This window comes from Mustelus asterias, chromosome 16 (assembly GCF_964213995.1).
Source record: "Mustelus asterias chromosome 16, sMusAst1.hap1.1, whole genome shotgun sequence".
In the NCBI taxonomy this organism is placed as follows: Eukaryota; Metazoa; Chordata; class Chondrichthyes; order Carcharhiniformes; family Triakidae; genus Mustelus; species Mustelus asterias.
The window spans coordinates 78,431,227-78,503,315 of record NC_135816.1 but is presented as its reverse complement, the minus strand read 5'-3'; positions in this window follow the sequence as shown (position 1 = coordinate 78,503,315).

Genomic DNA, 72,089 nt, shown 5'->3' with positions numbered 1-72,089 from the left:
ACTCAATTCTCTTTGAAATACAGGCCAACGTTCCATTTGCCTTCCCTATTACCTGCTGAACCTGCATGCTCGCCTTCTGTGATTTATGTACAAGGACCCCCAAATACTTCTGTGCTGTAACTTGCTGCAGTCTTTCTTCATTATTCAGCTCCTTTATTCTTCCTACCAAAGGACATAATCACCATTCCTTCACTGTCATTGGGTCAAATCCTGGAACTCCTTCCCTAACAGCACTGTTGGTGTTCCTACATGACATGGATGTAATGGTTCAAGAAGGCAGCTCAGCACTGAGCTGAGCCATTAGGGATGGGCAATAAATGCTGTCCTAGCCATCAATCCCCGCATCCTATCAATGAATAAGAAAAACTACAAATTTGTCTGTATAGCGCGCAAGAAACAATACTTTTCACTGTATACTAATACATGTGACAATAATAAGTCAAATCAAAATCAAATATTGAATGCCCCAGAGCTCGACTTCCAATCCTAAATTCCATTTTTATCTTATCAATAACAAATTGCTCACATTTCGCAAACCTCTCCATAGAAAGTCATCAGTGTGCATAATAAATATGCCTGAGAATTTACCTTTGTGATATAAGTAGAGCTTTGCTGGATCTGCTTTCAGTTCAGTGCCGTCTACTTCCAGCAAGACAATTAACTGGCAAATGCCACATTCTCGTTATCATTCACTCCATAAATCCATTTGTTTGATTTCCACAGCTTCCATTGTACATCACTTGCTTCTTTAGGTGATTACACAACAAAGAAAAGGCCTTTTGGCCCTCCAAGCCTGTGCCAATCATGATGACCTAACTAAGCTAAAAAAAACCTTCTGCCCTTATTCGGTCCGTATCCCTCTATTCTCTCCCTATTCATGTACCCATCCAGATGCCTCTTAAATGGTGCTAATGTGCCTGCTTCCACCACCTCCTCTGGCAGCATGTTCCATGCACTCACCATTTTCTGCATGAAAAACTTCCCCCACACATCTCCCTTAAACTTTCTCTCTCTCACCTTGAACCTGTGTCCTCTTGCAATTGACACTTCCACCCTTGGAAAAAACCTCTGGCTATCCACCCTGTCTATGCTTCTCATAATTTTGTAGGCCCCTATCAGGTCTCCCTTCAGCCTCCGTTTTCCAGTGAAAACAATTCCAGTTTATTCAGCCTCTCCTCATAGCCAACACACTCGAGACCAGACAACATTCTGGCGAACCTTCTTTGCACTCTCTCCAAAGTTTCCACATCCTTCTGGTAGTGTGGTGACCAGAACTGCACCTAATATTCCAAATGCAGCCGAACCAAAGTTTTATATAGTTGCAACATGATTTCCCAACTCTTGTATTCAATGCCCTGGCTGATGAAGGCAAGCATGCCATTTGACTTCTCTGTCACCTTGGCCACTTGTGTTTTTAGGAAACTGTGGACCCAGATCCCTCTGCATGTTAACATTCCCAAGGGTTTTACCATTTACAGTATAAATCACACCTAAATTTGATCCTCCAAAATGCATCACCTCGCATTTGCCTGGATTAATCTCCATCTGCCATTTCTGTGCCCAATTCTCCCATCTATCTTTGTCCTGCTGTATCCTTTGACCGGACAGTATCAGACAGGAGTGAATCATTCTCTTTATATATACATAGGAGCTGCCACTGAGACACACTCAGACCTTCAGAAACCAGCAGGAACCTTGTGATCTTTAAAGAGGGGTTAATACCATTGTGACTGCAGACAATCAAACTCCAAAGAAATGCGCCAACACTCTTTACATTTCTAAGGCAGAGCTCCAGCCAGTGGTGACGGTATGTCTGCAAAGATGAACGGGACCTTGACTCTGCTATTAAACACCTCAAGGTTCCAGACCTGGGAAAACACATCCTTTGTCCAACATCCAGGAGAAGAAGCGCGAGTATGTCACATATTACAATAATATTGCAATAGTCATGGGGGACTTCAATATACAGGCGGACTGGGAAAATTAGGTTGGTAGTGAATCCCAAGAAAAGGAATTTGTGGAATGTCTAAGAGATGGTTTTTTGGAGCAGCTTGTGACAGAACCTGCTAGGGAACAAGCTAGGAAGCAGGATTTGGTGATGTGTAATGAGGCAGACTTGATTAGGGAACTAAAGGTGAAAGAACCCTTCGGGAGCAGTGACCACAATATGATAGAATTTACCCTGCAGTTTGAGAAGGAGAAGCTGGAGTCAGATGCAATGGAATTACAATTAAATAAAGGTAACTACAAAGACATGAGGGAGGAGCTGGCCAGAGTTGATTGGAAAGGGAGCCGTGATGGGAAGACAGTGGAAGAGCGATGGCAGGAATTTTTGGGGGTTATTCGGGAAGCACAACAGAAATTCATCCCAAGGAGGAGGAAACATACTAAGGGGAGGATGAGGCATCTGTGGCTGACGAGGGAAGTCAAGGACAGCATAAAAGAAAAAGAAAAAGCATACAAAGTGGCGAGGATTAGTGGGAAGCCAGACGATTGGGAAGCCTTTAAAAGCGAGCAGGGGACAACTAAAAAAGCAATAAGGGGGGAGAAGATGAAATATGAGTGTAAGCTAGCTAGTAATATAACAGAAGGTAGGTAGAGTTTTTTTCAATATATAAAAGCTACAAGAGAGGCAAAAATAGCCATTGGACCATTGGAAAATGAGGCTGGAGAAGTAAGAATAGGAAACAAAGAAATGGCAGAGCAACTGAAGAGTTACTTTGCATCAGTCGTCATGGTGGAAGACACCAGTGGGATGCCAGAGCTCTAGGAGAGTCAGGGGCACAGGTGAGTGTAGTGGCCATCACTAAGGAGAAGGTTCTGGAAAAACTGAAAGGTCTGAAGGTGGATAAATCACCTGGGCTAGATGGACTACACCCTAGGGTTCTAAAAGAGATAGCTGAGGAAATTGTGGAGGCATTGGTGGTGATCTTTCAGGAATCACTGGAGGCAGGGAGGGTACCAGAGAACTGGAAAGCAGTGAATGTAACACTGGGAGGCAGCAGATGGGAAATTATAGGCCGGTTAGCCTGACTTCGGTCATTGGCAAGACTTTAGAGTCCATTATTAAAGATGAGATCGCAGAGTACTGGGAAGTGCATGATAAAGTAGGACTGAGTCAGCACGGCTTTGTCAAGAGGAGGTCATGTCTGACACATTTGTTAGAGTTCTTTGAGGAGGTAACAAGGAAGTTAGATGATGGAGAGCCAGTGGACGTGATTTATTTAGATTTCCAGAAGGCCTTTGACAAGGTGCCACATAGGAGACTGTTAAATAAGTTAAGTGCCCATGGTGTTAAGGGTAAGATCCTGGCATGGATAGAGGATTGGTTGACTGGCAGAAGGCAGAGAGTGGGGGTAAAGGGGATGGCAGCCGATGACTAATAGTGTGCCTCAGAGGTCAGTGCTGGGACCACAACTTTTCACAATATACATTAACAATTTGGAGGAAGGAACTGAAGGCACTGTTGCTAAGTTTGCAGATGATATAAAGATATGTTGAGTGACAGGTAGTATTGAGGAAGCAGGGGGGCTGCAGAAGGATATGGACAGGTTAGGAGAGTGGGTAAAGAAGTGGCTGATGGAATACAATGTGGAAAAGTGTGAGGTTATGCACTTTGGAAGGAGGAATGGAGGCCTCCTTCATTTTCTAAATGGGAAAATGCTTAGGAAATCAGAAACACAAAGGGACTTGGGAGTCATTGTTCAAGATTCTCTTAAGGTTAACGTGCAGGTTCAGTCGGCAGTTAGGAAGGCAATGTTAGCATTCATGTCGAGAGGGCTAGAATACAAGAGCAGGGACGTACTTCTGAGGCTGAATAAGGCTCTGGACAGACCCCATTTGGAGTATTGTGAGCAGTTTTGGGCCCCATACCTAAGGAAGGATGTGCTGGCCTTGGAAAGGGTCCAGAGGAGGTTCACAAGAATGATCCCTGGAATGAAGAGCTTGTCGTATGAGGAACGGTTGAGGACTCTGCGTCTGTACTCGTTGGAGTTTAGAAGGATGAGGGAGGATCTTATTGAAACTTGCAGGATACTGCGAGGCCTGGATAGAGTGGACGTGGAGAGGATGTTTCCACTGGTAGGAAAAACTAGAACCAGAGGGCACAACCTCAGGCTAAAGGGACAATCCTTTAAAAGAGAGATGAGGAGGAATTTCTTCAGCCACAGAGTGGTGAATCTGTGGAACCCTTTGCCGCTGAAGGCTGTGGCGGTCAGGTCATTGAGTGTCTTTAAGACAGAGATAGATAGGTTCTTGATTAGTAAGAGGATCAGGGGTTATGGGAAAAAGGCAGGAGAATGGGGATGAGAAAAAAAATCAGCCATGATTGAATGGTGGAGCAGACTCGATGGTCCGAGTGGCCTAATTCTGCTCCTGTGTCTTATGGTCTGACATGACCTCCCCCAAGCTGCTAGAACCTGTAATATTGCCATGTGGAACTGAACTCAGTCTACTGTCTTACCACCTAACAGGTAGCAGCAGAAGGAGCTCTGTCCAGTAGATGTCCTCATCTTCATTGACATTGTGCACTATTGGAGCATTGGAATGTCTGGACCTGTGCCTTCAAGATTAATTCAACTCTACATGCCTGCTCCCATAATGGAAATCCTCGCTTCTGGAAAGATGCATCACCTCGAAACAGTCTCAGTCTGCTGCCCTCTGAAGGAATACACCATCAGACTGCTGAATCTGGACTCTCCTGAAACCATAACTCTTATTTCTATCATGGTCTTTGCCCTATACCCCTCCTTTTCCCTTATCTTATGCCAGACAGGGATGTACAGTTGTTGAAGTGCACTTAAAGAACACATGGATGAACTTAAACAACTGTATATCCTTGTCTGGAGTAAGAGTAAAATGGGGAAGGTGGCTCAACCATGGCTAACAAGGGAGATCAGGGATAGTGTTAAAGCCAAAGAGGAGGCATATATATGGGTCAGAAAAAGCAGCAAACCTGAGGACTGGGAGAAATTTAAAATCCAGCAGAGGAGGAAACAGTGGCCCAGTGGTTAGCACTGCTGCCTTACAGCGTCAGGGACCTGGGTTCAATCCCAGCCTTGGGTGACTGTCGGGTGAGTTTGCACATTCTCCCCGTGTCTGTGTGGGCTTCCTCTGGGTGCTCTGGTTTCCTCCTGCAGTCCAAATATGTGCAGGTTAGGTTGATTGGCCATGATAAATTGCCTCTTAATGATAGGGGGATTAGAAGGGTAAATATGTGGGGTTACGGGGTTAGGACAGGAGCTGGGTAGGATTGTTGTCAGTGCAGATTCGATGGGCCAAATGGCTTCCTTCTATGACAAAGGGTTTAATTTGGAATGGGAAAACAGAACACGAGAATAAGCTTGCAGAAAACACGAAAACTGACTGCAAGAGCTTCTACAGATATGTGAAGAGAAAAAGTCTGTGAAGACAAACAGAATCAGGTGAATATATAATGGCAACAAAGAGATGGCAGACCAGCTGAACAAATACTGTCTGTCTTCACTAAGGAGGACACAAATAACCTTCCATGAATACTAGGGGACAGAGGGTCTCGCATGAAGTAGGAACTGAAGGAAACCCTCATCAGTTAGGAAATTATATTGGGGAAATTGCTGGGATTAAAAACTCTCAAATTCCCAGGGCCTGATGCTCTGCATCCAGGTGGCCCTAGAAATAGTGGACGCAATTAGTGATCATTTTGCAGCATTCTGTAGACTCTGGAAGAGTTCCAGTGGATTGGAGGGTAGTTAATATAACCCCACTTTTTAAAAAAGGAGGGAGAGAAAACAGAGAATTATTGAACGGGCAGCCTGACATTAGTGGTGAGGAAAATGCTGGAGTCAATTATTAAGGATGTAATAACAGCATTTGGAAAGTGGTGACAGGCTCGTGTGGTAAACCACTGTTAGCTTATTACCTGTATATAAGAACATAAGAAATAGGAGCAGGAGTAGGCCATCTAACCCCTCAAGCCTGCCCCGCCATTCATAAGATCGTGGCTGATCTGAAGTGGATCAGTTCCACTTACCCGACTGATCCCTATAACCCTTAATTCCCTTACCGATCAGGAATCCATCTATCCATGATTTAAACATATTCAACGAGGTAGCCTCCACCACTTCAGTGGGCAGAGAATTCCAGAGATTCACCACCCTCTGAGAGAAGAAGTTCCTCCTCAACTCTGTCCTAAACTGACCCCCCTTTATTTTGAGGCTGTGCCCTCTAGTTCTAGCTTCCTTTCTGAGTGGAAAGAATCTCTCCACCTCTATCCTATCCAGCCCCTTCATTATCGTTTAGGTCTCTATAAGATCCCCCCTCAGCCTTCTAAATTTCAACGAGTACAAACCCAATCTGCTCAGTCTCTCCTCATAATCAACACCCCTCATCTCTGGTATCAACCTGGTGAACCTTCTCTGCACTCCCTCCAAGGCCAATATATCCTTCCGCAAATAAAGGGACCAATACTGCTCACAGTATTCCAGCTGCGGCCTCACCAATGCCCTGTACAGATGCAGCAAGACATCTCTGCTTTTATATTCTATCCCCCTTGCGATATAGGCCAACATCCCATTTGCCTTCTTGATCACCTGTTGCACCTGCAGACTGGGTTTTTGCGTCTCATGCACAAGGACCCCCAGGTCCCTTTGCACAGCAGCATGTTGTAATTTTTTTCCATTTAGATAATAATCCAATTTGCTATTATTTCCTCCAAAGTGAATAACCTCGCATTTGTCAACGTTATACTCCATCTGCCAGATCCTCGCCCACTCACTCAGCCTGTCCAAATCTCTCTGCAGACCTTCTATGCCTCCACACGATTCACTTTTCCACTTATCTTTGTGTTGTCTGCAAACTTTGTTACCCTACACTCAGTCCCCTCCTCCAGATCGTCTATATAAATGGTAAATAGTTGAGGCCCCAGTACCGATCCCTGCAGCAAGCCACGAGTTAGCATCTGCCAACCAGAAAAGCACCCATTTATTCCGACTCTCTGCTTCCTGTCGGATAGCCAATCCCCAATCCACGCTAACACCCTACCCCCAACTCTGTGTGACCCAATCTTCTTCAACAACCTTTTGTGAGGCACCTTGTCAAACACCTTTTGGAAATCCAAAAACACCGCATCCACCGGTTCCCCTCCATCAACCGCACTAGTCACATCTTCATAAAAATCCAACAAGTTTGTCAAGCACGACTTTCCCCTCATGAATCCATGCTGCATCTGCTTAATCGAACCATTCTTATCCAGATGGCCTGCTATTTCTTCTTTAATGATGGATTCCAGCATTTTCCCAACTACAGATGTTAAGCTAACCGGCCTGTAGTTACCCGCCTTTTGTCTATTTCCTTTTTTAAACAGTGGCGTAACATTAGCCGTTTTCCAATCCGCCGGCACTACCCCAGAATCCAATTAATTTTGATAAATAACCACTAACGCATCCGCTATTACCTCTGACATTGCTTTCAGTACCCTGGGATGCAATCCATCCGGGCCACGGGACTTGTCCACCTTCAGTCCCGTTAGTCTACCAAGCACTGCCCCCCTGGTAACATTAATTGTATTGAGTACCTCTCCTCCTACCAACCCTCTATCGTTAATATTCGGTAAACTATTTGTGTCTTAAGAACATAAGAAATAGGAGCAGGAGTAGGCCATCTAGCCCCTCGAGCCTGCCCCGCCATTCAATAAGATCATGGCTGATCTGACGTGGATCAGTACCACTTACCCGCCTGATCCCCATAACCCTTAATTCCCTTACCGCTCAGGAATCCATCCATCCGCGCTTTAAACATATTCAGCGAGGTAGCCTCCACCACCTCAGTGGGCAGAGAATTCCAGAGATTCACCACCCTCTGGGAGAAGAAGTTCCTCCTCAACTCTGTCTTAAACCGACCCCCCTTTATTTTGAGGCTGTGTCCTCTAGTTTTAACTTCCTTACTAAGTGGAAAGAATCTCTCCGCCTCCACCCTATCCAGCCCCCGCATTATCTTATAAGTCTCCATAAGATCCCCCCTCATCCTTCTAAACTCCAACGAGTACAAACCCAATCTCCTCAGCCTCTCCTCATAATCCAAACCCCTCATCTCCGGTATCAACCTGGTGAACCTTCTCTGCACTCCCTCCAATGCCAATATATCCTTCCTCATATAAGGGGACCAATACTGCACACAGTATTCCAGCTGCAGCCTCACCAATGCCCTGTACAGGTGCATCAAGACATCCCTGCTTTTATATTCTATCCCCCTCGCAATATAGGCCAACATCCCATTTGCCTTCTTGATCACCTGTTGTACCTGCAGACTGGGCTTTTGCGTCTCATGCACAAGGACCCCCAGGTCCCTTTGCACGGTAGCATGTTTTAATTTGTTTCCATTGAGATAGTAATCCCATTTGTTATTATTTCCTCCAAAGTGTATAACCTCGCATTTCTCAACGTTATACTCCATTTGTCATATCCTCGCCCACTCACTCAGCCTGTCCAAATCTCTCTGCAGATCTTCTCCGTCCTCCACACGATTCACTTTTCCACTTATCTTTGTGTCGTCTGCAAACTTCGTTACCCTACACTCCGCCCCTCCTCCAGATCATCTATATAAATGGTAAACAGTTGCGGCCCGAGTACCGATCCCTGCGGCACGCCACTAGTTACCTTCCTCCAACCGGAAAAACACCCATTTATTCCGACTCTTTGCTTCCTGTCGGATAGCCAGTCCCCAATCCACTTTAACACACTACCCCCAACTCCGTGTGCCCTAATCTTCTTCAGCAGCCTTTTATGGGGCACCTTATCAAACGCCTTTTGGAAATCCAAAAACACCGCATCCACCGGTTCTCCTCCATCAACCGCCCTAGTCACATCTTCATAAAAATCCAACATGTTCGTCAAGCACGACTTTCCCCTCATGAATCCATGCTGCGTCTGATTGATCGAACCATTTCTATCCAGATGCCCTGTTATCTCCTCCTTAATAATGGATTCCAGCATTTTCCCTACTACAGACGTTAAGCTGACCGGCCTATAGTTACCCGCCTTTTGTCTCCTTCCTTTTTTAAACAGCGGCGTAACATTAGCCGTTTTCCAATCAACCGGCACTACCCCAGAATGCAACGAGTTTTGATAAAATAATCACTAACGCATCCACTATTACCTCTGACATTTCTTTCAATACCCTGGGATGCATTCCATCCGGACCCGGGGACTTGTCCACCTTCAGTCCCATTAGTCTACCCAGCACTGCTTCTCTGGTAACATTAATCGTATTAAGTATTTCTCCTGCTGCCAACCCTCTATCGTTAATATTTGGCAAACTATTTGTGTCCTCCACCGTGAAGACCGACACAAAAAACTTATTTAAAGACTCAGCCATATCCTCATTTCCCACTATTAACTCCCCCCTCTCGTCCTCCAAGGGTCCAACATTCACTCTAGCCACTCTATTCCTTTTTATATATTTATAAAAACTTTTACTATCATTTTTTATATTAATTGCTAGCCTAGCTTCATAGTCTATCCTTCCTTTCTTTATCGCTTTCTTAGTCTCTCTTTGTTGTTTCTTAAATTTTTCCCAATCACTTGTTTCTCCACTATTTTTGGCCACTCTGTACGCAGCTGTTTTTATTTTAATACTCTCCTTTATTTCCTTCGTTATCCACGGCTGGTTCTCCCTTTTCTTACAATCCTTGTTTTTTGCTGGAATATATTTTTGCTGAGAACTGAAAAGGATCTCCTTAAAAATCCTCCACTGTTCCTCAGCTATCCTACCTGCCAGCCTGCTCTCCCAGTCTACCTTAGCCAATTCATCCCTCATCCTATCATATTTCCCTCTGTTCAAACAGAGGACACTGGTTTGGGACCAAACTTTCTCCTCTTCCATCTGAATCAGAAATTCGACCATATTGTGGTCACTCGACCCAAGAGGGTCCTTCACAATAAGATCCTTAATTCTACCTACCTCGTTACACAATACCAGATCCAAAATAGCTCGTTCCCTCGTCGGTTCCGTAACATGCTGTTCAAGACCGTGAAGACAGACACGAAAAACTTATTTAAAGGTTCAGCCATTTCCTCATTTCCCACTATTAAATCCCCCCTCTCGTCCTCCAAGGGTCCAACATTCACTCTTGCCACTCTATTCCTTTTTATATATTTGTAAAAGCTTTTACTATCATTTTATATATTTAGAGCTAGCCTAGCTTCATAACATATCTTTCCTTTCTTTATCGCTTTCTTAGTCGTTCTTTGTTGTTCCTTAAAGTTTTTTTCCCACAGTAGTGGGAACTTGTGTATGGAGTCAGTAGAGATAGGCGAGGTACCATAGAACCATAGAACCCCTACAGTGCAGAAAGAGGCCATTTGGCCCATCGAGTCTGCACCGACAACAATCCCACCCGGGCTCTATCCCCATATCCCTACATATTTTACCCGCTAACCCCTCTAACCTACGCATCCCGGGACACTAAGGGGCAATTTAGCATGGCCAATCAACCTAACCCGCACATCTTTGGACTGTGGGAAGAAACCGGAGCACCCGGAGGAAACCCACGCAGACACGGGGAGAATGTGCAAACTCCGCACATACAGTGACCCAAGCCGGGAATCGAACCCAGGTCCCTGGAGCTGTGAAACAGCAGTGCTAACCACTGTGCTACCGTGCCGCCCCGTGGTGATGAATTAATACTTTTCTTCAGTGTTCACCAAGGAGAGGGGCCATGTTTTTGAGGAAGAGAAGGTGTTACAGCCTAATAGGCTGGAGGAAATAGATGTTCGGAGGGAGGATGTCCTGGCAGTTTTGAATAAACTGAAGGTCGATAAGTCCCCTGGGCCTGATGAAATGTATCCTAGGATTCTTTGGGAGGCAAGGGATGAGATTGCAGAGCCTTTGGCTTTGATCTTTGGTTCCTCGCTGTCCACGGGGATGGTGCCAGAGGACTGGAGAGTGGCGAATGTTGTTCCTCTGTTTAAGAAAGGGAATAGAAATGACCCTGGTAATTATAGACCAGTTAGTCTTACTTCGGTGGTTGGTAAATTGATGGAAAAGGTCCTTAGAGATGGGATTTACGACCATTTAGAAAGATGCGGATTAATCCGGGATAGTCAGCACGGATTCGTGAAGGGCAAGTCGTGCCTCACAAATTTGATAGAATTTTTTGAGGAGGTAACTAAGTGTGTTGATGAAGGTAGGGCAGTTGATGTCATATAAATGGATTTTAGTAAGGCGTTTGATAAGGTCCCCCATGGTCGGCTTATGATGAAAGTGAGGAGGTGTGGGATAGAGGGAAAGTTGGCCGATTGGATAGGTAACTGGCTATCTGATCAAAGACAGAGGGTGGTGGTGGATGGAAAATATTCGGATTGGAGGCAGGTTGCTAGCGGAGTGCCGCAGGGATCAGTGCTTGGTCCTCTGCTCTTTGTGATTTTTATTAATGACTTAGAGGAGGGGGCTGAAGGGTTGATCAGTAAATTTGCTGATAACACCAAGATTGGTGGAGTAGTGGATGAGGTGGAGGGCTGTTGTAGGCTGCAAAGAGACATAGATAGGATGCAAAGCTGGGCTGAAAAATGGCAAATGGAGTTTAACCCTGATAAATGTGAGGTGATTCATTTTGGTAGGACTAATTTAAATGTGGATTACAGGGTCAAAGGTAGGGTTCTGAAGACTGTGGAGGAACAGAGAGATCTTGGGGTTCATATCCACAGATCTCTAAAGGTTGCCACTCAAGTGGATGGAGCTGTGAAGAAGGCCTATAGTGTGTTAGCTTTTATTAACAGGGGGTTGGAGTTTAAGAGCCGTGGGGTTATGCTGCAACTGTACAGGACCTTGGTGAGACCACATTTGGAATATTGTGTGCAGTTCTGGTCACCTCACTATAAGAAGGATGTGGAAGCGCTGGAAAGAGTGCAGAGGAGATTTACCAGGATGCTGCCTGGTTTGGAGGGTAGGTCTTATGAGGAAAGGTTGAGGGAGCTAGGGCTGTTCTCTCTGGAGCAGAGGAGGCTGAGGGGAGACTTAATAGAGGTTTATAAAATGATGAAGGGGATAGAGTGAACGTTCAAAGACTATTTCCTCGGGTGGATGGAGCTATTACAAGGGGGCATAACTATAGGGTTCATGGTGGGAGATACAGGAAGGATATCAGAGGTAGGTTCATTACGCAGAGAGTGGTTGGGGTGTGGAATGGACTGCCTGCAGTGATAGTGGAGTCAGACACTTTAGAAACATTTAAGCAGTTATTGGATAGGCACATGGAGCACACCAGGATGATAGGGAGTGGGATAGCTTGATCTTGGTTTCAGATAAAGATTGGCACAACATCGTGGGCCGAAGGGCCTGTTCTGTGCTGTACTGTTCTATGTTCTATTATGGTGAGAAAGCAGGATTATGCTATTGATTTGGACAATCAGCCATGATCGTAATGAATGGTGGAATAGGCTCGAAGGGCAATCGATGGGAGAGGTTAGTCATAGAATAGAAACCCTACAGTGCAGAAGGAGGCCATTCGGCCCATCGAGTCTGCACCGACCACAATCCCACCCAGGCCCCACCCCCACATACCTTACCCGCTAATCCCTCTAACCTACACATCCCAGGACTCTAAGGGGCAATTTTTTTTTTAACCTGGCCAATCAACCTAACCCGCACATCTTTGGACTGTGGGAGGAAACCGGAGCACCCGGAGGAAACCCACGCAAACACGAGGAGAATGTGCAAACTCCACACAGACAGTGACCCGAGCCGGGAATCGAACCCGGGACCCTGGAGCTGTGAAGCAGCAGTGCTAACCACTGTGCTACCGTGCTGCCCTCGTATTGGGCATTCCAATGCCTTACTACAAGAGAAGGCCTTGAGCATTCCAATACCACTCTGAAGTTACAGTGCATTGGACAGATCAATTATATATTTCTCAAGCTTTATGTTTCCTGCCTTCTGTTAGTTATGAGCAGTCATCATTAGTACAAATCAATCACTGTTAACAATTGTCATATACCTTAGCCAATTACATTCTACCCTCTGACATCATGGGATTTCATTGGTCTGTAGAATTCAGATGCTTCTTCCCCTGTAGCTTAGCAACCCCAGATACTTAGCTGCAAAGGTCAAAGTTACTGTTCCCACCAATCGTCATTCATGTCAATGGCTGAACCAGACAGCTGACATTCTCACGTCTGAGAAGAACTGTCTTATCAGGACAACTTGAATAGCACTGTTCATAAAGTGGCTTTGGGGAGCATACGATCATAACTTTTGCTGACAAAACTATGCACATTCTGTGGTTTCATTGCTCCAAAGTATGTGGTTTACCTGCTAAGCCTTCATCCCATCATGCCTCAAAGAACAAAGAACAAAGAACAGTGCAGCACAGGAAACAGGCCCTTTGGCCCTCCAAGCCTGTGCCGCTCATTGGTCCAACTAGACCATTCGTTTGTATCCCTCCATTCCCAGACTGCTCATATGACTATCCAGGTAAGTTTTAAACGATGCCAGCGTGTCTGCCTCCACCACCCTACTTGGCAGCACATTCCAGGCCCCCACCACTCTCTGTGTAAAAAACGTCCCTCTGATATCTGAGTTATATCTCGCCCCTCTCACCTTGAGCCCGTGACCCCTCGTGATAGTCACCTCCAACCTGGGAAAAAGTTTCCCACTGTTCACCCTATCTATACCTTTCATAATCTTGTACACCTCTATTAGGTCTCCCCTCATTCTCTGTCTTTCCAGGGAGAACAAGCCCAGTTTACCCAATCTCTCCTCATAGCTAAGACCCTCCATACCAGGCAACATCCGGGTCAACCTTCTCTGCACTCTCTCTAAAGCCTCGCAGCAGCCTGTCTTTACTAAAGTGTACAATTCCTTTAAAAATATAGCACAAATACATTTCAAAATCCAAAATACATGTTTCAATCAGAAATACTTGTTCAAATGTTATATTTATTTAAATCTCTTATTGTCTTTTTCAAGTGTCAGTTGATTGGAATTCAGGATCGGTATGTACCTGTGAGGATGAAGGATAAGTGTGGCAAGCATCGGGTACCCTGGATAATGAGGGATATTATGAGCCTTGTCAGAAAGAAAAAGGAAGCATTCGTAAGGTCTAAAAGGCTTTGGACAGATGAAGCCCTTGGAGAATATAAAGAACGTAGGAAGGAGTTAGGAGGGCTAAAAGGGGTCATGAAAAGTCCTTGGCAAACAGGATTAAGGAAAATCCTAAGGCATTTTATACCTAGAGAAAGAGCAAAAGGGTGGCCAGGGAAAGGGTTGGTCCACTCAAAGATAGTGGAGGGAATCTCTGCATGGAACCAAGGAAATGGGTGAGGTACTAAATGAATACTTTGCCTCAGTATTCACCAAAGAGAGGTTGCGGTGACAGAGACTTGGTTGAAAGAGGGACAGGACTGGCAGCTGAATATTCCGGGGTACAAATGTTTTAGGCGAGACAGAGGAGGGGCCAAAAGAGGTGGGGGAGTAGCGGTATTAGTTGGAGAGCATATTACAGCGGTGCAGAGGGAGGACAAATCAGAGGGGTCGTGTAACGAGTCACTCTGGGTGGAGCTTAGAAACAGGAAGAGCGCAGTCACTATGTTGGGGGTATACAACAGGCCCCCCAACAGCCCAAGGGAAGTGGAAGAATGGATATGTCAGGAGATACTGGATAGGTGCAGGAAAAATAGGGTTGTTGTAGTGGGAGACTTCAATTTCCCTGGTACAGACTGGAAATCGCTGAGAGCTGGGACTCTGAATGGGGAGGAATTTGTAAAATGCGTACAGGAGGGTTCTTTGGAACAATATGTAGATAGCCCGACTAGAGAGGGAGCTATACTGGACCAAGTACTGGGGAATGAGCCCGATCAGGACATCAAAGTTTTGGTAGGGGAACATGTGGCAAATTGTGACCACAATTCTGTTAGCTTTAGGATAGTGATGGAAAAGGATGAGTGGTGTCCCAAGGATAAGGTGTTGGATTGGGGGAAGGCTAACTTTAGTGGGATTAGGTAGAAATTGGCAGCTCTTGATTGGGAGAGGCTGTTTGAGGGTAAATCCACATCTGGCATGTGGGAGTCTTTTAAGGAACAGTTGTTAGGGCTACAGGACCGGCATGTGCCTGTAAAAAAGAAGGATAGGAAGGGTAGGATTTGAGAACCGTGGATAACCAGGGAAATTGAGGGATTGGTCAAAAAGAAAAGAGAGGCATATGTTAGGTCCAGGCAGCTAAAAACGGAGGGAGCTCTGGAGGAGTACAAAGAAAGTAGGAAAGAACTCAAACGGGGAATTAGAAGGGCAAAAAGGGATCACGAAATGTCCTTGGCAGACAGGATTAAGGAGAATCCCAAGGCATTTTATTCATACGTTAGGAACAAAAGGGTTGTCAAGGAAAAAATCGGACCTCTCAGGGACAAAAGTGGGGAATTATGTTTGGAGCCCAAAGAAGTAGGGGAGATCCTAAATGAATACTTTGCGTCGGTATTCACAAAAGAGAGGGATGTGTTGACTGGGAGTGTCTCGGAGGGGAGTATTGAACCATTGGAGAAAATCTCCATTACAAGGGAGGAAGTGTTAGGTTTGTTAGAGAATATAAAGACTGACAAATCCCAGGGCCTGATGGAATCTATCCAAGGCTGCTCAGGGAGACGAGAGATGAAATTGCTGGGCCTCTGACACAAATCTTTGTCTCGTCACTGGACGCAGGTGAGGTCCCAGAGGATTGGAGGATAGCTAATGTGGTCCCGTTATTTAAGAAGGGTAGGAAGGATAACCCAGGTAATTATAGGCCGGTGAGCTTGACGTCCGTGGTGGGGAAGTTGTTGGAGAAGATTCTTAGAGATAGGATGTATGCGCATTTAGAAAGGAATAAACTCATTAACGATAGTCAGCATGGTTTTGTGAGAGGGAGGTAATGCCTCACTAACCTGGTGGAGTTTTTTGAAGAAGTGACCAGAATGGTTGACGAGGGAAGGGCCGTGGATGTCGTCTATATGGACTTTAGTAAAGCGTTTGAAAGTCCCTCATGGTAGGCTGGTGAAAAAGGTTGGATCTCATGGGATAAAGGGGGAGGTGGCTAGATGGGTGGAGAACTGGCTTGGTCACAGAAGACAGAGGGTGGTAGTGGAAGGGTCTTTTTCCGGCTGGAGGCCTGTGACTAGTGATGTTCCGCAGGGCTCTGTATTGGGACCTCTGCTGTTTGTGATTCATATAAACGATCTGGAAGAAGGTGTAACTGGGGTGATCAGTAAGTTTGCGGACGACACAAAATTGGCAGGACTTGCAGATAGTGAGGAACATTGTCAGAGGCTACAGAAGGATATAGATAGGTTGGGAATTTGGGCAAAGAAATGGCAGATGGAGTTCAATCCTGATAAATGCGAAGTGATGCATTTTGGTAGAAATAATGTAGGGAGGAGCTATACGATAAATGGCAGAACCATAAAGGGTGTAAATACGCAGAGGGACCTGGGTGTGCAAGTCCACAGATCCTTGAAGGTGACGTCACAGGTGGAGAAGGTGGTGAAGAAGGCATATGGCATGCTTGCCTTTATAGGATGGGGCACAGAGTATAAAAGTTAGGGTCTGATGTTGCAGATGTATAGAACGTTGGTTCGGCCGCATTTGGAATACTGCGTCCAGTTCTGGTCGCCACACTACCAGAAGGACATGGAAGCTTTGGAGAGAGTACAGAGGAGGTTTACCAGGATGTTGCCTGGTATGGAGGGGCTTAGTTATGAGGAGAGATTGGGTAAACTGGGGTTGTTCTCCCTGGAAAGACGGAGGATGAGGGGAGACTTAATAGAGGTGTATAAAATTATGAAAGGCATAGATAGGGTGAACGGTGGGAAGCTTTTTCCCAGGTCGGTGGTGACGTTCACGAGGGGTCATAGGTTCAAGGTGAAGGGGGGGAGGTTTAACACAGATATCGGAAGGACATATTTTACACAGAGGGTGGTGGGGCCTGGAATGCGCTGCCGGGCAAGGTGGTGGAGGCGGACACACTGGGAACGTTCAAGACTTATCTAGACAGCCATATGAACAGAGTGGGAATGGAGGGATACAAAAGAATGGTCTAGTTTGGACCAGGGAGTGGCACGGGCTTGGAGGGCCGAAGGGCCTGTTCCTGTGCTGTATTGTTCTTTGACTTGATGATGAGGAGCCTAGGGTAAGGTGTGTAGATATTCTGGGTCATGTCGATATCGAAAAGGAGGTATTGGGCATCTTAAAAAGCATGAAAGTAGATAAGTCCCCTGGGCCTGATGGGATCGACCCCAGAATACTGAGGGAGGCCAGGGTGGAAATTTCTGGGGCCTTGACAGAAATATTTGTATCCTCATTGGCTACAGGTGAAGTTGCAGAGGACTGGAGGATAGCCAATGTTGTTCCTTTGTTTAAGAAGAGCAGCAGGAATCATTCAGGAAATTATAGGCCAGTGAGCCTTATGTCAGAGGTAGGGAAATTATTGGAAAAGATTCTTAGGGACAGAATTTACTCACATTTGGAAACAAATGGACTTATTAATGATAGACATGAAGGGGAGGTCGTGCCTCACTAACTTGATCGAGTTTTTTGAGGAAGTGACGCAGATGATAGATGAGGGAAAGGCAGTGGATGTTGTATACGTGGACTTCAGTAAAGCCTTTGACAGGGTACCTCATGGTAGACTGGTACAAAAGGTGAAGTCACACAGGATCAGAGGAGAACTGGCAAGATGGATAGAGAACTGGCTTGGCCAGAGAAAGAAGTCTAACAACACTAGGTTGAAGTCCAACAGGTTTATTTGGTAGCAAAAGCTTGTGGCTTTTGCTACCAAATAAACCTGTTGGACTTTAACCTGGTGTTGTCAGACTTCTTACTGTGTTTATCCCAGTCCAACGCCGGCATCTCCACATCTTGGCCATAGAAGACAGAGGGTAGCAGTAGAGGAGTGCTTTTCTGGATGGAAGGCTGTGACTAGTGGTGTTCCACGGGGATCAGCTCTGGAACCTTTGTTGTTTGGGGTATATATGAATGATGTGGAGGAAAATGTAATTGGGCTGATGACACAAAAATTGGTGGAGTTGCAGGTAGTGAACAGGATTGTCAGAGGATACAGCATGATATAAATCGGTTGGAGACTTGGACGGATAAATGGCAGATGGAGTTTGATCTGGACAAGAGTGAGATAATGGATTTTGGAAGGTCCAATGAATTTGGAATTATACAGTAACTGGTAGAACCCTTAAGAGTTTTGACGGCAGAGAGATCTGGGCGTACATATCCACCGATCACTGAAAGTGGCAACACAGGTGGATAAGGTAGTCAAGAAGATGCTTGCCTTCATCAGTCAGGGCATTGAGTATAACATAGAACAGTACAGCACAGAACAGGCCCTTCAGTCCACGATGTTGTGCCGAGCTTTATCTGAAACCAAGATCAAGCTATCCCACTCCCTATCATCCTGGTGTGCTCCATGTGCCTATCCAATAACCGCTTAAATGTTCCTAAAGTGTCTGACTCCACTATCACTGCAGGCAGTCCATTCCACACCCCAACCACTCTCTGCGTAAAGAACCTACCTCTGATATCCTTCCTATATCTCCCACCATGAACCCTATAGTTATGCCCCCTTGTAACAGCTCCATCCACCCGAGGAAATAGTCTTTGAACGTTCACTCTATCTATCCCCTTCATCATTTTATAAACCTCTATTAAGTCTCCCCTCAGCCTCCTCCGTTCCAGAGAGAACAGCCCTAGCTCCCTCAACCTTTCCTCATAAGACCTACCCTCCAAACCAGGCAGCATCCTGGTAAATCTCCTCTGCACTCTTTCCAGCGTTTCCACATCCTTCTTATAGTGAGGTGACCAGAACTGCACACAATATTCCAAATGTGGTCTCACCAAGGTCCTGTACAGTTGCAGCATTACCCCACGGCTCTTAAACTCCAACCCCCTGTTAATAAAAGCTAACACACTATAGGCCTTCTTCACAGCTCTATCCACTTGAGTGGCAACCTTTAGAGATCTGTGGATATGGACCCCAAGATCTCTCTGTTCCTCCACAGTCTTCAGAACCCTACCTTTGACCCTGTAATCCACATTTAAACTAGTCCTACCAAAATGAATCACCTCACATTTATCAGGGTTAAATGCCATTTGCCATTTATCAGCCCAGCTTTGCATCCTATCTATGTCTCTTTGCAGCCTACAACAGCCCTCCACCTCATCCACTACTCTACCAATCTTGGTGTCATCAGCAAATTTACTGATCCACCCTTCAGCCCCCTCCTCTAAGTCATTAATAAAAATCACAAAGAGCAGAGGACCAAGCACTGATCCCTGTGGCACTCCGCTAGCAACCTGCCTCCAGTCCGAAAACTGAGTATACATGGATTTTAGTAAGGCGTTTGATAAGGTTCCCCATGGTAGGCTCATGAAAAAAGTAAGGGGGTGTGGGATAGAGGGAAATTTGGCTGATTGGATAAGTAACTGGCTATCTCATAGACAACAGAGGGTGGTGGTGGATGGAAAATTTTCAGACTGGAGACCAGTTACCAGCGGAGTGCCACAGGGATCAGTGCTGCGTCCTCTGCTATTTGTGATTTTTATCAATAACGTGGAGGAGGGGGCTGAAGGGTGGGTCAGTAAATTTGCTGATGACACCAAGATTGGTGGAGTAGTGGATGAGGTGGAGGGCTGTTGTAGGCTGCAAAGAGACATTGATAGGATGCAGAGCTGGGCCGAAAAGTGGCAGATGGAGTTTAACACTGATAAGTGCGAGGCGATTCATTTTGGTAGGACAAATTTGAATGCGGATTACAGGGTCAACGGCAGGGTTCTGAGGAATGTGGAGGAACAGAGAGATCTTGGGGTTCATATCCACAGATCTCTGAAGGTTGCCACTCAAGTGGATAGAGCCGTGAAGAAGGCCTATAGTGTGTTTGCGTTTATTAACAGGGGGTTTGAGTTTAAGATCCGTGGGGCTATGCTGCAACTGTACAGGACCTTGGTGAGACCACATTTGGAATATTGTGTGCAGTTCTGGTCACCTCACTATAAGAAGGATGTGGAAGCATTGGAGAGAGTGCAGAGGAGATTTACCGGGATGCTGCCTGGTTTGGAGGGTAGGTCTTATGAGGAAAGGTTGAGGGAGCTGGGGCTTTTCTCTTCAGAGCGGAGGAGGATGAGAGGCGACTTAATAGAGGTTTATAAGATGATAAGGGGATAGATAGAGTGGACGTTCAGAGACTATTTCCTCGGGTGGATGTAGCTGTTACTAGGGGGCATAACTATAAGGTTTATGGTGGGAGATATAGGAGGGATGTCCGAGGTAGGTTCTTTACTCAGAGAGTGGTTGGGGTGTGGAATGGACTGCCTGCTGTGATAGTGGAGTCGGACACTTTAGGAACTTTCAAGCGGTTATTGGATAGGCACATGGAGCACACCAGAATGATAGGGAGTGGGATAGCTTGATCTTGGTTTCAGATAAAGCTCGGCACAACATCGAGGGCCGAAGGGCCTGTACTGTGCTGTACTGTTCTGTGTTCTAAAAATTGGCAGGTTATGCTGCAGCTGCACAGAACCTTGGTTAGGCCTCATTTTGAATACTGTGCACAATTCTCGGGTCACCACACTACCAGGAGGATGTGGATGCTTTGGGGAGGATACAGAAGAGGTTTACCAGGATGTTGCCTGGTCTGGAGGGTATTAGCTATGAGGAGAGGTTGGATAAACTCCGTTTGTTCTCACTGGAACGACAGAGGTTGAGGGGTGACCTGATAAAGGTCTACAAGATTATGAGTGGCATGGACAGAGTGGATAGTCAGATGACTTTTCTACTCAAGGAAAAAGCAAATATTGGGGGACATAGGTTTAAGGTGCATGGGGAAATGTTTAGAGGTGATGTGCGAGGCAATTCTTCTTACACAGAGGGTGGTGAATGTCTGGAATGCGCTGCCCGGGGAGGTGGTGGAAGCAGGTATGGTAGCGGTATTTAAGGGGCAACTAGACAAATACATGATGGAATGGAAGCATACGGACTCTGTAAGTGCATATGGGTTTCGTTTAGGCAGGCATCATGATCAATGCAATCTTGGAGGGCCGAAGGGCTGCTCCTGTGCTGTACTTTTCTTTGTTGTGTGTTCAGAACGTCTTCATGCAGACAGTTCCCCTGTTAGACTGAGAGTCTGATTGGAGGTCATTTCACTTTGTGTTAGTGGCATGGTGGCACAATGGTTAGCCATGCTGCCTCACAGCGGCAGGAACCTGGGTTCAATTCCCGGCTTGGGTCACTATCTGTGTGGAGTTTGCACATTCTCCCCGTGTCTGCATGGGTTTCCTCCGGGTGCTCTGGTTTCCTCCCACAGTCGAAAGATGTGCAGGTTAGGTGAATTGGCCATGCTAAATTCTCCCTCAGTGTGCCTGAACAGGCACTGGAGTGTGGCGACTAGGGGATTTTCACAGTAACTTCATTGCAGAGTGAATGTAAGTCTACTTGTGACTAATAAATAAACATTAAAACTTTTTTATTAGTGACTTAAATCCCTGATTATTTGAAATTTCTCTAACCTATTATGAATTTCTCCAACAGGCTGACACTGAGACACAGTCAGATTGGACAGTGTTAGCCATGTGTGAATCTTTCTATTGTTATATATCAGAGCTGACACTGAGAAACACTCAGACTGGATAGTTTCAGAGTGAATTGAATCATTCTCTTTATATAGATATGTATATGTATGGGAGCTGTCAGTGAGACACACTCAGATTGGACAGTGTCAGACAGGAGTGATTCATTCTCTTTATTTACACATATATATGTATAGGAAGAGACACTGAGACATTCACAGAATAGGCAGTATCGGACTGGAGTGAATAATTCTCATTATAAATCAAGAGGAGCTGATTCTGAGAAACACTCAGGTTGGACAGTATCAGATAGGAGTGATTCATTCTCCTTATACATTATGTGTAGAGGCTGAAACTGAGACACACTCAGGCTGGGCAGTATCAGACAGAGTGAATCATTCTTTTATATATAGGAGCTGATGCTGAGACACACAGACTGGACAGTATCAAACAGTAGGGAATCATTCTCTTTATATATCTATAAAAAATAAATATATATCTATAAAATGCATATTGACACTCCGACTGAGGGTAGTGCAGTTGATGTAGTTTATATGGATTTCAGGCAACCTTTTGATGAGGTCCCACATGGGAGACTTTTAAAGAAGATAACTTCACATGGAATACAGCGTAATTTGATAAAGTGGATTCAAAATTGGCTCAGTTGTCGGAGACAGAGGGTGATGAAAGAAGACTGCTTTAGTAACTGGAAGCCAGTGTTCAGTGGCGTACCACAGGGAAATTATTCATTATTTATTTAATGAATAATATGACGATGTGGGGAGGGTAGGATTAGTAAATTTTCCAATGACACTAAGATTGGATGGGTGGTTAACAGTGAGGCAGTGTGTCTTGGGCTAAAAGAAGATAAAGTCGGAATGTTCAGATAAGTGGCAGATGGAATTTAACCCAGAAAAGTGTGAGGTGCTACACTTTGGAAGGAGTAATTTGAAAGAATGTACTCAATGAATGGTAGGACACTAGGAAGTTCTGTGGAGCATTGGGATCTTGGCGTGTTTGTCCACAGAGCTCTGAAAACGGAAGGGCATGTTAGTAGGGTGGTGAAAAAGGCATATGGGACACTTGCCTTTATCAATCGAGGCACAGATTACAAAAGCAAGGAAGTCATGTTGGAGTTGTATAGAACTTTGGTGAGGCCACAGCTGGAGTACTGTGTTCAATTCTGGTCGTCACATTATTGGAAGGATGTGACTGCACTGGCGGGGCTACAGAGTAGATTCACTTGGATGCTGCCTGGGATGGAACATGGAAGTTATGAAAATAGGTTGCGTAAGCTTGGGATGCTTTCGTTGGGGCAGAGAAGACTTAGGAGCCAAGGTGTACAAGATTATGAGAGACATGGACAGAGTAGATAAGAAGCAGCTGTTCCCCTTAGTTCAAGCGTCAGTCGCGAGGGGACATGAAAGGTGAGGGGCAGGAGGTTTAGGGGGGATGTGAGGAAAAACCTGGTGACAGTCTGGAATGCTCTGCCTGGTAGGATGGTAGAGGCAAGTTGCCTTACATCCTTTGTAAAGTATCTGGATAAACACTTGGCACACCATAACATTCAGGGTTATGGGCCAAGTACTGGCTGATGGGATTAGGTGCGAGTTCAGATGTTTCTTAAGTGTCGGTGCGGATTTGATGGGCTGAAGGGCCTCTTCTGCGCTGTATGTGTCTATGATTCTATGAGTATCAGACAGGAGTGAATCATTCTGTTTATATGTACATAGGACCTGTCCCTGAGACACACTCAAGACTGGATAGTATCAGACAGGAATGAATCATTCTCTTTATATCTATACATAGGAGCTGACACACTCAGACTGAACAATATGAGACTGGAGTGAATCATTCTCTTCATAGAGGAGTTGACACTGAGACACACTCAGTCTAGAGAGTGCCAGACAGGAGTGAATCATTTGCTTTAGGTGTATAGATTGGAGCTGACAGTGAGACATACAGAAGTGAATCATTCTCTTCATCTATAAATAGGAGCTGACACTGAGACACACATATTATATATACATATATATAATACATAGCTAACACACTCGGACTGGACAGTATCAGACAGGAGTTATCATTCTCTTTATACATTATATATATAGGAGCTCAGACTGAAACACACGCAGACTAGATAGCATCAGACAAGAGTGGATCATTCTCTTTATATATGTACATCGAGGCTGACTCTGAGACACACACAGGTTGGACCGGATCAGACAGGAGTGAATCACTCTCTTCATAAATATGTCTAGGAGCTGACACTGAAGCACATGCAGATGGGATAGTATCCGACAAGAGTGAATCATTCTATTTATAGATACATATATAGCAGCTGACACTGAGACACACTCAGACTGGAAAATATCAGACAGCACTGAATCATGCTGTTCATATATATATTATACATATATAACACATAATATATATATTATATAGAGGGATAACCCAGGAAATTACCGACCAGTGAGTCTAACCTCAGTGGTTGGTAAGCTGATGGAGAAGATCCTGAGGGACAAGATTTATGAGCATTTAGAGAGGTTTAGTATGCTCAAGAATACTCAGCATGGCTTTGTCAAAGGCAGATCATGCCTTACGAGCTTGGTGGAATCGGCTGCCGTCAGTGGTGGTGGAGGCAAACTCGATAGGGTCTTTTAAGAGACTTCTGGATGAGTACATGGGACTTAATAGGATTGAGGGTTATAGGTAAGCCTATATATAAGCCTAGGTAGGTAGGGACATGACCGGCGCAACTTGTGGGCCGAAGGGCCTGTTTGTGCTGTATTTTTTCTATGTTCTATGTTCTATTCTCTTTATATATCTATATAAGAGCTGACAATGAGACACACTCAGGCTGGACAGTATTAGACAGGAGTGATACATTATCTTTAAATATATAATGTATATACTGTGTACACATTCTCCTCGTGTCTGCGTGGGTTTCCTTCCACAGTCCAAAGATGTGCGGGTTAGGTTGATTGGCTATGCTAAAAATTGCCCTTAGTGTCCTGAGACGCATAGGTTAGAGAGATTAGTAGGTAAATATGTAGGGATATGGGAGTCGGGCCTGGGTGGGATTGTGGTCGGTGCAGACTCGATGGGCCGAATGGCCTCTTTCTGTACTGTAGGGTTTCTATGATTTCTATACACATCTACAAGCTATGATGTGGAGATCCTGGCGTTGGACTGGGGTAGGCACAGTAAGCAGTCTCACAACACCAGGTTAAAGTCCAACAGGTTTATTTGGTAGCACGAGCTTTCAGAGCGCTGCCCCCTCATCAGGTGAATGAAGGATTGGGTTCACAAACAGGGCATATAAAGACACAGACTCAATTTGCAAGATAATGGTTGGAATGTGAATCTTTTCAGGTAATCAAGTCTTCATAGGTACAGACAATGCGAGTGGAGAGAGGGTTAAGTATAGGTTAAAGAGGTGTGAATTGTGTTAATCCAGGACAGTTAGTAAGATTTTGCAAGCTCAGCCAAGTCGTGGGGGTTACAGATACTGTGACATGAACCCAAGATCCTGGCTGAGGCCGTCCTCATGTGTGCGGAACTTGGCTATTCAGTTTCTGCTCAGCAATTCTGCGTTGTTGTGTGTCTTGAAGGCCGCCTTGAAGAACGCTTACCCAAAGTTCAGTGGCTGAATGTCCTTGACTGCTAAAGTGTTTCCCAACAGGAAGGGAACACTCCTGCCTGGTGATTGTCAAGCGGTGTCCATTCATCCGGTGTCGTAGCGTCTGCATGGTTTCCCCAATGTACCATGCCTCGGGACATCCTTTCCTGCAGCGTATCAAGTAGACAACGTTGGCCGAGTCGCAAGAGTATGTACCATGTACCTGGTGGATAGTGTTCTCATATGAGATGATGGCATCCATGTTGATGATCCGGCAGGTCTTGCAGAGGTTGCTGTGGCAGGGTTGTGTGGTGTTGTGGTTACTGTTCTCCTGAAGGGTAGTTTGCTGTGGGCAATGTTCTGTTTGAAGTTGCGCAGTTGTTTGGAGACATGTAGTGGGGGTGTGGGGATGGCCTTAGCAAGATGTTTGTCTTCATCGATGACATGTTGAAGGCTCCAGAGAAGATGGCGTAGCTTCTCCGCTCCTATATCTATACATATATCGATAATGATTCACTCCTGTCTGAGACTGTCCAGTCTGAATGTGACTCGGTATCAGTTCATGAAAAGAAAATATATATACATATGAATCATGCCTGTCTGATACTGTCCACCCCGAGTGTTTCTCAGTGTCAGCTCCTCTGTATATGTTTACATTATCTATATAAAGAGACTTATTCACTCCTCTCTGACACTGTCCAGTCTGAGTGTGTCTCAGTGACAGCTCATGTATAAAGTTATGAGTATTTTTCATTCCTGCCTGATACTTTCCATTCTGAGTGTGTCTTAGTGTCAGCTCCTATAAGAACAAAGAAAATTACAGCACAGGAACAGGCCCTTCGGCCCTCCAAGCCTGCACTGACAATATATATATGAGCTGACACGAGCGAATCATATAGAAGCTGACACAAACAACTCAGGCTGGACAGGATCAGACAGGCTTGAATCATTCTTTTTATAGATATGAGCGAAACAGACACATTCAGACTGGACATCATCATACAGGAATGAATCATTCTCTTCAAATATAAATGTGAGCTGACACTTAGTCACATGCAGACTAGATAGTATCGGACAGGTGTGAATCATTCTCTTTGTATACATGAACGAAAACTGAGATACACCCAGACTGGACAGTATCAGACAGGTGTGTATCATTTTCTTTATATATATATAGGAGCTGACAGAGAGACACACTGGAAGTGTCAGACAGGATTGAATCATTCTCTTTATATGTCTATTTCGGTGCTGACACTGAATCACACTTGAACTGAAACATGATTGAATCATTCTCTTTTATCCACTGTAACCTATCGTACAGGTTTTATAAAAGTCTTCTCTGTGTCTATATAATGAAGTGAGTTATTAATAATGAAAAAATCTGTGTTAAGTTTAATTAAACTGCCATTAATTTAAAGATCGTGGTTCAGCTGAACATTAATCAGAGGCCTCTGATATTCGGGTAAGTGTTCTCCAAGGCGGCCTTCACGACACACGATGGCGCAGAGTCGCTGAGCAGAAACTGATAGCCAAGTTCCGCACACATGAGGACGGCCTCAACCGGGATATTGGGTTCATGTCACACTATCTGTAATCCCCACAGCTTGCCTGGACGTGCAGAGTCTCACTGGCTGTCCTGTCTGGAGACCATACACATCTCTTTAATGCTCTCTCCACTCACATTGTTTGTACCTTTAAGACTTGATGATCTGTAAGTATTCGCATTCCAACCATTATTCTGTAAATTGAGTTTGTGTCTTTATATGCCCTGTTTGTGAACAGAATTCCCACTCACCTGAAGAAGGAGCTTAAGGCTCCGAAAGCTTGTGGCTTTTGCTACTTTAACCTGTTGGACTTTAACCTGGTGTTGTTAAACTTCTTGCTGTGTTCTATGAGATAGCCAGTTACTTATCCAATCGGCCAAATTTCCCTCTATCCCACACCTCCTTACTTTCTTCATGAGCCGACCATGGGGGACCTTATCAAACGCCTTACTAAAATCCATGTATATGACAGCAACTGCTCTACCTTCATCTACACACTTCATTACCTCCTCAAAGAATTCAATCCAATTTGTGAGGCAAGACTTACCCTTCACGAATCCGTGCTGACTATCACGGATTAAGCTGCATCTTTCCAAATGGTCATAAATCCTATCCCTCAGGACCTTTTCCATTAACTTACCGACCACTGAAGTAAGACTAACCGGCCTATAATTACCAGGGTCATTCCTATTTCCTTTCTTGAACAGAGGAACAACATTCGCCACGCTCCAGTCCTCTGGCACTATCCCCGTGGACAGTGGCTCAGCTCCTCCTAGTTGCACAGGGAGGAGCTGAGCCAAAGGCTCTGCAATCTCATCCCTTGCCTCCCAAAGAATCCTAGGATATATTCCATCTGGCCCAGGGGACTTATCGACCCTCAGGTTTTTCAAAATTGCTAATACACTTTCCCTCAGAACATCTATCTCCTCCAGCCTATCAGCCTGTATCCCATTCTCATCCTCAAAAACATGGTTCCACTCCTTGGTGAACACTGAAGAAAAGTATTCATTCATCGCCTCTCCTATCTCTTCTGACTCCATGCACAAGTTCCCACTACTATCCTTGACCGGCCCTAACCTCACCCTGGTCATTCTTTTATTTCTCACAAAAGAGTAAAAAGCCTTGGGGTTTTACTTGATCCGACCCGCCAAGGACTTCTCATGCCCCCTCCTAGCTCTCCTAAGCCCTTTTTTTAGCTCATTCCTTGCTACCTTGTAACCCTCAAGCGACCCAACTGAGCCTTGTTTTCTCATCCTTACATACGTTTCCTTTTTCCTCTTGACAAGACATTTAACCTCTTTTGTGAACCATGGTTCCCTCACTCAGTCATTTCCTCCCTGCCTGACAGGGACATGTCTATCAAGGACATGCAGTATTTGTTCCTTGAACAAGCTCCACTTTTCATTTGTGCCTTTCCCTGACAGTTTCTGTTCCCATCTTATGCTCCCTAATTCTTGCCTAATCACATCATAAATACCCCTCCCCCAATTATAAACCTTGCCCTGTCATAAGGCCCTATCCCTCTCCATTGCAATAATGAAAGACACCGAATTATGGTCACTAGCTCCAAAGTGCTCTCCCACAAACAAATCTAACACTTGGCCCAGTTCATTACCCAGTACCAAGTCCAATGTGGCCCCACCTCTTGTCGGCCTATCCACATATTATAACACAAGTTACACGGGTAAGATTGGTGTAGCGGGAAATGGGCCAAACGCGGGCAATTGGGACCAGCTTAATGGTAAAAACTGGGCGGCATGGAGAAGTTTTGATTTGAATTGATTTATTGTCACATGTATTAGCATGCAATGAAAAGTATTGTTTCTTGCATGCTGTACAGACAAAGCATACCATCCATAGAGAAGCAAAGGAGAGAGTGCAGAATGTAGTGTTACAGTCATAGCTAGGGGGTAGAGAAAGATCAACTTCATGCAAGGTTCTCAATGGAAGAAGGGGGAAGAGAGAATGTCCAGGGTGCGTGGGGTCCTTGATTATTCTGGCTGCTTTTCCGAGGCAACGGGAAGTGTAGACAGTGTCAATGGATGGGAGGCTGGTCTGAGTGATGGACTGGGCTTCATTCACAACCCTTTGTAGTTTCTTGCAGTCTTGGACAGAGCAGGAGACATACCAAGCATGGTGCATCTGTAGGAGTTGGTGAGATTTGTAGCGGACATGCCAAATTTCCTTAGTCTCCTGACAAAGTAGAGGCATCGGTGGGCTTTCCTAACTATGGCATCCACATGGAGGAGTCAGGACAGGTTGTTGGTGATCTGGACAACTTAAAACATGAAGCTCTCGACCATTTCTACTTCATCCCCATTGATGTAGACAGGGGCATGCCCTCGCTACACTTCCTGAAGTCGATGACAATCTCCTTCATTTTGTTTACATTGAGGGAGAGATTGTCATCGCACCAGTTCACCAGATTCTCTAGTTGGAGATGAATTTGGCCATACAGTCAAAGGTGTAGAAGGAGTATAGCAAGAGGCTGAGGACACAGCCTTGTGGAGCACCGGTGTGGAAGATGATCATAGAGGAAGTGTTGTTGCCTATCCTTGCTGACTGCGGTCTGTGGGTGAGGAAGTCTAGGCTCTAGTTGCACAGGGAGGAGCTGAGCCCCAAGCCACGAAGTTTGGAGACGGGTCTTGTAGGAATAATGGTGTTAAAGGCTGAGCTGTAATCTATGAATAGGAGTCTGATATAGATGTCTTTATCTAGGTGTTCCAGGGTTGAGAAAGGGCCAGGGAGATGGCGTCTGCTGTGGACATGTTGCAATGATACGCAAAGTGTAGTTGGGCTGAAGGGCCTGTTTCCATGCTGTAAATCTCTATGCTACTACGACTTGATGGCCTGAGTTATAAGGAGAGGCTGGATAGACTGGGACTTTTTTTCCCTGGAGCGTAGGAGGTTTAGGGGTGATCTTATAGAGGTCCATAAAATAATGAGGGGCATAGACAAGGTAGATAGTCAATATCTTTTCCCAAAGGTAGGGGAGTCTAAAACTAGAGGGCATAGGTTTAAGGTGAGAGGGGAGAGATACAAAAGTGTCCAGAGGGGCAATTTTTTCACACAGAGGGTGGTGAGTGTTTGGAACAAGCTGCCAGAGGTAGTAGTAGAGGCGGGTACAATTTTATCTTTTAAAAAGCATTTCGATAGTTACATGGGTACGATGGGTATAGAGGGATATGGGCCAAATGCGGACAATTGGGATTAGCTTAGGGGGTTTAAAAAAAAAGGGCGGCATGGACAACTTGGGCCAAAGGGCCTGTTTCCATGCTGTAAACCTCTATGACTCTAAGCATTTAGATAGTTACATGGGTAAGATGGGTATAGAGGGATATGGGCCAAATGCGGGCAAGTGGTTAAAAGAAAAGGACGGCAAGTTGGGCCAAAGGGCCTGTTTCCACGCTGTAAACCTCTATGACTATGACTCTATGACTATAAGTCCATGCTTTTCTATATGACAGTTAATGCTATCTCTCAGGATTCATTCTACTAACTTGCCCACCACTGATGGAAGACTATATGGCCTATAATTGTTTGGCATTAACTTCAATCCCTTTTTAAACAATGGAACTATGAGGTGTTTTAAATACTTTGTAGCTTTAAAGGTACGTGTAATACCTTTAATTAGTCCATACATATAAATATATCTTCTATACATTTTTAGAAATTAAACAAAGAAACTGTGATGCACAGTACAGAGTGTCCCTTTGATACCAAACACATGTTAGATACATTCCTTTAAAGCACCCAACTAGGAGACTTAATTGCCTCACCAGACTCCTTATCAGAAACAACTGATACAAGAGTGAGTTTTAATGAAGCTGCCTTCACAGTTTCTAATCAAAACAGAGTCAGAAAGATATTAGTGTCTTAGCTAATGAAAGAGTTATGGTAGGAGAATTAGTGGGAACTGACAAGAATTAATGGTAACATAATGATACCCCTTGAAACTATAGGTAGTGATAAAAAGCTCAGTCATTAAATTGATAAGCAATGTATAAATGTATTTCATTAAGTTGGCAATAAACAAAACTTAATTGGGAAATATCCTGAAGGCAAGATGAGTTGACCACATCCCTTAGAGATTCAGTTAACTTCACTGGCAAGGCCATAAAATACTAATGGCTTTTGTAGGCCCCCTTTATCAATTAAAGGATGCCCATGTGTGACTGTTTTAGTGAAGATGCTTTGTGAGGCTGCTATCAAAACGAGAGACATGATGTCTGACTAAGAGACCAGAGGACAGGTTTAGGGATGATATATTGAGGTATCCATGAGGTATCTCATAGATCAGGATGTTCAGTATTTTTTCCATTGGATCAATACGTAAAGTATGTCATTTGTAACACTTCTGATTGGATTGTTTCCAACTGACTGTGAGCTGCAGAATTGTATAAACCGGGGTGATTTTCTTTGTAGGTTGGAGTGGTATCTCTGATCCATTGTGTCAAGAGACTACCCCCCCGCCTCCCCCCCCCCCCCAGCAAGTAAAATAAAGACAATCTGTCGGTTAAGTATCTTGTGTTAACGAACATAGAATATAGAACATAGAACAGTACAGCACAGAACAGGCCCTTCGGCCCCCGATGTTGTGCCGAGCTTTATCTGAAACCAAGATCAAGCTATCCCACTCCCTATCATCCTGGTGTGCTCCATGTGCCTATCCAATAACCGCTTAAATGTTCCTAAAGTGTCTGACTCCACTATCACTGTGTTAATGTTGTGTTTGTGTTAAAGTCAAACTTGGAAGTCGAGATTTCGACACCAATTCAAAACCTTGACTTCTGCTTTATCTCTGGTATGGTAATGCTAAATCTAATGGAATTTTGATCACTCTTCCCGATATGGTTGCAAACTGTCACTTACCCCACTTATTCTTCGTTTCCCATGACTAGGTCCAGAATTGCGTCTCATCCTGTTGGGTTTGCCACTAATTGGTTGAAAACATTTTCCTGGACACACTGCATGAAGTTTTCCCCCTCAGTGCCACTAATGGGAACCAAAGCAAAGGTGAGTTAACCGAAGGAGAACTAGAGAGTAGGGCCAGTAAGACTCAAAGAAAGAGCAGACAGGGTGTGGTTGCTAATCAAAGAGGGTCTGGTGGACTGAAGTGCATTTATTTCAATGCAAGAAGTCTAACAGGTAAGGCAGATGAACTTAGAGCTTGGATTAGACTTGGAACTATGATGTTGTTGCCATTACAGAGACATGGTTAGGGGAAGGACAGGATTGGCAGTTTAACGTTCCAGGATACAGATGCTTCAGGAGGGGTAGAGGGGGATGTAAAAGGGGGAGTTGCACTACTGGTTAAGGAGAACATCACAGCTGTACTGCGGGAGGACAGCTCAGAGGGCTCATACAGCGAGGCAATATGGGTAGAGCTCAGGAATAGGAAGGGTATAGTCACAATGTTGGGGGTTACTATTGGCCTCCCAAGAGCCAGCAGGAGATAGAGGAACAGATATTAGGCAGATTTTGGCAAGGTGTAACAGTAGCAGGGTTGATACGGTGGAAGATTTTAACTTCCCCTATATTGACTGGGAGTCACTTAGCGCTAGGGGCGTGGATGGGGCAGAGATTGTAAGGAGCATCCAGGTGGGCTTCTTAAAACAGTATGTAGATAGTTCAACTTGGGAAAGGGCTATACTGGATCTGGTATTGGGGAATGAGCCCGGCCAGATGGTCAACGTTTCAGTCAGAGAGCAGTTCAGGAATAGTAACCACAATTCAGTAAGTTTTAAGGTGCTGATGGATAAAGAAAAGTGCAGTCCTCAGGTGAAGGTGCCAAATTGGGGGAGGGCTAATTACAACAATATTAGGCAGGAACAGAAGAATGTAGATTGGGGGCAGATGTTTGAGGGCAAATCAACATCGAGCATGTGGGAGGCTTTCAAGGGTAAGTTGATAGGAATTCTGGACCGGCACATTCCTGTGAGAATGAAGGATGAGAATGGCAAGTTTTGGGAACCTTGGATAATGAGTGATATTGTGAGCCGAGTCAAAGATTAAAAAAGGAAGTATTTGTAAAGGCTAGGCGGCTGGGAACACAAGAAGCAAGTATGGAATATAAAGAAAGTATAAAGAAACATAAGCAAGGAGTAAGGAGGGCTAAAAGGGGTCACACAAAGTCATTGGCCAGCAGAATAAAGGAAAATGCCAAGGCTTTTTATGCATATATAAAGAGCAAGAGGGTAACCAGGGAGAGGGTTGGCAAACTCAAGGACAGGGAAGGGAATCTATGCAATGGAGCCAGAAGAAATGGGTGAGGTACTAAATGAGTACTTTGCGTCAGTATTCACCAAATAGGTGGACTTGTTGGATGACGAGTCTGGGGAAGGGTGTGTAGATAGTTTGGGTCATGTTGAGATTAAAAAAGAGGGCATATTGGGGTTCTTGAGAAACGTTAAGGTAGACAAGTCCCCAGGGCCAAATGGGATATACCCCAAAATACTGAGAGAGGCAAGGGAGGAAATTGCTGGGGCCTTGAGAGAAATCTTTGTATCCTCACTGGCTACAGGGGAGATACAGTAAGAAGTCTCACAACACCAGGTTAAAGTCCAACAGGTTTATTTGATAGCACAAGCTTTCGGAGCACTGCCCCTTCAGGGGATGTCCCAAGAGATTGGAGAATAGCCAATGTTGTTTCTTTGTTTGCAGAAAAGTAGCAAGGTTAATCCAGGTAATTACAGGCCAGTGGTAGGGAAATTATTGGAGAGGATTCCTCGAGACAGGATTTACTCCCACTTGGAAATAAGTGAATGTATTAGTGAGAGGCAACATTGTTCTGTGAAGGGGAGGTCGTGTCTCACGAACTTGATTGGGTTTTTGGAGAAAGTGAAGAAGATGATTGACGAGGGTAGGACAATGGATATTGTTTACATGGACTTCAGTAAAGCCTTTGACAAGGTCCTCATGGCACACTGGTACAGAAAGTGAAGTCGCATGGGATCAGAGGTGAGCTGGCAAGAGGAATACAGAATTGGTTCGATCGTAAAAGGCAGAAGACAGCAGTGGAAGGGTGTGTTTCTGAATGGAGAGCTGTGACAAGTGACATTCCTTGGGGATCAGTGCTGGGACCTTTGCTGTTTGTAGTATACACAACGGGCGGCTCGGTAGCACAGTGGTTAGCACTGCTGCTTCACAGCTCCAGGGACCTGGGTTCGATTCCTGGCTTGGGTCACTGTCTGTGTGGAGTTTGCACATTCTCCTCATGTCTGCGTGGGTTTCCTCTGGGTGCTCCAGTTTCCTCCCACATTCCAAAGATGTGCGGGTTAGGTTGATTGGCCATGCTAAAATTGCCCTTAGTGTCCTGGGATGCGTAGGTTAGAGGGATTAGTGGATAAATATGTAGGGATATGGGGGTAGGGCCTGGGTGGGATTGTGGTCGGTGCAGACTCGATGGGTCGAATGGCCTCTTTCTGTGCTGTCGGGTTTCTAAGATTTCTAAGATAAGTGATTTGGAGTAACTGGTTTGATTTGTAAGTTTGCAGATGACACAAAGATTGGTGGAATTGCAGATAGCAATGAGGACCGTCAGAGGATATAGACCAGTTGGAGACTTGGGCAGAGAGATGGCAGATGGAGTTTAATCCGGACAAATGTGAGGTAATGCATTTTGGAAGGTCTAATAAAGATGGGAAATATACAGTAAATGGCAGAACCCTTAAGAGTGAATGCAAAGGGATCTGGGTGTACAGGTACACAGGTCACCGAAAGTGGCAATGCAGTTGGAGAAGGTAGTCAAGAAGGCAGATGGCATGTTTGCCTTCATCGGCCATGGCACTGAGTTTAAAAATTGACAAATCATGTTGCAGCTTTATAGAACCTTAGCTGGGCCGCACTTGGAATATAGTGTTCAATTCTGGTCGCCACACTACCAGAAGGATATGGAAGCTTTGGAGAGGGTACAGAAAAGATTTACCAGGATGTTGCCTGGTATGGAGAGCATTAGCTATGAGGAGAGGTTGGAGAAACTTGGTTTGTTCTCACTGGAACGACACAGGTGGAGGGGCAACCTGATAGCAGTCTACAAGATTATGAGGGGCACGAGTGGATAGTCAGAAGCTTTTTCCCAGGGTGGAAGAGTCAATTACTAGGGGGCACAGGTTTAAGGTGCGAGGGACAAGGTTTAAAAGAGATATATGAGGCAAGTTTTTTTACACACTGGGTGGTGGGTGCCTGGAACTCGCTGCCGGGGGAGATAATGGAAGCAGATACGATAGTGACCTTGAAGGGGCATCTTGACAAATATATGAATAGGATGGGAAGAGGGATATCATCCCTGGAAGAGTAGGGGGTTTTCGTTCAGTCGGGCAGCATGGACAGTGCAGGCTTGGAGTGCCGATGAGCATGTTCCTGTGTTGTAATTTTCTTTGTTCTTATATTGTTTAAATCTCAGTTGATATTGGGATATGTAAGGTCTCCTACTGTCATGAGATTCAATCGCAATGGGAGAGACAGTCATTGAGATTGCAAACTGTAAGGGAATACAGGCAGTTGGGAGTTTAAAAACTGACGAGTGGAGAGACAGCTGGGTGATTGAAAACAGTGTGAGAGAGCAGAAAATCAGAAGGATTAATACAGCGTAAGTGGAGAGACAATCAGGAGATTGAAACTGCACGGTGGAGAGACAGTCAGCAGACTGAAAACAGCGAGAGTGGATAGATAGTTCCGAGATTTTAAACTGTACAAAAGAGAGTCGGGAGATGGAATACAGCAAATGGAGAGACAGTCGGGAAATTGCAATCTGCATGAGTGAAGAGGCAGTCCAGAGTTTGGAAACAGTGCGAGAATAGAGGCAGTCAGGATACTGAAAACTATGTAGGGAATAGACTCAGTTAAGAGATTGAAAACAACGCCTGTGGAGATATAGTCGGGAGATTGGAAAATGTGTGAGAGGAGAGGCAGTGGGGGATTGAAAACAGTGTAAATGGAGACACAGTTGGGAGATTTAATACAGCACGTGTAGAGAGACAGATTGAACTCCACTTGCTTCTTTTCTATCCATCTGACCAGTCCATTTTTCCTGCAGTCCACAGCTTTCTTACTCTTTATTAACCACAGGTTCAATTATTATATTGTCTGCCAACTTTTTATCCTGTCCTTTATTCAAATAATTTTCTCACCATTGAGGTTAGGCTGACAGTTACTCAGTTTAACGCAATCTTAAACAGGGGACAACACCAGATATCCTGGCACTAGGCCTGTGGTCAGAGAGGATTAGAAAACAATGGGCAGAGTCTCTGGGCGGAATTTTCCCATCCCACCCACTACGGGAATTGTCGCAGGCAGAACATGGGCCATGCAAAGGTCTGCTGACCTCAGGTGGGATTTTCAGGTTTTGGATTTCCTGCCTTTTGTCATTTCTTGCCTTGTTCCCCTTCAAGGCCTCAGGTAGATTTCATCTAGGACTGGGAATTTATCCACTCTCAAATATATTCAACCCTTCAATACTTCCTCTCTCACTATGTCAGTTTTGTGTAATATATCCCATTTCTGCACCTCCTGATTGAAATCATCCCTCACACTTCTGACAATTTTCTGTACCACAGACTGAGTGTGGTTGTGGGTGAGAAAAACAATGTTTCCTGCTGTGCTGCATTATGGGATATAGCAACCGATTTTACACTTGGAAGCTAATACTCAGAACTGAGGGACTGCTGTGTACTCTGTTTCGCAGAGACATGACTCACTCCTGCTTCACCGGACTGTGCCCTACAACCAGAGGGCTTCTCAATCCATCGATTGGACCGTACAGCGGCCTCAGGCAAGGCTAGGGGAGACTGCTTCCTAATCAACACCTCGTAGTGCCTAGATGTAGCAACACTGGCAACTTTCTGCTCCCCAGACCTAGAATACCTGACGCTAAAATGTCGCCCCGACTACCTTCCGTGGGAATTTACCTCTGTTATCCTGATGGCGGTTACATCCCACCCTTTGCGGATGTGAAGATCGCACTGGACGAAATATACACCACTACAAATAGCCTTGAGATGAAACATCCCGACGCCTTGTTCATCGTGGCTGGGGATTTCAATCAGGCCAAGCTCAAGAGCATACTACCAAGTTACCACCAACATGTCTCCTGATCCACCAGAGGCCCAAACATCCTCGACCACTGCTACACAAATATCAAACATGCTTACCGCTCTATCGCCCACTCACACTTTGGCAAATCAGACCACAAGGAATGGAATGGAATTGTGGAATGGACTGCGTGCAGGGATAGTGGAGTCAGACACTTTAGGAACATTTAAGCGGTTATTGGATAGGCACATGGAGTACTTCGGGATGATAGGGAGGAAATAGCTTGATTTGGGTTTCAGACAAAGCTCGGCACAACATCGTGGGCCGAAGGGCCTTTTCTGTGCTGTACTGTTCTATGTTCTATTTTCTATAAGGCTGTACTCCTACTCCCAGCTTACAAGCAAAAACTGAAGCGGGAGAATCTATCAAATAGAGTCATGCAATGTTGGTCTGAGGAATCGGATGATCTCCTACGGGGCTGCTTGGAGTCAGTGGATTGGTCAGTAGTTAAAAACTCTGTGACCAGCCTGAATGAGTACACCACTACAGTAACTGACTTCAGGGTGGCATGGTAGCACAGTGGTTAGCACTGCTGCTTCACAGCGCCAGGGACCTGGGTTCGATTCCTGGCTTGGGTCACTGTCTGTGTGGAGTTTGCACATTCTCCTCGTGTCTGTGTGGATTTCCTCTGGGTGCTCCGGTTTCCTCCCACAGTCCAAAGATGTGCGGGTTAGGTTGATTGGCCATGCTAAATTGTCCCTTAGTGTCCTGAGATGCGTAGGTTAGAGGGATGCCGGATAAAGTGGTAAATGCGGGGTCACTATTAACATTTAAGAAAAACTTGGACGGGTTCATGGATGAGAGGGGTGTGGAGGGATATGGTCCAAGTGCAGGTCAGTGGGACTGGGCATAAAATGGTTCGGCACAGACAAGAAGGGCCAAAAGGCCTGTTTCTGAGCTGTAATTTTCTATGGTTCTATGGATTAGCGGGTGAAATATGTAGGGATATGGGAGTAGGGCCTGAGTGGGATTGTGGTCGGTGCAGACTCGATGGGCCAAATGGCCTCTTTCTGTACTGTAGGGTTTCTATGATTTCTTTCTATGATTAGTAAGTGTGGAGAAGACTGTGTGCCAAAGAAGCAAATCCGTGTGTTCCCCAACCGGAAACTATGGATGAACAGGGATATCCACTGTTTGCTGAAGTCCAGGTCTGAGGCGTTCAAGTCAGGCGACACTGACCTATACAAGAAAGCCAGATACGATCTAAGGAGATCCATCAACGATGTCAAAAGACAGTACCGGACCAAACTAGAGTCCCAGGCTAGCCCCGCCGACTATGGCAAGGTCTGCAAGACATAACAGGCTACAAGGTGAAGGCATGTAAAATTGCAGGTTCCAACGCACCCCTCCCTGATGAGCTCAATGCATTCTATGCCCGTTTTGAGCAAGAGGTCAGCAAGACCACCCTGGAAGCCCTGGATGAACCTGTATCTGGGGTCACCATCGCAGATTTCAGAGCAGGTTTCTTGAAGGTCAACCCACGGAAAGCAACTGGCCCAGATGGGTATCCGGACGTGCACCCAGATCCTGTGTGCATCAGCTGACGGAAGTATTCACAGACATCTTCAAACTTTCTTTACAACAATCTGAGGTCCCTACCTGCTTCAAGAAGGTGACCATCATCCCGGTACCTAAGAAAAACCAAGCAGCGTGCCTTAATGACTAATGGCCGGTGGCTCTGACATCCATCATTATGAAGTGCTTCGAAAGGTTAGTCATGGCACGAATCAATTCCAGCCTCCCGGACTACCTGGATCCACTACAGTTTGCCCACTGCCGCAACAGGTCCACAGCAGACGCCATTTCCCTGGCCCTGCACTCAATCCTGTAACACCTAGATAACAAAGACACTTATGTCAGACTTCTATTTATTGACTACAGCTCAGCCTTCAACACTGTTATTCCCACGAAACTCATCTCCAAACTCTGTGGCCTGGGCCTCGGCAACTCTCTCTGCGACTGGATCCTGAACTTCCTAACTCACAGACCACAATCAGTAAGGATACGCAACAACACCTCCTCCACGATCATCCTCAACACCAGTGCCCCACAAGGCTATGTTCTCAGCCCCCTATTATACTCCTTATACACCTATGACTGTGTGGCCAAATTCCCCTCCAATTCGATTTTCAAGTTTGCTGACGACACCACTGTAGTGGGTGGGATCTCAAACAATGACGAGACAGAGTACAGGAATGAGATAGAGAATCTGGTGAACTGGTGCGGCAACAATAATTTCTCCCTCAACATCAACAAAATGAAGGAGATTGTCATCGACTTCAGGAAGCATAAAGGAGAACATGTCCCTGTCTACATCAATGGGGACAAAGTAGAAAGGGTCAAGAGCTCCAAGTTTTTAGGTGTCCAGATCACCAACAACCTGTCTTGGTCCTCCCATGCCGACACTATAGTTAAGAAAGCCCACCAACTAAGGAAATTTGGCATGTCAGCTACAACTCTCACCAACCTTTACAGATGCACCATAGGAAGCATTCTTTCTGGTTGTATCACAGCTTGGTATGGCTCCTGCTCTTCCCAAGACCGCAAGAAACTACAAAAGGTCGTGAACGTAGCCCAATCCATCACACAAAACAGCCTCCCATCCATTGATTCTGTCTACACTTCCCGCTGCCTCGGCAAAACAGCCAGCATAATTAAGGAGCCCACGCACCCCGGACATTCTCTCTTCCACCTTCTTCCTTCGGGAAAAAGAAAAAAAGTCTGACGTCACGTACCAACCGACTCAAGCTTCTTCCCTGCTGCTGCCAGACTTTTGAATGGACTTACCTTGATTTTTCTCTACACCCTAGCTATGACTGTATCACTACATTCTGCACTCTCTCATTTCCTTCTCTATGAATGGTATGTTTTGTCCGTATAGCGTGCAAGAAACAATACTTTTCACTGTATGTTAATACATGTGACAATAATAAATCAAATAAATTCCATTTGCCACTTCTCCTCCCACTCTTCACTGTCAATTTTTTGTCATCTCCAAATTTATAAATCGTGCCTGCCATATTTAAGTCTAAACGATTAATTTATACAACAGACAGTAAGGGCTCCAACACCGAAACTATTTCCCATTCGCAAAAACATCCATTGACCATTGCCAATTGTTTCCTATCACTGAGCCAATTTTGGATGCAACTCGCCACCTTCTCCTGTACCCAATGGGAATTCACTTTTCTGACCAGTCTGTTATTTGGGACCTTGTCAAATGCCTTACTGAAATCCATGGAGACAATTTCTACTGCACTACCCTCATCAATCCTCCTTGTTACTTACTCAAAAATTCTATGAAGTTAGTCAGACACGATCATAGAATCATAGAATCATAGAAACCCTACAGTGCAGAAGGAGGCCATTCGGCCCATCAAGTCTGCACCGACCACAATCCCACCCAGGCCCTACCCCCACATATTTTACCCGCTAATCCCTCTAACCTACGCATCTCAGGACTCTAAGGGGCAATTTTTAACCTGGCCAATCAACCTAACCCGCACATCTTTGGACTGTGGGAGGAAACCGGAGCACCCGGAGTAAACCCACGCAGACACGAGGAGAATGTGCAAACTCCACACAGACAGTGACCCGAGCCGGGAATCGAACCCGGGAGCTGTGAAGCAGCAGTGCTAACCACTGTGCTACCGTGCCTTAACAAAACCATGCTGATTATCCCTGATCAATCCGTGCCTAAAGTGACAGTTTGTCCTGTCTCTCAGAATTGATTCCAATAATTTGACCACCACCAAAGTCGGACTGACTGGCCTATAACATTTTGATTTGATTTCATTTATTATTGTCACATGTATTAGTATACAGTTTATTGTTTCTTGTGTGCTAAACAGACAAAGCATACCGTTCACAAAGAAGGAAAGGAGAGGGTGCAGAATATAGTGTGAGAGTCATAGCTAGGGTGCAGGGAAAGATCAACTCAATATAAGGTAGGTCCATTTAAAAGTCGAACGGCAGCGGGGAAGAAGCGGTTCATGAGTCGGTTGGTATGTGACCTAAGACTTTTATATCTTTTTCCCGATGGAAGGAGGTGGGAGCATTTCGGGGATGCATGAAATTCTTGATTATGCTGGCTGCTTAGTAGTACAACGTTTACAGTCCTTCAATCCTCTGGAACCTTGCCTGTATCAAGTGAGGATTTGAAATGATCCTCAGAACCTCCACTATTTCTTCCCTGGCTTCCTTCAACAGCCTGGGATACAATCCATCCGGCACTGATGACTTATCCACCTTCAAAGATGCCAATCCTTCCAGTTCTTCCTCTTTCATAATGCTTATTGTATCTAATATTTCGCACTCTTCCTCTTTAACTAGAATGCCTGCGTCATCCCTCTCCTTCGTGAAGACAGACAAACTATGCATTGAGAAATGTCCGAGGTGGGTTTTTTACTCAGAGAGTGGTTGGGGTGTGGAATGGACTGCCTGCTGTGATAGTGGAGTCAGAAACTTTAGGAACATTTAAGAAGCTATTGGATAGGCACATGGAGTACTTCGGGATGATAGGGAGGAAATAGCTTGATCTGGGTTTCAGACAAAGCTCGGCACAACATCGTGGGCCGAAGGGCCTGTTCTGTGCTGTACTGTTCTATGTTTCTATGAAACCTGTCCACATCAGCTGCATAAACGCACAAGTTACCATATTCATCTGTGATGGGCCCTACTTTTCCTAAGTTATTCTCTTGTTCTTAATATATTGGTAAAACATCTTGGGATGTTCTTGGATTGCACCTACTAATATTTTTGTTTCCTTTCTTTGCTTTCCTAATTTCCATTTTTACTTCATCCCTGTACTTTTATATTCCTCTAGGGTTTCGACAGTGTTAAGTCTTTTGCGACCCATCATAAGCTTTATCTTCGCTTGCACATTTCTGGATAATCAGGGGGTTCTGGATTGGGCAGTATCACCCTTGTTCTTTCTGGGGCCATGTCAACACTTGTTAGGGTGTCAGATCAGAAACCCCCAAGGTATATTATGAAGCCAGACTGGACCCCAATAATTTTTATATTTTTACATAAATGTGAATTAGGGGTCTTTCAGAACATAGAAACATAGAAAAACTACAGCACAAACAGGCCCTTCGGTCCACAAGTTGTACCGAACACATCCCTACCTTCTAGACCTACCTATAACCCTCCATCCTGTTAAGCTCCATGTACTCATCCAGGAGTCTCTTAAAAGACCCGATTGAGTTTGCCTCCACCACCCCTGACGGCAGCTGATTCCACTCGCCCACCACCCTCTGTGTGAAAAACTTACCCCTAACATCTCCCCTGTACCTACCCCCCAGCACCTTAAACCTGTGTCCTCTCGTAGCAGACATTTCCACCCTGGGAAAAAGCCTCTTTCAACAACCCTCTCTGGTAAATGAACTCAGCAAGCTGTTTTCTCAGCAACAAACCTAGCTCCTCCCATTCTAGTATCACATGACTACATGACCCTGTCTACCTAACTCACCTTTCTGTAACTTCAATCAAGAAAATATCTCCGAATCCTTTTCTTTGGTGAACAAAAGCTCATTAAGTCTTCTGCAAAATAAATACTTAAAATGAGTAATTATCCTGCTGTCCAGCATCTGCTCAATTTCTACTAAACAAACCAACTGCTTGTAACAAAATACTGCATCTTAAAGCAGTCATCCTCAAACATAAATTATATTAACAGCACAGAATCGCCCACTGATTTGTCACAGCTTTTCCTTCTAATAGCTGTATCCAGTCCACTCGTCAGCTCACTCCCAGCTTTGCAAAATTTGTCTTCACCCAATTTCGAACTTTTATTCCTGTTCAATCTTTGTCCTTTTCCATAATGATGCTAAGTCTAATTATATTATGGTCACTATCACCAAAATGGTCCCTCACTGCTACTTCATCCACTTGCCCAGCTTCCTTTCCTAAGACTAAATGCAGAATTGTGCCCCGTTTCATTGGGCTTCTTATGTGTTGGTAAAAAATGTTCTCTTGAATGCAGTTCAGGAATTTTGCATCCTTTGTGTCTTTCACACTGTCTGTATCCCAATATTAGGGTAGCTGAAGTTCCCAACGGTTACTGCCTATTGTTTTTGCACTCAGAAATCTGTCCACAGAGTCATAGAGATATCCAGCATGGAAAAAGCCCTTCAGCCCAACTTGTCCATGCCGACCAGTTTCCTAGACTGAACTGGTGCCATTTGCCTGCGTTTGACTCATATCCCTCTATCCCCTTCCTCAGACTCATACCCCTTCCGATCCATGTACCTGTCCAAATGTATTATAAATGTTGTAATTGTATCCACTTCTATCACGTCCTCTGGAAGTTCATTCCAAAAACGTACCACCCTGCGTGTGAAAAAGCTGTTTATCAGGTCCCTTTCAAGTCTTTCCCCTCTCACCTTAAACCTATGCCCTCTAGTTTTGGACTCCCCTACCTTCGGGAAAAGACAAAGAACAAAGAAAATTACAGCACAGGAACAGGCCCTTCGGCCCTCCAAGCCTGCACCGACCATGCTGCCTGACTTAACTAAAACCCCCTACACTTGCGGGGACCATGTCCCTCTATTCCCATCTCATTCACGTACTTGTCAAGACACCCCTTAAAAGTCACTACCATATCTGCTTCCACTACCTCCCCTGGAAACGAGTTACAGGCACCCACTACCTCTGTGTAAAAAATCTGCCTCGTGCATCTCTTTTAAAACTTGCCCCTCGCACCTTAAACCTCTGCCCCCTAGAATTTGACTCTTCCACCCTGGGAAAAAGCTTCTGACTATCCACTCTGTCCATGCCTCTCATAATCTTGTAGACTTCTCCCCTCAACCTCCATCGCTCCAGTGAGAACAAACCAAGTTTCTCCAACCTCTCCTCATAGCTAATGCCCTCCATACTAGGCAACATCCTGGTAAACCTTTTCTGTACCCTCTCCAAAGCCTCCACATCCTTCTGGTAGTGTGGCGACCAGAATTGAACACTGTATTCCAAGTGCGGCCTAACTGACGTTCTATAAAGCTGCAACATGACTTGCCAATTTTTAAACTCAACACCCCGGCCGATGAAGGCAAGCATGCCGTGTGCCTTCTTGACTACCTTCTCCACCTGCATTGCCACTTTCAGTGACCTGTACACCCAGATCCCTTTGCCTATCAATACTCCTAAGGGTTCTGCCATTTACTGTATATTTCCTATCTGTATTAGACCTTCCAAAATGCATTACCTCACATTTGTCTGGATTAAACTCCATCTGCCATCTCTCCGCCCAAGTCTCGAACTGATCTATATCATAGAACATAGAACATAGAAAGTCACAGCACAAACAGGCCCTTCGGCCCACAAGTTGCGCCGATCACATCCCCACCTCTAGGCCTATCTATAGCCCTCAATCCCATTAAATCCCATGTACTCATCCAGAAGTCTCTTAAAAGACCCCAACGAGTTTGCCTCCACCACCACCGACGTCAGCCGATTCCACTCACCCACCACCCTCTGAGTGAAAAACTTACCCCTGACATCCCCCCTGTACCTACCCCCCAGCACCTTAAACCTGTGTCCTCTCGTAGCAACCATTTCAGCCCTTGGAAATAGCCTCTGAGAGTCCACCCTATCCAGACCCCTCAACATCTTGTAAACCTCTATCAGGTCACCTCTCATCCTTCGTCTCTCCAGGGAGAAGAGACCAAGCTCCCTCAACCTATCCTCATAAGGCATGCCCCCCAATCCAGGCAACATCCTTGTAAATCTCCTCTGCACCCTTTCAATGGCTTCAACATCTTTCCTGTAATGAGGTGACCAGAACTGCGCGCAGTACTCCAAGTGGGGTCTAACCAGGGTCCTATAAAGCTGCAGCATTATCTCCCGACTCCTAAACTCAATCCCTCGATTAATATCCTGCTGTATCCTCTGATGGTCCTCATCGCTATCCACAAATCCACCAACCTTTGTGTCGTCCGCAAACTTGCTAATCAATCCAGTTGCATTTTCCTCCAAATCATTTATATATATTACAAACAGCAAAGGTCCCAGCACTGATCCCTGAGGAATGCCACATGTCACAGCCCTCCATTCAGAAACACACCCTTCCACTGCTACCCTCTGTCTTCTTTGACCGAGCCAGTTTTGTATCCACCTTGCTAGCTCACCTCTGATCCCATGCGACTTCACCTTCTGTACCAGTCTGCCATGAGGGACCTCGTCAAAGGCCTTACTGAAGTCCATGTAGACAACATCCACTGCCCTACCCTCATCAATCATCTTCGTCACTTCCTCGAAAAACTCGATCAAGTTCGTGAGACATGACCTCCCCTTCACAAAACCATGTTGCCTCTCACTAATACGTCCACTTATTTCCAAGTGGGAATAAATCCTGACTCGAAGAATCTTCTCCAATAATTTCCCTACCACTGATGTAAGGCTCACCGGCCTGTAATTACCTGGATTATTCTTGCTACCCTTCTTAAACAAAGGAACAACATTAGCTATTCTCCAATCCTCTGGAACGTCCCCTGTAAGAAGTTTAACAACACCAGGTTAAAGTCCAACAGGTTTATTTGGTAGCAAAAGCCACAAGCTTTTGAAGGAGCTTAAGGCTCCGAAAGCTTGTGGCTTTTGCTACCAAATAAACCTGTTAGACTTTAACCTGGTGTTGTTAAACTTCTTACTGCGTTTACCCCAGTCCAACGCTGGCATCTCCACATCATGACCTCCCCTGTAGCCAGTGAGGATACAAAGATTTCTCTCAAGGCCCCAGCAATTTCCTCCCTTGCCTCTCTCAGTATTCTGGGGTATATCCCATCAGGCCCTGGGGATTTGTCTACTTTAATGTTTCTCAAGAACCCTAATGCCTCCTCCTTTTTGATCTCAACATGACTCAAACTATCGATACGTCCTTTCCCAGACTCATCATCTACCAAGTCCTTCTCTTTGGTGAATACTGATGCAAAGTACTCATTTAATAGAATAGAGCGTAGAACAGTACAGCACAGTACAGGCCCTTCGGCCCTCGATGTTGTGCCGAGCTTTGTCCGAAACCAAGATCAAGCTATCCCATTCCCTATCATCCAATAACCGCTTGAAAGTTCCTAAAGTGTCCGACTCCACTATCACAGCAGGAAGTCCATTCCACACCCCAACCACTTTCTGAGTAAAGAACCTACCTCGGACATCCCTCCTGTATCTCCCACCATGAACCTTATATTTATGACCCCTAGTAACAGCTACATCCACCCGAGGAAATAGTCTCTGAACGTCCACTCTATCTATCCCCCTCATCATCTTATCAACCTCTATTAAGTCGCCTCTCATCCTCCGCTCTAAAGAGAAAAGCCCTAGCTCCCTCAACCTTTCCTCATAAGACCTACCCTCCAAATCAGGCAGCATCCTGGTAAATCTCCTCTGCACTCTCTCCAATGCTTCCACATCCTTCTTAAAGTGAGGTGACCAGAACTGCATACAATATTCCAAATGTGGTCTCACCAAGGTCCTGTACAGTTGCAGCATAACCCCACTGCTCTTAAATCAAACCTCCTGTTAATAAATGTTAACACACTATAGACCTTCTTAATGGCTCTATCCACTTGAGTGGCAACCTTCAGAGATCTGTGGATATGAACCCCAAGATCTTTCTGTCCCTCCATATTCCTCAGAACCCTGCCGTTGACCCTGTAATTCGCATTCAAATTTGTCCTACCAAAATGAATCACCTCACACTTATCAGGGTTAAACTCCATCTGCCATTTTTCGGCCCAGCTCTGCATCCTATCTATGTCTCTTTGCAGCCTACAACAGCCCTCCACCTCATCCACTACTCCACCAATCTTGGTGTCATCAGCAAATTTACTGATCCACCCTTCAGCCCCCTCCTCCAAGTCCTCGCCCATTTCCTCTGGCTCCACGCATAGTTACCCTCCCTTGTCCTTGAGTGGGCCAATCCTCTCCCTGGCTACCCTCTTGTTCTTTATAATGTCTACCACAGTGTGGCAGCCAATGACTACCACACTGCCCTCATCTATTTCCTTGTTCACCCCTTCAAAAAACTCCTCAAATTTGTAAGACACAATTTCCCACGCAGAAAGCTGTGCTGATTGTCTCTAATCAGTCCTTGCTTTCCAAATGCATGTCGATCCTGTCTCTCAGAATCCTGTAAGAAGTCTAACAACACCAGGTTAAAATCCAACAGGTTTATTTGGTAGAAAATGCCACTAGCTTTTGGAGCGTGCTGCTCCTTCGTCAGGTGGAGTGGGAGAAATGCTCACAAACAGCGCATAGGATGCTACTGGGACTTGATGGTTTGAGTTATAAGAAGGGGCTGGATAGACTGTTCTTCTTTCTTTGGAGCGTAGGAGGCTTAAGGTTGATCTTATAGAGGTCTATAAAATAATGGGGAGCATAGATCAGCAAGATAGTCAATATTTTTTCCCAAAGGTAGGGGAGTCTAAATCTAGAGGGAATAGGTTTAAGGTGAGAGGGGAGAGATACAAAAGGGTCCAGAGGGCAATTTCTTCATACAGAGGGCGGTGAGTGTCTGGAACAAGCTGGCAGAGTTAGCAGTAGAGGCGGGTACAATTTTGTCTTTTAAAAAGCGTTTAGACAGTTACATGGGTAAAATGGGTATAGAGGGATATGGGCCAAACGGGAACAATTGGGACTAGCTTTGGGGTTAAAAGAAAGGGGCAGTATGGACAAGTTGGGCCTGTTTTCATGCTACAAACCTCTATGACTCTATGTCACACTTATCCGAATTGAATTCCATTTGACACTGATCAGCCCAGCTATATCCAAACAACATGAAACTCAGCAACATGGAAATTATTGAACATGGCAACATGTGAATAAGATGGGAAAATGGGCATATGATGACACTGGAACATGGACACATGGGACATGGCAACATAGCAACATGGATACATGGTGATATGTGTGCATGGGGATATAGCAACATTGGAACTTGGGAATATAGCAATAGGAACATGGAACAATGGCAACATGGCCACATCAAAACATTTAATCAGCGCAGAAGGAGGCCATTCGGCCCATCAAGCCTGCACCAACAACAATCCCATCCAGGCTCTATCACCTAAACCCCACATAATCATCCTGCCAATCCGTCTGACACTAAGGGGCAATTTAACATGGACAATCCACCTAACCTAGACATCTTTGGACTGTGGGAGGAAACTGGTGCACCTAGAGAAAAACGACACAAACACAGGGAGAATGTGCAAATTCCACCCAGGTAGTGGCCTGAGGCCAGAATTGAACCCAGGTTCCTGGCACTGTGAGACAGCAATGCTAACCACGGTGCCCCCGTGCCGCCCAACATGGCTCTGCAATGTTTTGTGCAATGTGCAGTGCAATAAGCATTGCAAAGTTTTAACATTGCAATATGACAACATGGGAGGATGACAACATGGGACAATGGTGACATGGGAGGATGACAACATGGGACAATGGTGACATGGGAGGATAACAACATAGGGCCATGGAAATGTGGAAACATTGGGACATGAGAACTTTGGGACATTGCAACATGGGAACATGGATCACTTGAACTGGATCATTACCCAGAGTGGATCAATAACCAAACCAAATCAATGCCTGGTTCAATAGCCCGAATGGATCAAAACAAGGACTGCTCCAATACCTGTATCTGGATCAATACCTGGATTAGATTAACACAGGGACCAAAGATATTGACTCTGGATTAGATTAACACAGATCCCTTGGATCAATACCGGTAACTAGATCAATAACTGGAATGGATTAAAACCTGGGTCTGGATCAATACTTGGATTGGATCAATACCAGAAATGGCTGAGTTCCCAGGCTTGATCAATACTGGATGGATACAGTACTGGATTATATCGGGTAAAGCTCCCTCTATGCAGTCCCCATCAAAAACTCCCAGGACAGGTACAGCATGGGATTAGATACAGAGCAAAGCTCCCTTTACACTTACCCCATCAAACACTCCCAGGACAGGTACAGCATAGTGTTAGATACAGGAAAAGCTCTTTCTGCACTGTTCCATTCAAAGGTGAACAACCATTCAAATACCAATTCAAGATGCTTGTTTTCCATCTGGAGACTTTTGGCTTAATGCCAAGCTTTGACTCATATTTCTGACATACACTCAGTGGGCAGAATGGACTCATTCTGTGCTGTCACTGACTCTACACCAGATTGGATGCAGACAGTATTGTGAAATTCATGGTCACTTTGGGCTTGTCATTTCTAGTAAGGAGTCTAACAACACCAGGTTAAAGTCCAACAGGTTTATTTGGTAGCAAACGCCACTAGCTTTCGGAGCGCTGCTCCTTCGTCAGGTGAGTGGGAGATAGAACCATAGAACCATAGATCTGCTAACAAACAGCAAACAGGGCATATAAAGACACAAACTCAATTTACAGAATAATGAATAATGATTGGAATGCGAGTCTTTACAGCTAATCAAGTCTTAAAGGTACAGACAATGAGTGGAGAGAGCATTCAACACAGGTTAAAGAGATGTGTATTGTCTCCAGACAGGACAGCCAGTGAGATTTTGCAAGTCCAGGCAAGTTGTGGGAGTTACAGATAGTGTGACATGAACCCAAGATCCCGGTTGAGGCCGTCCTCATGTGTGCGGAACCTGGCTATCAGTCTCTGCTCAGCGACTCTGCGCTGTCGTGTGTCGTGAAGGCCACCTTGGAGAAAGCTTACCCGAATATCAGAGGCCGAATGCCCATGACCGCTTATTCGGCTTCTGACATTCGGGTCGACGGTCACAGGCATTCGGCCTCTGATTATTCCCTCATTATTCATTATTCTGTAAATTGAGTTTGTGTCTTTATATGCCCTGTTTGCTGTTTGTTAGCAGATCTCCCACTCACCTGATGAAGGAGCAGCGCTCTGAAAGCTAGTGGTGTTTGCTACCAAATAAACCTGTTGGACTTTAACCTGGTGTTGTTAGACTCCTTACTGTGTTTACCCCAGTCCAACGCCGGCATCTCCACATCATGACTTGTCATTTCTACCAGGAAAAATACCAACACAGCCCACAAGAGGGAAGCAGACAGACTTTGTCCCAGGTCAGCTTCAGCTGCAGACTCTCTACAGCCTGCAGGTGGTGGAACCAGATCCTGAGGACACTTTCCTGTAAAAAGCCTCACAACACCAGGTTAAAGTCCAACAGGTTTATTTGGCAGCACAAGCTTTCGGAGCCTCAAGCTCCTTCATCAGGTGAGTGAGGACTTGTGTTCACAAACAACAGACACAAACTCAATTTACAAGATAATGGTTGGAATGCGAGTCTTTACAGGTAATCAAGTCTTAAAGGTACAGACAATGTGAGTGGAGAGAGGGCCAAGCACAGGCCCTCTCAAAACAACGCAACGCCATTCACGCTCTCAAGACCAACCGCAACATTGTCATCAAACCAGCAGACAAAGGAGGGGCCACCGTCATACTGAACAGAACAGATTACATTCTATTCATACGTTAGGAACAAAAGAGTTGTCAGGGAGAAAATCGGACCTCTCAGGGACAAAGGAGGGGAATTATGCTAAGAACCCAAGGGAATAGGGGAGATCCTAAATGAATACTTTGCATCGGTATTCACGAAGGAGAGGGGCGTGTTAACCGGGAGTGTCTCGGAGGGAGGTGTTGACCCGTTAGAGAAAATCTCCATTACGAGAGAGGAAGTGTTAGGTTTTTTTAGGGAACATTAAAACTGACAAAGCCCCAGGGCCTGATGGCATCTATCCTCGACTGCTCAGGGAGACGAGAGAGGAAATTGCTGGGCCTCTGACGGAAATCTTTGTCGCTTCTTTGGACACGGGTGAGGTCCCTGAGGATTGGAGGATAGCGAATGTGGTCCCGTTGTTTAAGAAGGGTAGCAGGGATAACCCAGGAAATTATAGGCCGGTGAGCTTGACGTCCGTGGTAGGGAAGTTGTTGGAGAGGATTCTTAGAGACAGGATGTATGTGCATTTAGAACGGAACAATCTCATTAGTGACAGACAGCATGGTTTTGTAAGAGGGAGGTCGTGCCTTACAAATTTGGTGGAGTTTTTTGAGGAAGTGACAAAAACGGTTGATGAAGGAAGGGCCGTGGATGTCGTCTATATGGATTTCAGTAAGGCATTTGACAAAGTCCCACATGGCAGGTTGGTTAAGAAGGTTAAGGCTCATGGGATACAAGGAGAAGTGGCTCGATGGGTGGAGAACTGGCTTGGCCATAGGAGACAGAGGGTAGTGGTCGAAGGGTCTTTTTCCGGCTGGAGGTCTGTGACCAGTGGTGTTCCGCAGGGCTCTGTACTGGGACCTCTGCTATTTGTGATATATATAAATGATTTGGAAGAAGGTGTAACTGGTGTAATCAGCAAGTTTGCGGATGACACAAAGATGGCTGGAATTGCGGATAGCGAAGAGCATTGTCGGGCAATACAGCAGGATATAGATAGGCTGGAAAATTGGGCGGAGAGGTGGCAGATGGAATTTAATCCGGATAAATGCGAAGTGATGCATTTTGGAAGAAATAATGTAGGGAGGAGTTATGCAATAAATGGCAGAGTCATCAGGAGTATAGAAACACAGAGGGACCTAGGTGTGCAAGTCCACAAATCCTTGAAGGTGGCAACACAGGTGGAGAAGGTGGTGAAGAAGGCATATGGTATGCTTGCCTTTATAGGACGGGATATAGAGTATAAAAGCTGGAGTCTGATGATGCAGCTGTATAGAACGCTGGTTAGGCCGCATTTGGAGTACTGCGTCCAGTTCTGGTCGCCGCACTACCAGAAGGACGTGGAGGCATTGGAGAGAGTGCAGAGAAGGTTTACCAGGATGTTGCCTGGTATGGAGGGTCTTAGCTATGAGGAGAGATTGGGTAGACTGGGGTTGTTCTCCTTGGAAAGACGGAGAATGAGGGGAGATCTAATAGAGGTATACAAGATTATGAAGGGTATAGATAGGGTGAACAGTGGGAAGCTTTTTCCCAGGTCGGAGGTGACGATCACGAGGGGTCACGGGCTCAAGCTGAGAGGGGCGAAGTATAACTCAGACATCAGAGGGACGTTTTTTACACAGAGGGTGGTGGGGGCCTGGAATGCGCTGCCAAGTAGGGTGGTGGAGGCAGGCACGCTGACATCGTTTAAGACTTACCTGGATAGTCACATGAGCAGCCTGGGAATGGAGGGATACAAACGATTGGTCTAGTTGGACCAAGGAGCGGCACAGGCTTGGAGGGCCGAAGGCCTGTTTCCTGTGCTGTACTGTTCTTTGTTCTTTGAAGGGGGGGAGGTTTAACACAGATATCAGAAGGACATATTTCACACAGAGGGTCGTGGGGGCCTGGAATGTGTTGCCGGGCAAGGTGGTGGAGGCGGTCACACTGGGAACGTTTAAGACTTATCTAGACAGCTATATGACCGGAGTGGGAATGGAGGGATACAAAAGAGTGGTCTAGTTTGGACCAGGGAGCGGCGCGGGCTAATTGTTCCTTGTTTCTCGTTTCAAGGCTTCATTCTATGATCATCTTACTGGTGCCAGTACAGAGCGAGACTGCGGATAGTTGGGAACCTGTCTCGGGGGCAGGGAATTCATATGGTTTTCATGGAAGTGGAAATGACTAGGGTTGGGAAGCATTTTCCGATCAGGGCCATTGTGATCTCCTGGACTCGTTTCGATCGCCTCAGGGGGTCGGAGAGGAATTTCCCAGATTTTTTTTTTCCCCATATTGGCCCTGGGGTTTTTCACTCTGGGCTTTCGCCTCTCCCTGGGGATCACATGGTCTGGAATAGGGGGGTGGGGGTGAGTTAATAGGTTGTAATGAACAAAGCATCGTAGCTGTGAGGGACAGCTCGGTGGATAGGATATTGGTATGTAGATAGGCTGGAAAATTGGGCGGGGATCCTGGATTCAGGATTCAATCCTGGACCGGGGAGCGGCGCGGGCTTGGAGGGCCGAAGGGCCTGTTCCTGTGCTGTATTGTTCTTTGTTCTTTGTTCTTTGTACTGCAAAGAAGTATACCGACAACTGAACAACTAGGACCTGTGCTTGGCCCTCTATCCACTCATATTGTCTGTACCTTTAAGACTTGATTACCTGTAAAGACTCGCATTCCAACCATTATCTTGTAAATTGAGTTTGTGTCTTTATATGCCCTGTTTGTGAACAGAACTCCTCACTCACCTGATGAAGGAGCTTGAGGCTCCGAAAGCTAGTGCTGCCAAATAAACCTGTTGGACTTTAACCTGGTGTTGTGAGACTTCTTACTGTGCTTACCCCAGTCCAACGCCAGCATCTCCACGTCGAGACGTTCCTGAGCAGCGGGGGCAGAGGTCAGAAAAGCATGTCCTCCTCTCAGGGTGAATGCCTGAGCTTCAGACCAACACATCCCCCTCCTATGTCCAGCTGAACCTCGCCATGTTCAGGAAGAAGAGTTCAATATACAGTGTCGTGGTCATAATCACTGAATTAATAATCCAGAGACGGTGTGATTAAGTGATTGAATATAAAGATGCACCTGGGGGATGGGCAAGAAATGTCAAAGAGTCCATGATAGGGTCGGGTCCACGTGAGGGTAAACTTCATGATTCGGTCAAATCTATGAGATGGTGTTGAGTTACAACATGTATTTTATATATCTGATTTAACTCAGAACTAGAAGCCTCAGAACACAAGGTTAAAGTCCAACAGGTTGATTTGGAATCATGAGCTTTCGAAGCATTGCTCACCTGATGAAGGAGCAGCGCTCTGAAAGCTCGTGATTCCAAATAAACCTGTTGGACTTTAACCTGGTGTTCTGAGACTTCTTACTGTGCCCACCCCAGTCCAATGCCAGCATCGCCACATCATGACCTCAGGGTTATGCAGAGATGACGCTAATCTCAAGTCTGCAACAGGTTTATTAACGGCATTATTAAAATATTTCTGCAATTACAGATGTATCATACTTCTCCCAGTTCAGCTTCTAGCAAGTCCGTGTTTCCTCTTGCTCTGAATCATTACCCAGGCTTAACCAATCAAGTACCATGAGCATAGATCAACTGGAACATAGAACATAGAACAGTACAGCACAGGACAGGCCCTTCGGCCCACGATGTGGTGCCGAGCTTTATCTGAAACCAAGATCAAGCTATCCCACTCCCTATCATCCTGGTGTGCTCCATGTGCCTATCCAATAACCGCTTAAATGTTCCTAAAGTGTCTGACTCCACTATCACTGCAGGCAGTCCATTCCACACCCCAACCACTCTCTGCGTAAAGAACCTACCTCTGATATCCTTCCTATATCTCCCACCATGAACCCTATAGTTATGCCCCCTTGTAATAGCTCCGTCCACCCGAGGAAATAGTCTTTGAACGTTCACTCTATCTATCCCCTTCATCATTTTATAAACCTCTATTAAGTCTCCCCTCAGCCTCCTCCGCTCCAGAGAGAACAGCCCTAGCTCCCGCAAGCTTTCCTCATAAGACCTACCCTCCAAACCAGGCAGCATCCTGGTAAATCTCCTCTGCACTCTTTCCAGCGCTTCCACATCCTTCTTATAGTGAGGTGACCAGAACTGCACACAATATTCCAAATGTGGTCTCACCAAGGTCCTGTACAGTTGCAGCATAACCCCATGGCTCTTAAACTCCAACCCCCTGTTAATAAAAGCTAACACACTATAGGCCTTCTTCACAGCTCTATCCACTTGAGTGGCAACCTTTAGAGATCTGTGGATATGAACCCCAAGATCTCTCTGTTCCTCCACAGTCTTCAGAACCCTACCACCAAAGAACAAAGACCAAAAGAGAAAATGCTGGAAAATCTCAGCAGGTCTGGCAGCATCTGTAAGGAGAGAAAAGAGCTGACGTTTCGAGTCCAGATGACCCTTTGTCAAAACTTTGACTAGCTTTGATAAAGGGTCATCTGGACTCAATTGTCAGTTCTTTTCTGGGGTCTCACTCACAAATCGGCATGGTGAGGGCACGGATTCCTTCAGGGAGTGCAGACAGAACAAAAAACAAAGAAAATTACAGCACAGGAACAGGCCCTTCGGCCCTCCAAGCCTGCACCGACCATGCTGCCCGACTGAACTAAAACCCCCTACCCTTCCGGGGACCATATCAAAGAACAAAGAACAAAGAAAATTACAGCACAGGAACAGGCCCTTTGGCCCTCCAAGCCTGCACCGACCATGCTGCCCGACTTAACTAAAACCCCTACCCTTCCGGGGACCATATCCCTCTATTCCCATCCTATTCATGTACTTGTCAAGATGCCCCTTAAAAGTCGCTACCATATCCGTTTCCACTACCTCCCCGGGCAACGAGTTCCAGGCACCCACTACTCTCGGTGTAAAAAATCTGCCTCGTACATCCCTTTTAAACCTTGCCCCTCGCACCTTAAACCTATGCCCCCTAATAATTGACTCTTCCACCCTGGGAAAAAGCTTCTGACTATCCACTCTTTCCATGCCTCTCATAATCTTGTAGACTTCTATCAGGTCTCCCCTCAACTTCCGTCGCTCCAGTGAGAACAAACCAAGTTTCTCCAACCTCTCCTCATAGCTAATGCCCTGCATACCAGGCAATATCCTGGTAAATCTTTTCTGTACCCTCTCCAAAGCCTCCACATCCTTCTGGTAGTGTGGCGACCAGAATTGAACACTATATTCCAAGTGCAGCCTAACTAGGGTTCTATAAAGCTGCAACATGATTTGCCAATTTTTAAACTCAATACCCTGGCCGATGAAGGCAAGCATGCCGTGAGCCTTCTTGACTACCTTCTCCACTTGCATTGCCACTTTCAGTGACCTGTGTACCTGTACACCCAGATCCCTTTGCCTATCAATACTCTTAAGGGTTCTGCCATTTACTGTATATTTCCTACTGTATTAGACCTCTATTCCCATCTCATTCATGTACTTGTCAAGACGCCCCTTAAAAGTCACTACCGTATCCGCTTCCACTACCTCCCCCGGCAATGAGTTCCAGGCACCCACCACTCTCTGTGTAAAAAAATCTGCCTCGTACATCTCTTTTAAACCTTGCCCCTCGCACCTTAAACTTATCCCCTAAGAGTCAAGCTTCTGGCACCACAAGCAGCCAGGAGCGGGGGAAGAAGTATATTAATGGGAAGAGGATAACCAGGGAAAGAGTAGGGCCCATTCGGGACTAGGGGGCCATCTGTGGGTGGAGCCAGAGGACATTGGTAGAGTGTTGAATGAAAACTTCACATCTGTCTTCACCCAAGAGAATGAGGACGATGGTATGGAATTCAGGAAGCGAGACTCTGAGGATCTTGACAATCACCTTAAATCTGTGCCCTTGAATCTTGAAGCCTCTTTACCAGCAACTGTGCTAACAAACAGCTAAGCAACCTTTGAAAGTCCAGTTTGAATATTGTTGCAGTGTTTGATGTATTAATATTCCACATAGTGCAATGTTCATCTCTTCCTTGTTCCTGTGTGTTGTGTGAGATAAGGTTCAGAGTAATTTATGGGTTAGTGATCTGATAGAGGAACAAAATAAATTAGGTGTCAAGTAGTTTTTTTTTGCTGAGTAGTGTTGAGAGGAGAGAAGTGACTAATTATGGGCTTTCATTGTAAAAATGCTGCCTTTCTTAAATGCTGCGTTTCTACACTTCACTCTTGCTTTGAAAAACTAATTATACAATTATGTTTGAACAGCAGAGTTGGTAGAAATTGATTGTATAAGTCTAGAATTCAGATATTGTGGCATTTATTATCCTGTCTCTATTTCATTCATTAACTTCAGAACTTTCTTTACACTCACACACACTCAAAATAATCAGACACACACACACACATATACACAGACGAACACAAACACTATCAATAGTCTCGAACAAACAATAACACACAAGTACTCACACACAAAAACACACATATACAGACACATGGACACAAACACACTCAGACACATACCAACACAAAAACTAACACAGAAATGTGCACTAATGTACTTGCACACACTAACACAAACATTAACATACAATCACACTCACACACACACATGAAAACTAAAACAAATGCTCAGACACAAATTCGCACATAGACAAATGCACACACAAATAAACACAAACACATGTTTACACACACAAACAACTGTAAATACACACACAAACACAGACACATACAAACACACATGAACAGAAATACACACGCACACAAACTGACACACAAAAATATGCAAACTTACACGAACACAAACACTAACCCACTTGCAGAAATACTCGGATTATACACCAGCACATAAACATTTACACACACACTAGCACATAAACACACCATCTCACATACACAGACAGAGAGACACACAATCAGACAAGCAGCACAGAAACACATACACTCTCTCTCACACACACACACACACATATATATATGACCATAAACATTCTCACACACGCACACATACCCATGACAATAGAACGAAGTGTAGTTCTGAAATTCTACCTAGCACAGGAGCATCAGGGTGGCAGAGTACACAAGGATTTTGAGTTTGTACACAAGAAAGCAGAGATATAAATTAGCAATTATACCTTATGAGCTTTCAATCTCATCTAATCATTGGAAGGCAAACACTGCATGCAGAGGAAGGGAGAGTTACCCCAAAGCAGCATCTGCATATATCCTAGTGACCAGCTGCCCACCATCTTAGAGTCATAAAGTCACAGAGTCAGAAGTTTACAGCATGGAAACAGGTCCTTCAACCCAACTTGTCCATGCCGCTCTTTTTTAAAAACCCCTCAGCTAGTCCCAATTGCCCGCATTTGGCCCATATCCCTCTATACCCATCTTACCCATATAACTGTCTAAACGCTTTTTAAAAGACAAAATTGTGCCCGCCTTTACTACCACCTCTGACACCTTGTTCCAGACACTCAGAAACCTCCGTGTGAAAAAATCGCCCCTCTCGACCCTTTTGTATCTCTCCCCTCTCACCTTAAACCTATGCCCTCTAGTTTTAGACTCCCCACCTTTGGGAAAAGATATTGACTATCTAGCTCATCTATGCCCCTCATTATTTTATAGACCTCTGTCAGATCACCCCTCAGCCTTCAATGCTCCAGAGAAAAAATCCCAGTCTATCCAGCCTCTCCTTATAACTCAAACCATCAAGTCCTGGGAGCATCCTTGTAAATCTCTTCTGCACTCTTTCTAGTTTAATAATATCCTTTCTATAATAGGGTGATCAGAACTGTACACAGTATTCCAAGTGTGGCCTTACCAATGTCTTGTACAGCTTCAACAAGACGTCCCAACTCCTGGATTCAGTATTCTGGCCAATGAAACCAAGCATGCTGATTCCTTCTTCACCACTCTGTCCACCTGTGACTCCACTTTCAAGGAGCTATGAACCTGTACCCCGCGACCTCTTTGTTCTGTGACTCTCCCCAACGCCCTACCATTAACTGATTAAGTCCTGCCCTAGTTCGATCGACCAAAATGCATTACCTCACATTTATCTAAATTAAACTCCATCTGCCATTCGTCAGCCCAATTGATCAAGATCTCGTTGCAATCCGAGATAACCTTCCTCACTGTCCACTATGCCACCAATCTTGGTGTCATCTGCAAACTTACTAACCATGCCTCCTATATTCTCATCCAAATCATTAATATAAATGACAAATAACAGTGGACCCAGCACTGATCCCTGAGGCACACCACTAGTCTCAGGTCTCCAGTTTGAGAAACAATCCTCTGCAACCACCCTCTGGCTTCTGTCATCAAGCCAATTTTGTATCCATTTAGCTACCTCACTCTGGATCCCGTGACATGCAACAACCTACCATGTGGTACCTTGTCAAAGGCCTTACTAAAGTCCATGCAGACATCATCAACTGCACTGTCCTCATCTACCTTCTTGGATACCCCTTCAAAAAACTCAATCAAATTTGTGAGACATGATTTTCCACTCACAAAGCCATGCTGACTGTCCCTAATCAGTCCTTGCATCACTAAATGCCTGTATTGGGGAATGTACTGTCCCTCAAAATACCTTCCAACAACCTACCCACCACAGATGTGAGGCTCACCCGTCTGTCGTTCCCTAGCTTTTCCCTGCAGCCCTTTTTAAACAAAGGCACCACATTTGCCACCCTCCAATCTTCAGACACTTAACCTGTGACTATCAATGATTCAAGCATCTCTGCTGGGGAACCCGCAATTTCCTCCAGAGCCTCCCACAATGTCCTGGGATATACTTCATCGGGTCCCGGGGATTTATCTACCTTGATGCGCTTTAAGACTTCCAGCACCTCCTTCTCTGTAATATGTACACTCCTCAAGACATCACTATTTATTTCCCCAAGTTCCCTAACATCCATGCTTTTCTCAACAGTAAATTCTGATGAGAAATATTCATTTAGGATCTCACCCATCTCTTGTGGATCCACACATAGATGACCTTAAAAGGCCCTACTCTCTCCCTTGTTACTCTCCTGGCCTTTACGGATTTGTAGAAGCTCTTTGGATTCTCCTTTGCCTTATCTTCCAAAACAATCTCGCATCCCCTTTTTGCCCTCCTGATTCCTCTCTCAACTCTACTCCTACACCCCCTATACTCTTCAGGGGATTCACTTGATCCCAGCTGCCTATGCATGTCATGTGCCTCCTTCTTCTTCTTCTTGACCAGGGCCTCAATATCCCAAGTCATCCAGAGTTCCCTACTTCTACCAGCCGTGTCCTTCACTCTAAGAGGAATGTGCTTACCCTGAACCCTGGTTAACATACTTTTGAAAGCCTCCCACTTACCAGACGTCCCTTTGCCTTCCTACAGATTCCCCCAATTAACTTCCTGCCTGATACCATCAAAATTGGCCTTGCCCCAATTTAGAATTTTAACTTTTGGGCCAGACCCATCATTCCCCAAAGCTATCTTAAAACTAATAGATTTATGGTCACTGATCCCAAAGTGATCCCTCACTAACACTTCTGTCATCTGCCCTCCCTTATTTCCCAAGGTCAAGTTTTGCCCCCTCTTTAGTCGGGCCATCCATATACTAAATGAGAACAAAGAACAAAGAACAATACAGCACAGGAACAGGCCCTTCAGCCCTCCAAGCCCGTGCCGCTCCCTGGTCCAAACTAGACCATTCTTTTGTATCCCTCCATTCCCACTCCGTTCATGTGGCTATCTAGATAAGTCTTAAACGTTCCCAGTGTGTCCGCCTCCACCACCTTGCCCGGCAGCGCATTCCAGGCCCCCACCACCCTCTGTGTAAAATACGTCCTTCTGATATCCGTGTAAAACCTCCCCCCCCTCACCTCGAACCTATGACCCCTCGTGAACGTCACCACCGACCTGGGAAAAGCTTCCCACCGTTCACCCTATCTATGCCTTTCATAATTTTATACACCTCTAATAGGTCACCCCTCATCCTCCGTCTTTCCAGTGAGAACAATCCCAGTTTACCCAATCTCTCCTCATAACTAAGCCCTTCCATACCAGGCAACATCCTGGTAAACCTCCTCTGCACTCTCTCTAAAGCCTCCACGTCCTTCTGGTAGTGTGGCGACCAGAACTGGACGCAGTATTCCAAATGCGGCCGAACCAACGTTCTATACAACTGCAACATCAGACCACAACTTTTATACTCTATGGCCCGTCCTATAAAGGCAAGCTTGCCATATGCCTTATTCACTACCTTCTCCACCTGTGACGTCACCTTCAAGGATCTGTGGTCTTGCACACCCAGGTCCCTCTGCGTATCTACACCCTTTATGGTTCTGCCATTTATTGTATAGCTCCCCCCTACGTTAGTTCTACCTTGGCGGGTCGGATCAAGGAAAACCCCAAGGCTTTTTACTCTTATGTGAGGAATAAAAGAATGACCAGGGTGAGGTTAGGGCCGGTCAAGGACAGTAGTGGGAACTTGTGTATGGAGTCAGTAGAGATAGGCGAGGTGATGAATGAATACTTTTCTTCAGTGTTCACCAAGGAGAGGGGCCATGTTTTTGAGGAAGAGAAGGTGTTACAGGCTAATAGGCTGAAGGAAATAGATGTTCGGAGGGAGGATGTACTGGCAGTTTTGAATAAACTGAAGGTCGATAAGTCCCCTGGGCCTGATGAAATATATCCTAGGATTCTTTGGGAGGCAAGGGATGAGATTGTAGAGCCTTTGCTTTGATCTTTGGGTCCTCACTGTCCACGGGGATGGTGCCAGAGGACTGGAGAGTGGCGAATGTTGTTCCTCTGTTTAAGAAAGGGAATAGAAATGACCCTGGTAATTATAGACCGGTTAGTCTTACTTCGGTGGTCGGTAAATTGATGGAAAAGGTCCTTAGGGATAGGGTTTACGACCATTTAGAAAGATGTGGATTAATCCGGGATAGTCAGCACGGATTCGTGAAGGGCAAGTCGTGCCTCACAAATTTGATAGAATTTTTTGAGGAGGTAACTAAGTGTGTTGATGAAGGTAGGGCAGTTGATGTCATATACATGGATTTTAGTAAGGTGTTTGATAAGGTCCCCCATGGTCGGCTTATGATGAAAGTAAGGAGGTGTGAGATAGAGGGAAAGTTGGCCGATTGGATAGGTAACTGGCTGTCTGATCGAAGACAGAGGGTGGTGGCGGATGGAAGATTTTCGGACTGAAGGCAGGTTGCTATCAGAATGCCACAGGGATCAGTGCTTGGTCCTCTGCTCTTTGTGATTTTTATTAATGACTTAGAGGAGGGGGCTGAAGGGTGGATCAGTAAATTTGCTGATGACACCAAGATTGGTGGAGTAGTGGATGAGGTGGAGGGCTGTTGTAGGCTGCAAAGAGACATAGGTAGGATGCAAAGCTGGGCTGAAAAATGGCAAATGGAGTTTAACCCTGATAAATGTGAGGTGATTCATTTTGGTAGGACTAATTTAAATGTGGATTACAGGGTCAAAGGTAGGGTTCTGATGACTGGAGGAACAGAGAGATCTTGGGGTCCATATCCACAGATCTCTAAAGGTTGCCACTCAAGTGGATAGAGTTGTGAAGAAGGCCTATAGTGTGTTAGATTTTATTAACAGGGGGTTGGAGTTTAAGAGCCATGGGGTTATGCTGCAACTGACAGGACCTTGGTGAGACCACATTTGGAATATTGTGTGCAGTTCTGGTCACCTCACTATAAGAAGGATGTGGAAGCGCTGGAAAGAGTGCAGAGGAGATTTACCAGGATGCTGCCTGGTTTGGAGGGTAAGTCTTATGAGGAAAGCTTGCGGGAGCTAGGGCTGTTCTCTCTGGAGCGGAGGAGGCTGAGGGGAGACTTTATAATAGAGGTTTATAAAATGATGAAGGGGTTAGATAGAGTGAACGTTCAAAGACTATTTCCTCGGGTGGATGGAGCTATTACAAGGGGGCATAACTATAGGGTTCATGGTGGGAGATATAGGAAGGATATCAGAGGTAGGTTCTTTAAGCAGAGAGTGGTTGGGGTGTGGAATGGACTGCCTGCAGTGATAGTGGAGTCAGACACTTTAGGAACATTTAAGCGGTTATTGGATAGGCACATGGAGCACACCAGGATGACAGGGAGTGGGATAGCTTGATCTTGGTTTCAGATAAAGCTCGGCACAACATCGTGGGCCGAAGGGCCTGTTCTGTCCTGTACTGTTCTATGTTCTAAAATGCATCACTTCGCATTTATCTGGATTGAACTCCATCTGTCATTTCTTTGCCCAAATTTCCAGCCTATCTATATCCTTCTGTAGCCTCTGACAATGTTCCTCACTATCTGCAAGTCCAGCCATTTTCGTGTCATCCGCAAACTTACTGATCACCCCAGTTATACCTTCTTCCAGATCGTTTATATAAATCACTAACAGCAGAGGTCCCAATACAGAGCCCTGCGGAACACCACTAGTCACAGGCATCCAGCCAGAAAAAAACCCTTCCACTACCACCCTCTGTCTTCTGTGACCAAGCCAGTTCTCCACCCATCTAGCCACCTCCCCCTTTATCCTATGAGATCCAACCTTTTGCACCAACCTACCATGAGGGACTTTGTCAAATGCTTTACTAAAGTCCATATAGACGACATCCACGGCCCTTCCCTCGTCAACCATTCTAATCACTTCTTCAAAAAACTCCACCAGGTTAGTGAGGCATGACCTCCCTCTCACAAAACCATGCTGACTATCATTAATGAGTTTATTCCTTTCTAAATGCGCATACATCCTATCTCTAAGAATCCTCTCCAACAACTTCCCTACCACGGACATCAAGCTCACCGGCCTATAATTACCCGGGTTATCCTTCCTACCCTTCTTAAATAACGGGACCACATTAGCTATCCTCCAATCCTCTGGGACCTCACCTGTGTCCAGTGACGAGACAAAGATTTGCGTCAGAGGCCCAGCGATTTCATCTCTCGTCTCCCTGAGCAGCCTTGGATAGATTCCATCAGGCCCTGGGGATTTGCCAGTCTTTATATTCCCTAAAAAACCTAACACTTCCTCCCTTGTAATGGAGATTTTCGCTAACGGGTCAACACCCCCCTCCGAGACACTCCCAGTCAACACACCCCTCTCCTTTGTGAATACCGACGCAAAGTATTCATTTAGGATCTCCCCTACTTCTTTGAGCTCTAAGCATAATTCCCCACTTTTGTCCCTGAGAGGTCCAATTTTTTCCCTGACAACCCTTTTGTTCCTAACGTATGAATAAAATGCCTTGGGATTCTCCTTAATCCTGTCTGCCAAGGACATTTCGTGACCACTTTTTGCCCTTCTAATTCCTCGTTTGAGTTCTTTCCTACTTTCTTTGTATTCCTCCAGAGCTCCCTCCGATTTTAGCTGCCTGGACCTAACGTACGCCTCTCTTTTCTTTTTGACCAATCCCTCAATTTCCCCGGTTATCCACGGTTCTCGAATCCTACCCTTCCTATCCTTCTTTTTTACAGGCACATGCCTATCCTGCAGTCCTAACAACTGTTCCTTAAGACTCCCACATGCCAGATGTGGATTTACCCTCAAACAGCCTCTCCCAATCAAGAGCTGCCAATTTCTGCCTAATCCCACTGAAGTTAGCCTTCCCCCAATCCAACACCTTACCCTTGGGACACCACTCATCCTTTTCCATCACTATCCTAAAGCTAACAGAATTGTGGCCACATGTTCCCCGACCAAAACTTTGAAGACCTGACCGGGCTCATTCCCCAGTACGAGGTCCAGTATAGCCCCCTCTCTAGTCGGGCTATCTACATATTGTTCCAAAGAACCTTCCTGTACGCATTTTACAAATTCCTCCCCATTCAGACTCCCAGCCCTACGTGATTTCCAGTCTATACCAGGGAAATTGAAGTCTCCCACTACAACAACCCTATTTTTCCTGCACCTATCCATTATCTCCTGACATATCCGTTCTACCACTTCCCTTGGGCTGTTGGGGGGCCTGTAGTATACCCCCAACATAGTGACTGCGCCCTTCCTGTTTCTGAGCTCCATCCACAGTGACTCGTTACACGACCCCTCTGAATTGTCCTCCCTCTGCACCGCTGTAATATGCTCTCCAACTAATACTGCTACTCCCCCACCTCTTTTGGCCCCTCCTCTGTCTCGCCTAAAACACTTGTACCCCGGAATATTCAGTTGCCAGTCCTGTCCCTCTTTCAACCAAGTCTCTGTCACCGCAACCACATCCAAATTCCTCGTGAGCATTAAGGCCCTAAGTTCGTCTATCTTACCTGCTACGCTCCTTGCATTGAAGTAGATGCACTCCAGACCTCCAGGCCCAGCGAGGTCATCCTCCCCCAGAGTGCTCTTCTTCTTTGTCAGCCTTGTCCTGGCCCCAAGCTCGTCCCCAGCCTCTACACTTGTAGACATAATTTTTTGATCCCCACCCCCCTGCCATATTAGTTTAAACCCACCCGAACTGCACTAGCAAAACTCCCAGCCAGGATATTCGTGCCCTTCCAATTTAGTTGTGACCCATCCTTCTTGTACAGGTGCCCTCCTCTCTTGAAAACTTCCCAGTGATCCAGGAATATGAAGCCCTCCCTCCTGGACCAGTCCTTTAGCCAAGCGTTCAATTGTCCTATCTCCCTATTCCTAGCCTCACTGGCCCTAGGCATTGGGAGCAGCCCAGAGATTGCCACTCTGGAGGCCCTACTTTTTAGCCTATTTCCCAACTCCCTGAATTGCTCTCGTAGGATCCCCCTGCTCTTCCTATCTACGTCATTTGCACCAATGTGTACAATGACATCCGTTTCTTTATCCTCCCCTTTTAATATGCCTCCTATCCGCTCGGAGACATCCAGTACCCCAGCACCAGGTAGGCAGACTACCATCCTGGAGTCCTGTTCGCACCCACAGAATCGCCTGTCCGTGCCTCTAACTGACGCATCCCCCACCACTATTGCTCTCCTAATCCCTCTCTTTCCTTTCTGGGCCACAGAGCCTGACTGTGTGCCAGTGACCTGGTCACTGTGGCTTACCCCTGGAGAGTCATCCTCCCCCACACTATCCAAAACAATATCCTTGTTTTGGAGGGGAACAACCACAGGTGACCCCATCACTAATTGCTCACTCCCCTCCCCTCTCACACCTGTCGCCGAACCCTTCCTATTATGAGAGACAGCCACTGGAATACTCTCTGGTACGTTACCTTTATGACCTTTGCTCCTCCTAACTGTGACCCACGTGTCTTCCCCCTGAGGCCCCGGTGTAACTACTTGCCTATAACTCTTGTCTATTTGTCTCTCATTCTCCCTGACGAGACTAAGGTCATCAAGCCGCTGCTCCAGTTCCCTGACGTGGTCCCTCAGAGGCTGCAGTTCCACGCACCTGGCACAAATGTGAACCTCCGGGCGGCTAGGCGTTTCCAGGAACTCCCACATCCCACACCGAAAGCAAGAGAAATTCCTCTTGAATACACTCAACAAATTTCTCTCCATCCAACCCTCTAATATTATGGCTGTCCCAGTCAATGTTGAGAAAATTAAAATCCCCTACCTATTACCACCCTATTTTTCTTGGAGCTATCTGTAATCTCCTTACATATTTGCTCCTCAATTTCCCATTGACTATTTGGGGGTCTATAGTACAACCCTATCAAAGTGATTTCCCCCTTCTTATTTCTCAGTTCTACCCATATAGACTCACTGACTGAACCCTTGGATATATCCCCTCAATACTGCTGTAATGTTTCCCTTATCAAAAGTGCAATTCCCCCTCCTCTCTTACCGCCTGTTCTATCTTTCTTATAGCATCTGTACCCTGGAACATTGAGCTGCCAGTCCTGTTCCTCCCTTAGCCATGTTTCAGTAATTGCTATAATATCCCAGTCCCACGTACCCATCCATGCCCTGAGTTCATCTGCCTTGCCCGTCAGGCCTCTTCCATTGAAATAAATGCAGTTTAATCTGGATTTCCTTTGCTCTCGGCTCTGCTTCATAGAATCATAGAATCATAGAAACCCTACAGTACAGAAAGAGGCCATTCGGCCCATCGAGTCTGCACCGACCACAATCCCACCCAGGCCCTACCCCCATATCCCTACATATTTTACCCACTAATCCCTCTAATCTACGCATCCCAGGACACTAAGGGGCAATTTTAGCATGGCCAATCAACCTAACCCGCACATCTTTGGACTGTGGGAGGAAACCGGAGCACCCGGAGGAAACCCACGCAGACACGAGGAGAATGTGCAAACTCCACACAGACAGTGACCCAAGCCGGGAATCGAACCCAGGTCCCTGGAGCTGTGAAGCAGCAGTGCTAACCACTGTGCTACCGTGCCTTTTGCCTGATTTGTCTGGTACTAGGATTACTGACACTGCCTTTACTATTTAATGTGCTCTCTTTAACTTCTGTGCTGTCCTCAACCTTCTCTTCTGTCTCCCTATTGCTTTGGGTCCCACCCCCCTGACAAACTAGTTTAAACCCTCCCGAGTGGCTCTAGCAAATCTCCCCACCAAGATATTAGTTCCCCCTCCAGTTCAGGTGTAACCCGCCTCTCTTGAACAGGTCAGTTCTTCCTCAGAAGAGATCCCAATGATCCAAAAATCTAAATCCCTGCCCCCTGCACCAGCTCTCAAGCCATACATTCATCTGCCTAATCTTCCTATTCCTACCCTCACTAGCACGTGGCACTGGTAGTAGTCCAGAAATTACTACCTTCGAGGTCCTGCACTTTAGTCTTCTGCCTAACTCTCTTTTTTCACATTTCAGGACCTAATCCCTTTTCCTACCGATGTTGTTGGTACCAATATGTACAACAACCTCTGGCTGCTCACCCTCCCCCTTAAGAATGTCCTGCAACCGCTCAGAGGCGTCCTTGACCCTGGCACCAGGAGGCAACACACCATCCTGGAGTCTCGATCGCGGCCACAGAAATGCCTGTCTGTGACTCTAACTAGCGAGTCCCCTATTACTACTGCTCATTTGCTCTTTGCCCAACCCTGCTCTACAGTAGAACCAGGTATGGTGCCACAGGCCTGCCTGCTGCTGGTATCTTCCCCTGCAGGCTATCCCCCTCAACAGTATCCAAACAGTATACCTGTTTGAAAGGGAAATAGCCACAGGAGAGTGCTGCACTACCTGCCTGACTCTCCTGGCGGTCATCATCTACCTGACTGAACCTGTGGTGTGACAACCTCCCTGTAACTAGTGTCTATCACACTCTCTGCCTCTTTAGCATCTCACTCACAGATGCTGAAAATGATGTGCAAACCATCATAAAAAGACTTGCATTCTGGCAAATGTCTTCATGATGTCCTAGAGTGCCGATGAATAGCATTGAAATGTTGTTGACAGTTCTTGAGAAGATGAACATTGATGAGGAGAAAGCAAAACCCTGTAGAAAGAATCTGGTACTTTAAGTAAGAGTTCACATGTAAGATCTGGCATGTTTGTTAAGTGTATGAAATACCAAATGAGCCAATGTTCAGATGGACAAGATTCTGCTTTCTCATCTCATATGTCAATGGCAGAATTATTCGCATGTCTTATTTTAACTATTATGAATGGTCCTTCTGATGGTCTCATTGGATGAAGTGAGGAGATTGGCCATAGATTTATAGAAAATAAAAGCAGAGGAGGTGGCCATTCAGCCCATCAGATATCTGTCAGCTGAAAGGTTAATTTTTCAGTCCATGGCAGTAGCCCTGAAGATCATAGTATTTCTAATGGATAACGACGCGCAGTTTGCTTTCTAAGCTTTCTGTCTCTATTTTATGCACTTCAATTAAATCTTCCCTCAGCCTCCTCTAATCTCAAAGATGAAAAGCCCAGCGTATCTAATCTTGAAACTTGGCAGATTTAAAAACAAAACAGCATATATTTTTCCAGGGATGGTCAGAGACTTGGGGGGAAAAAAACTGCAGTATTAAAAAATGGGGCCAGTCAGAGCAGGTGTGTTGAAAAGAGGAAGCACTTTAGGCTTAATGGAGTTCCAAGAGGTTTCAGAGCAGCTGGGGCCCATTCGAGCTAGAAAGGGGGATCTCCCAGTGAAACTGAATACTTCTGTCCATCAAAACAGTTCTAAGAGGTTTCAGAGCAGCTGGGGCTTATGAGAGAAAGGAAGGGGTTCTTCTGAGAAAGATTGACAGCTCCTGTCATTCAAAACACTTCAAAGAGGTCTGGTAACACCTGGGGATTCTGAAATCAACTAAGGGAAATCCCTACTGTGGAATGGAGTGCTGATGTGATATTGAGGTTTCCAAGTGTTCGGGGGCATGGATTCTGAAGTGAGCAGGCCACTTCAAAGATTTTACAAAGCACAAACAATAATGAAGGTCATTACCAGAAAGGTGCCTGAAACCGTCATCCTGAAAGTGATTTCCACATTTTCCAGGTCAACAAAGAGAAGTCCAGGCAGAAGAGCCTCATCCCAAGGGAGACCCTTGGAGTCAAACCTTTCTCCACCCCCCAGGTCCCTTGAGGGTGTCCCCTCCCCTCCGTAGCCCAGCAGCAGCAGAGGAATCCATGGACACAGTTGAAGGCAAGACCTAACTCCTTGTCCCTCATCGGAGTCCACGGCAGCCGGTCTCCGATTGTCAGGACCAGGACTAATTGGTGCCTGCAGGACTTCCTCGGGAGGTGGGAGCATCCTCGGGAGGAGGGGGAGGGGGGTGTGGAGAGGCACTGAATCAGACGCCCTGTCCGCTAATTATATTCAGATGTATTTAAATTAGTTCTGATCAGATTCTCGCCCACTCCGGGTAATCCTCTCTGATCTGTCCAGGCACAGCTGGTCGTGAGACTGGCAAGAATCCCCATTTGACCCTCACACCTAATTCAACAGGCAATTATGAATCCCAGCTGCAGCTAGCAGCCCCAGAGAATCACCCCCAGCCCCCACTGCCCCTTATTCCTCAATTCCACCTACCCATCTTCTCGCAATATCCTTCAATCCCACATACCCACCCATAACCCTTACTCTCATCCACCAACCTTGTTACCTTCATTATTTTACCAATTTCTACTCTCTTCCCGCTGACCTAGCCAACAGTTTGACTGCCATTTGGACCTTCTTCCTTATTCCAAACTTCCTCCTGTTTCACTTGCAGCCCCTACAATCAAAACTGTAGCCAGACAGAACAATTAGCATGATCAGCTTTTTTCTTCATTTATGGGATGCAGCCATCGCTGACCAGACCAGCATTTGATCATGCCCCCCCTCCTCAGTGTTTTCTCCAAGTGGTGCTCAACATTGAGGGGTACTGGTTTGTCAGTGAAGGGGGGGGAGGCGGGGTGAAGAGCACTTGGCAATTAGCAGGAGGTTTCCAAGTTTGATCTGGTGCCATGAGACTTCATGGGGTCCAGAATCAATGTTGAGGGCTCCCAGGGCAACTCCCTCCCGACAGTATACTACTGTGCTACCAGCTCTGTTGGGTCTGTCCTGCCAGTGACAGTGGGCATACCCAAGAATGGTAATGATGGTGTCTGGGGTGTGATCTGTGAGGTATGATTCCATGAGAATGACTATGTCAGGCTGTTCAATTGATCAATTAGCATGATCAATTAGCGTGATCAATTGGAATGACCGGTTAGCTTGACCGGTTGGCATGACCAATTAGCACAATCAATTAAAGCTTGATTAGGATGGTCAGTTAGCATGATTGATTAGCATGAGCGATTAGTTTGATAATTAGGCATGACCAATTAACTTAATTGATTAGGATCATCATTTAGCATGATAGATTGGCATGATCGATTAAAGCATGATCAATTGGGATAGTCAGTTAGCATGATCTTGACTGACTAGCACAATTAGTTAAAGCTTGATTGATTAGCATGATCAATCAGCGGGACCAATTAGGATGGTCAGTTAGCGTGCGTAATTAGCATGTTCAATTACCACTACAATTAGCATAATTGATTAGGATTGTCAGTTCGCATGATCAATTAGCATGAACGATTACCATGGTTGATGAGTATGATCAATTATCATGATCAGTTAGCAGATCATCCATAAGCCTGACCAATTAGCCTGATTAATGGCCATGAGCGATTAGCATGAGCAATTAACGAGGTTGATTAAAATGGTCAGCATGATCGATTACCGTGATCAGTTATCAATCAATCAGCAAGGTTTATTAGAATGACCAATTAGCATGATCAGATAGCCTGATCAATTAGCAATTAGCACAATTGATGAGCATGATCGATTAGTTTTATCATTTAGCATGACTAGCTTGATTGACAGTGATGTTCAGTTACCATGATCGATCAGCATGATCGACCGTGTCACTTGTGTTTGGGATCTCAAATTCTTTGGACTTCCCTGCTTGAGTGAGCTCCCAGTTTGCGACGGTTGGCTTTAGGTTTCCGCTATGTGTGTGCTGATTTGAAGTTTAGTTTGTATTGAGCTGCATCCTATAATGATTCAATATTGATTTATAACCCTGCAACATTAATTTCCTCGTTAAACCCTGCCTTGGCCAGTCCTTAACTATGAAGAAATATTGATGATCACTTGTGATTTTTCAACTGAAAATTATTGACTACTGAGCCTCAAGTTGCATCTTCCATTGCTCGTCATCTGTACAATACACTCATTGATAGTACTATCCATAACCTTGTCTGAGGCTAATATCTTTCATCAGGATCGTTCATCTGCTCCCTGAAGCAGTTTTATTTCTCTTGTGGGAAAATGCTGCATGCATTCAAATAATTTGCAGTGCCTCTAGATGTGCAGAGTTGACTGTTAACATTAAATACCATACAGAGTCATAGAGGTTTACAGCATGGAAACAGGCCCTTCGGCCCAACTTGTCCATGCCGCCCTTTCTTTTTTAAAATTCCTAAGCTAATCCCAATTGCCCACATTTGGCCCATATCCCTCTATACCCATCGTACCCATGTAACTATCTAAATGCTTTTTAAAAGACAAAATTGAACCCGCCTCTACTACTACCTCTGGCAGCTTGTTCCAGACACTCACCACCCTCTGTGTGAAAAAATTGCCCCTCTGGACACTTTTGTATCTCTCCCCTCTCACCTTAAACCTATGCCCTCTAGTTTTAGACTCCCCTACCCTTGGGAAAAGATATTGACTATCTAGCTGATCTGTGCCCCTCATTATTTTATAGACCTCTATAAGATCACCCCTCAGCCTCCTTCGCTTCAGAGAAAAAGGTCCCAGTCTATCCAGCCTCTCCTTATAACTCAATCCATCAAGTCCCGGTAGCATCCTAGTAAATCTTTTCTGCACTCTTTCTAGTTTAATAATATCCTTTCTATAATAGGGTGACGAGAATTGCACACAGTATTCCAAGTGTGGCCTTACCAATGTCTTGTACAACTTCAACAAGACATTCCAACTCCTGTATTCAATATTCTCACCGATGAAACCAAGCATGCCGAATGCCTTCTTCACCACTCTGTCCACCTGTGACTCCACTTTCAAGGAGCTATGAACATGTACCCTTAGATCTCTTTGTTCTGTAACTCTCCCCAGTGCCCTACCATTAACTGAGTAAGTCCTGCCCTGGTTCAATCTACCAAAATGCATCACCTCGCATTTGTCTAAATTAAACTCCATCTGCCATTCGTCAGCCCACTGGTCCAATTGATCAAGATCCTGTTGCAATTGGAGATAACTTTCTTCACTGTCCACTATGCCACCAATCTTAGTGTCATCTGCAAACTTACTAACCATGCCTCCTATATTCTCATCCAAATCATTCATATAAATGACAAATAACAGTGGACCCAGCACTGATCCCTGAGGCACACTGCTGGTCACAGGCCTCCAGTTTGAAAAACAACCCTCTACAACCACCCTCTGGCTTCTGTCAAGAAGCCAATTTTGTATCCATTTAGATACCTCACCCTGGATCCCGTGAGATTTAACCTTATGC